Source organism: Heterocephalus glaber, unplaced genomic scaffold (genome assembly GCF_053883595.1).
Source record: "Heterocephalus glaber isolate CG9 unplaced genomic scaffold, H.glaber_assembly_v1.0 deba00001613, whole genome shotgun sequence".
Lineage (NCBI taxonomy): Eukaryota > Metazoa > Chordata > Mammalia > Rodentia > Bathyergidae > Heterocephalus > Heterocephalus glaber.
In genome coordinates, this window is record NW_028258384.1 from 30888366 (window position 1) to 30960454 (window position 72089).

At 36.3% G+C, this 72089-nt stretch overlaps 1 pseudogene; it reads right to left on the bottom strand.

Moving 5' to 3' along the window:
• Positions 1 to 4421: 4421 nt before the first annotated feature.
• Positions 4422 to 37062, bottom strand: LOC101715047 (non-structural maintenance of chromosomes element 4 homolog A pseudogene; annotated as a pseudogene).
• Positions 37063 to 72089: the final 35027 nt, after the last annotated feature.

Here is a 72089-nt window from a genome sequence, read left to right on the forward strand (position 1 = left end):
CACGGGGGCCAGAAGCACTCCCCACTGTTGGAAATGAGAAGACGTGTAAATAAGCCTCAAAAAAAGACTTCTGGATCACCTACAGCAACCCCAAAGGGAAACAAGATGGAACAATCTGATACTCAACCACTTGGACTCTCTGAACTGACAACAAAGAGGATCTGGGAAAAATGAAATCAGAAATAATTACTCAGATAACACCAAAGATTTTACTCATGGTGCAAGACATGATTAATAAATCTAGAGAGGACACAGATAAAAAAATAGAGGATCTGAGGAACATGATGGAATCCCAACATAGGAAACAAATGGAAGCCATAAAATAGATGCAAACAGATTTCCAGGAGATCAAAAACTCCATTGAACATCTGCACAACAGAATGAACCAATGTGAGGATGGAATTTCACATATAAAAGATAAGATTTCAATTAGTGACCAGGAAAAGAAAAATTGCTTTAAAATTGTAAGGGACCACAAGAAAGCAATCCAACAACTGCTAGACGATGCAAGGAAGAATAACATAAGACTGATTGGAGTCAATGAAGAAAGAGGAGAGAGTGCAGATGACATAAAAAAAAAACTGTTCACAGAAGTGATGGCAGAAAACTTCCCAAGGAGGGGAAAAGAACTTGACATACAGATATGTGAGGCATATAGGACTCCAGCAAACCTTGATCAAAAAAACCTACACATAGGCATATAATAGTTAGGATTCCAGATATCCAACAGAAGAACAAAATTCTATAAGCAGTGAGAGAAAAAAAACAAATCACATACAAAGGAAAGCCCATCAGAATCACAGCAGACTTCTCAATGCAAATCCTCAAGGCAAGAAGAGCTTGGAGTGATGTATTTCAAGCCCTAAAGGAAAACAGCCTCCAACCCAGGTTGATGTACCCTGCAAAACTATCTTTCAAAATTGATGGAGAAATAAGATGCTTTCATGATAAAGAGCACCTCAGGAACTTCATGAATATCAAACGGGCACTCCAAAGAATTTTAGACAATACCCTAGGAAAAGACATTGAGGATCACAGCCCCAGGAAACCCAGAAGAATGAATCCACTGGGCATGACAAATTAAACACAAAGGGGGAGAATCCAACAAAAAGAAAAAGTCATGACAAGGCTTTTAAAACTTTTAACTTCATCTCCCTAATGAGTGTATAATTCAATCTTGTTATTGTACTGATTAGTATTTTTCTGATTCTAGAGTTGCACATATTTCTGTGGAAAATGGTAGAATTCAGCTATCTAGATGTAAGAATAGATCACAAGAAGTTTGTTAACTAAGAGAGTTAAGTCGTTTCTGGGAAATTCCACAAGTCTGTTTGTTAAAAGAATGCCAGAAAACTTTGAGACCTTGTAAAAGCCTCACAGGAGAAAACCAGGTTTTCCTAGTTTTCTTATTTACCATTTTCCAGGATCAGAGGACCACGACCCGACCCAATGACTCTATGGGTGGTAAGAGAGATACAACTCAATATGCACATCTGTGATGTTTATGGTGGGCCAGTGGGCTTGATTTTTGGCTAAAGTCACCCTGCTCTCTAGATACTATCTGATAAGAAGAGGGCTGCAGTGTGCTCTTTGATGTACGGGATTGCTGAATGGAAACAGGGGACTTGTGAATTAGCCTGTGGTTTTTATGAGTCACTTAAAGTCATTTGTCAACAGAGGTTAAAATCAGAAAGATGATAGCCAGAATAACTAAGCTGCTTTCCTACATGTATAAAAGCCTTGCTTCTTTCCTTTGTGATTGTCAAATAGTTCCAGAGGAATAAAACTGCTGTTCATCCCCTAGGCTGTCTCCTTTTCTTTCTTTAAAAGTTGGTGCTTTCTGAGGTTCCAGGTCTCCCTCAAAAGAGACCTTTATTAAAATAAAATCAACACATTTCCTTGTGCTGTACTGGCTATTTATCATCTTATGTCTACTTTTTAATTGGGTTGTCTATGAATGAGCTGCTAGAGTTCTTTATATATTCTGGTCATAGGTTATATGCATTGTAAATATGATCTGTTTAAGGACTACTTTTCATTTTAATGATGTCATTTAAAGTTCTAAATTTTGATGGAATCTCATTTATCAATTATTTTCTTTTATACATCATGTTTTTGTATCCTAGGTAGTTCTTGCCTATCCTGAATTCATAAATATTTTCCTTTATAATTTCTTCTTAAAGTTTTATACTTTTAGGCTTTCATATTTAGGTTCATAGATCCCTTCAAGTTATTTTCATGTATGGAAATAAAAGGTTGAGGTTAATTTTTTATATACGGATGCCAGGTGCTCTAGTGCCGTTTGCTGAAAACACTATCTCTTCCTTGGCTCTTGAATTGAGTTTATATTCTATAAAATGCTAATGTTAAATAATCTTTCAAAACTCAGTGGGCCATATATGTGTGGTTCCATTTCTAGATTCTCTGTTTTATTCCAATGATCTATATGTCTTTCCTTACACCAACACTGCCTTGATTACTGTAGCTTTAGAAGAAGTCTTAAAATTAGGTACTAAACGTCTTCCAACACTTTTTTTTTAACTTTTCTAGGTCCTTTGTACTCCTACATAACTTTTAAATTTCAATATCCAATTCTTCATTTATAGCAAGTATACACAGACCTGAATTTTTATATATACCTTGTATTTTCTAATCCTGCTAAATTCAAATACAAGTTCCAGGGGCTCCTAGAGATTTCTTAGTATTTTCTCTGTAGATAATCATTTCATCTACATATAAAGATTTTGCTTCTACCTTACCAATCCTATCCTAATTGTGTCATTTTATTGCCAGACTATTTTGGTGGGGCCTAGGTTTCAAAGTTTAATGGACAGATAAAGAGTAATCATATCTGCCCTTGTTCCCCACCTTAAGGAGAAAACATTGTATCTTCTCCATTCATATAAGGCATTCTCACTGGAAGTATGGAGTACATGTCTTTAATCTGTTGAGAAGGTTCTGTTCTACTTCTAGTCTCCTTATAGCTTTTACCATGAGCAGCTGTAGAATTTAGTCCAATACTTTTTCTCCAACTAGTGACAGGATCATATGGCTTTTTCCTTTCCTCTGTTAAAACGATGACTTTTGGGGGTGGATCTTCCAGTGCTGAACCAACACTGCCATCCCTATAACAAAACCACTTTCTATATACTGCCAGATCTGACTTCTAATAGTTTGTTTTGTTAAACAAATTTCTATCTATGTTCATACATTTTTCTTCTGTTATCTTTATCCAGTTTTAGGATTAGCACAATGTTAATTTCCTAAAATGAGGGGAGAAGTGTTCCTTCTTTTTTCTGCTTTAATTGTTTAATATAATTTATCAGTTAAAATGTATATGAGCCTGCTGTTGTCATATAGGTAGGTTTTCAAGCTAGGAATATACTTTCTTTAATAGGTGCTATTCAAATTTTATATTTCCTCTAGAGTTAGTTTCATTAATTTTTCTTCCAAGTTACTTCTTAGAAGTGGTCAAATTTATTTCGAAAAAGTTTTTTGTAATATGCTTTCTATATCCTTTTAAATTTTGTAAAACCTGTGGTAATGTCTCCTAGATCTTGATATTGTAATTTTAAAAATGTATAATTGATATTGTGTAATAGGAAGAAAAGGTCTAAAGGAGCAGGGGAAGTGGGAGGGGTAGGGGAAAGGAAAATAGGGAAAAGAAAAAATATGAGAAAAGAAAAAAAATGGAAACAAAGTCTTTGCAAATAGGGAAGGGTGGAGGGGGTGAAGGAGGGTGGGGGAAGGGGAAAAAAAATAAGAACCAAGATACTCATGTAATGGTACAAGATCCCAATGATGAATGTAACTGTATTTTATACCTAAAATGTACCAATAAACTTAATGGGGAAAAAAAAAGAAAAGAAAATGTGATATATTTACACAATGGAATATTGCTTGCCCTTAAAAAATAGTAAACACTTGTTATTTGCAGCAACATGGATGTAACTGGAGAATATTATTTTATGTGAGACAATCCGTACACAGACAAAGATAGCACATATTCTCACACATTTTAGAAAATCGGTAAGTTTTCAGAGGAGCCACTTAACCCAATCTAGGGGAAGGAGAAAGTTACATTTTATGTCTCTTACAAGTATTTATTCAATGAATAATGGAACAAATAAATGAATGAATATATCTACTTTACAATTGGAGCACTTGAGATCAAAATAAAGGTTTTAACCATAATCAAGTATAGTATAACTCAGTTAAGAAATTAAGCTGGGGATGTTGGCATGAATCTATAGTTCTATTTGAGAGGCTGGGGAGAGAGGATTGCATGAGTTCTTGAGTATGAGGTCAGCCTGATCTACATAGTGAGATTAGTTGAGACTTCTTTTTGTGTGTGTGTGAATATGAGAGAAAATTTCTTTTACATAGACAACCATTACAAATTTTATTAACTATCAAAAGCTACATTTTACTAAAATCAACCTGTATTTAAAAACGTTTAATCATACATTATATACAATACATGCTGCTTTCCTTTTTGGATTTCACTGTCCAACTGATTCTTTCAGCTGGCATCAAGCACTTAGCCTCTGCCTGCTCTGAGCTGGAGGAATGAAAGGCTCAGAAATCTCAAAGGTCTTCACAATCTCCTCCCAGTCACGATAACTCAAAGATATAACTGCTTGATTCCTAACTTGGGTGTTATGGTCAATTCCCTCAGTTTCTTCATTAGCAAGCTTTATTATTGGCAATCGGTCTTGATCAAATCTTATTCTTGCAAAACCATCCCGTATAATGAAGGAGAAATGAAACATGTTTTCCACCGTACGGGAGAAGGAATGTGGATCAATCACAAAGCCAAAAAAGGATATTGGAGTATCAGGATCTTCTCAAAAATACGTCTGCAATAATCCCAAGATTCTTTCTACTTCTTTTTCTGTTGCTTCTTGATGAGATTCTCCCATGCTTTTTAACTGAGCAGGCATTGTCGTCTCTTCTCACATCACCCGAACTTTTTTGGGGCGATCGATTCGTGGCTTTGGCACAGGTGACTCACCTTGTATTGAACCCAACAGAAAGTGGAATGTATAGGTTTTATTAAAGGTGTTTTCTGCTGTTTTGCCTGATATTTTCCAGGAGCCATAGACTATGAATTCAAAATCAGAACTATCTTCATCACGGACGAGTTCTTCAGCTTCTAGCGGATTTACACCCATATGAGTCAGTAGAGTTTCAACATATCTTAACATATCAAATGAATTCAGATCAGAGCCTAGCTTCTTTACTTTTTCTTTGCCCAAATCTGAAGCCAGAACAAGAAACTGGGCATTTAGTACTGCTTATCTTGCTCGGGACACTCCATTAAATAGAGTGTTCACCTCTTCAAGGGCCTCTGTTAACTTGTCTCTGGCATGAGGTATATCCTCCTGGTTTTCTGCTGGCAGCCCCTCCCCGCCCTAGTTAAGATTTCTTAAAAAAAAAAAACCTCTTTAAATGTTTAACTCAAATATTTTTCCCTTAAAATAAAAAAAATGAAAGCTATAATACTGTACATTTACTCTTTGAAAGAAAAATCTGAGAATAATGCTTTAGGGGAAAAAAACTTCAGTTTAAATTTACAGGAAAAAAGCAAAGAGGAAAATTATTTTACCTAAATATGGTCTAATTTTTTAAAAAATCTTGATTGTTAAGAGTCTACAAAACCATTTAAATATTATGCAATTACATTTTACCCTCTTGTCTCATAGAATGAATAAAACTTCCTTTTTCTCCCCTTCCCTTCTTCCCTCTCTCTTTCCTCTTCCCTCCCACTCTCCTGAATCTCTAGGTTAAGATAGGCTCTCCACCTTTCTTGTACTTCCTTTGTGTGTCTTAGTTATAATACTTATTGAATATTCAATCTGTTCAAGGCACTGTTTTAGGCACTTGGAAGAGAGTAGTGAAAAAACATTCTGCTCTCTTGGATTTTATTTCCTAATAAAGAGGCAGATAAGAAATCAACAAATGCGTACAGAATTAAATGACAGATTGTGAAATGTGATGTGAAAGAAAATAAAGCAGACTAAGGAGCTGGAGAGTAATAGGGAGTGGTATCTTATAGGAAGAGCACTCCTCATATAGTACTGTATAATGATACTGTGTTTACATTCCAAGCTCTTCATTGATGCTCTGTATTTCTGGAGGTACCATAGCAGACCACATTGTTCTTTGTTTTGTGTTCCCAGACAAGAGAACCCAAGTGGTTGGGAATAATGGCAAAAGCATTGTTGAAGTGATGAGTCAGCAAGTCCAGATGTTAAGAATGAAGGTCAGGTGATGGGGAATGTAAGGGTGTGAGGGAACTAGAGCACTTGGGAGATTGCTATCAGAGAGGAGATTGCCACTGAGTTGAGTAACTCAAGAACCTGTGAGGTTAGGACAGCTGTTCTCCAATTTGGGAGTATATATATCATAATCAACTAGAGATTTAGTAGTTCTGAGTAGGTTTCAGCAAAGTGATGTTTTTTACAAGCTCCACAAGTGATTAAGATTCAGAGAGCAAAGCTGAGTTACACTGAACTAGTTTCATGTAAATTTTGAAGCCATGCGTAATTATATCAGGATTAAGGGCATAGAATTCCCATGAATCAGATGTAATGCTCCTCAATGAATCTTGGGAGTAAACATAAATCAAGAAGTCACTTTTTCCTACAAGCAGGTTGTGGGGAAAATAACGGTTTTGATAATACTGTTTCATTGGGTTCTGAATAAATTAGGTGTGTGACATATTGACTCATTATGGCTTTTAGTTAAAGATTACCAAGAACTTCTACTTATTAACAATAAACAGAGCTAAGATATCTAAAATGTTTTGACTGTAAGCTTAAGTCGCTAATTTATATGGCCAAGTGTGCTTATGGTTGCAAAGCTATCTCGTTAAGAGCTGAGGTTAGACAAGTGAGTGGCAAGAGCTATAAAGGAACTGAAAATTGCCTTCTGTTCTAGCCCACTGCAATGTTTCACATTTTGTAATGAGCCCTAGTTGGCAGAGTAACTCATGTCACCAGGAGAAGCTCTCCACAGACTGCTCCATTTGTCACTGCTGTCTAAAGGACACAAGAGGCTGGGGAAGCTGGGACTCTGAAGAATTTTATGGTCTGTATGCATGTGGTAGTCTCACTTATCAAACTGCAATTCAATAGTAAATACCAAAAAAATACTACATTTAAATAATTCTAAGGCTGTGACACAACCTGACCAAAGCTAGGAGAGTTAATGCTGACATTTGGATATTAACTTACCCAGGGAGCAGGTTAGGTGCAAGGAAGAAAAGGATGGATGCTAGGAAAGAGTCTTTATTCATGATGGAGTGTTCATTTGCATGGCCATTTGTCTGGAATGCTTTGATCTGTGCTGTGTGGCTCAGAGTAGTGATTTTTCAACTTGGTGTCTTTTTATTTTCCATGTCTTCTGCCTCATTTTTAAAGAGAGACCAAAAAGCATAAAGGGTGACCAGACTCATTACAAGAATTTTGTTGCAGTAAGCAGGAGCCAGGCTTATGGAGTGAGTTCAGCTATTTCATCTCAGAATAGTGAATGGTTACAAGAATATCACTGGGATAGAGACGGGTTGGGAAATTGATCAATAAATTAAACATTTTTTTTCACAAGGGAAACTGCTTTATTATTTTGTTATTATAAAAGTAACACACTCATTCGAAAAACTACAAACAGTACAAAAAATATAAATAAACTGTAAGAAATTATGTTTTATATTTTTGACCTCTTCACATGAAAGATAGTATTTGGTAACATTTTACTATATCTTCTTCTGTCTGTCTATAATCTTTAATGTTGATTTATTTTCATCAGCAAAAATTTCTAGAAATGTAATTTACATTTTATAGAATTCATGATTCCTATATTAAAATGGCCTTTCACAATGCAGTGCTAATTTACATTCTAGCACCAGTGTGTGAATGTGTTGAAAGGAGCTAGTGACCACCATTTATTGCATGATGACCAGGTATCAGGCACAGCTCTAAGTACTTCGTATGCATTAACTCATCTAATCTTCACAGCAGCCCTATGAAGTGGATGCCACTAGTGTTTCTGTTTTATAGTTAAGGACACTGAAATTTAGAAAGCTCACAAGATTAGTCATGAGGTTGAACCAGAATGTTGATCAGGCTTTAATATAGGAGAAAGTAATAGCCTGCCTGCTCCTTTTTCTCTGTCTGTATACCCCTCTGTCACCATCTTTCTCTGTCTCTCCTTGGCTCTCTGTGTTTCCTCCTTTCTCCCCTCTCTCCTCCTTTTTTTTTATGACAGGGCCCAGGAAGAAACAACCAATATAGGAAGAAACAGGAGCTATTGGATAAGCAAAGAGCCAGAGGAGTCCTAAGAAACTGTGAGACTTCCAATTTAAGAGTTCTAGGGAACAGTTCCTTTGCATTTTTTTTTTGCATTTTGTTTATTGCTAAATAAGCAAAATAGAATTTCTGCTACAGTGCTGGGTTTTGTGAGCTGAAATTGAACCAATAAAGGAGAAACTGAGACAGATGTAGATACACTTACATATATACACCTAGCAAGGAATATTTCATCTCTGGCTCTGATTCCTGCTTTTTCTTTTTTAACTCAGACCCAAGTATCAGAAAGAATAATGATCTTCATCAAATGAGATGGTTCCACAATTTTTCAGTGTTAAACTGGAGTATGTATACATATGTTCAAAATGCAATGCCGGACGGAGAATTGAAGATTTCTCACTATATTATGCCAAGACCTTTTTTGAAGCAGCATAACATATGAATAACTTTCTGTGTGAACTTGGGCTAGTCCTTTCCACAGGCCTCAGTTTCCTCTCCTCTGCAGGAACTAAATCAAATATAAAGGCATTTTGAGCTCTAAAAGTCTTCTCTCTCCTTTTTTAAAAATCTTACTGTTCCTGCCACTTTTAAAAATTATTACTTGTTTGCAATAGATAATGATTACCTTTATCATGGGGAGTTGGTATATATACATATCACATCTTAATTATTTTTTCATCCCCTACCCCTCCCATGTCTCCCTCTTTAAGTAGCTCCTAACTCCTCAGACTTTGAATTTTTCTTATTTTTAATTTTTGATGCCATCTCGGGATTGATTAATCTATCACTGGTCTAGTGTTGCTGGAAATTGTTCTGTGGATGATAGAAAACAGTGAGTCACTTTATGGAGTCTATTAAATGGGAACAATTAGCAGGCAGGCTAATATGGTCCTCGAATCCAGCATAACTTTTTATTTTCAACATTAACAAAGGTCCTTCAGTTAGATAGTTCAAATCTTATATTAACAGGAATGATCAAAGCATAGAGATATTTAATAATTTTTCACTGAATTTTCCCATCTTATTAGTTCCAAGGGCAGGTTAGAACCCATTTCTCTTGACACTTTGTAGTGGGGTTTCTCAAAGTCTCTTCTACTTAAGACAAGTCTCCTGATATCTTACAAGTAGGGGGAGAGAGGAGGTGTCTGAGATCAAATAAGTTTGGGAAATATAGTCCTATCTAGGGAAGCCATGATGCACACCGAAGACTAAGAATTTTTACAGTGGAGAATCTCTCTAAATTTAGGGGATTTATCCTAAATTTCTCAAATATATTGAATAATATTGGAGAAGATAATAGTGATAGTAGTAGATTCCACTTATTGAATTTTCTCTTTGCATGTCAAGCGCAGCTTCAAGTCCTCAGATACATTGACGTAATTTAGTCCTCACAACATCCTTATAAGAGTTATCATCATCCCCATTTTTTTCAAAGAAGAAAACTCAAGCACTAAAAGATAAAACAATTTTCTCAAGATCACACAGCTAATATGGGACAGTATTGACATTTGAGCTAAGACAGTTTGGTTTCAGAGCCAAGGTTTTTATACCACGATGCTCAGATTACTGTAGAACTTTTCTTTATGTAATGCCTATTAATGTCCAGTTAGACCAAGGTTCTAAAATATGTTCCAAAATACTATCCTGGAATTGTTTCCAGGATATGTAATAAAATGAGTTAGATAGAGAACACACCGAATCACCCCGCTGCAGACAGGCAGCCACCTGGTTCCACACTATAAAGACACAGAGGACACCAGACCACCAGAACAAGGTACTGAGTCCTGCTGTTCCCGGCCCAGGGGTAGGGGCTTCTGAGGCATCGTCACACTGCTCCTGGTCCAGGGGAAGGGGCTTCCCAATTACCATCCCTCCCGCTGCTCCCGGCCCAGAGGAAAGGGCTTTTGGGCCACCTTCTGTCCCGCTGCTCCTGGCCCAGAGGAAGGGGCTTCCAGGCAACCATCACTCCCACCGCTCCTGGCCAAAGGGAAGGGATTCTGAGCCGCCATCTCACAGCTCCTGGTACAGAGGAAGGGGCTTCCCGGCCACCATCCCTCCAGCTGCTCCCAGCCCACAGGAAAGGGCTTTTGGGTCACCATCCCTACTGCAGCTCCCGGCCCCTTTCCCACCTCACCCAGCTCAGAGGAGGTAATCCGAGCAGGCACTAACAGCCCCCCGCCCCAGTTGAAATGAGAAAACACATAAATAGGTCTCAAAACCAGACTTCCAGATCACCTACAGCAACCCCAAAGGGAAATGAGATGGAACACTCTGATACTCAACCACCTGGACCCACTGAACTGGCAACAGAAGGGGATCTGGAAAAATTGAAATCAGAAATAATTTCTCAGATAACAGGACAAATTGTGCCCCTAGTGCAAGACATGATTAATAAATCTAGAGAGGAGCTGAGGAACATGATGGAATCCCAACATAAGAAACAAATGGAATCCATAAAACAGATGCAAATAGATTTCCAGGACATGAAAAACTCCACTGAAAGTCTACACAGCAGAATGAGCCAATGTGAGGACAGAATTTCAGATATAGAAGATAAGATTGCAATTAGTGACCAGGAAAAGAAAAATTGCTTCAAAATTATAAGGGAACATGAGAAATCAATCCAGCAGCTGCTAGATGATGCAAAGAAGAATAACATAAGACTAATTGGGCTCAATGAAGAAACAGGAGAGACTGCAGATAACATAAAAAATCTCTTCACAAAAATAATGGCAGAAAACTTCCCAAGCAGGGGAAAAGAGCTTGACATACAGATAAGTGAGGCATATAGGACTCCAAATAGCCTTGATCAAAAAAAATCTACACATAGGCATATAATTGTTAAGATTCCAGAAACACAACAGAAGAACAAAGTTCTCCAAGCAGTCAGAGAAGAGAATCAAATCACATACAAAGGAAAGCCCATCAGAATCACAGTAGACTTCTCAACACAAACCATCAAGGCAAGAAGAGCTTGGAGTGACATATTCCAAGCTCTAAAACAAAACAGCCTCCAATCCAGATTGATGTACCCTGAAAAACTATCTTTCAAAATGGATGGAGAAATAAGATACTTTCATAACAAAGAGCACCTTAGGAACTTTGTGAATACCAAACCAGCACTCCAAAGAATTTTACACAATATCCTAGGAACAGACATTGAGGATCGCAACCCCAGGAAGCAAAGCAGAATGAACCCATCTGGCATGACAAGAAATTAAATGTAAAGGGGGAGAAACCAACAAAAAGAAAAAGTCATGGCAATGACAAGTCAATACGTTTTAGTTATAACCATCATTGTTAATGGTCTCAATTCACTAATCAAAAGAAATAGACTGGCAGAATGGGTCAAGAAGCAAAATCCAACAATATGCTGCATACAAGAAACACACTTAATTCAAAAGGAAACTCATAGACTGAAAGTTAAAGGGTGGAAAACAATACTCCATGCAACAGGAACCTGAAAAAAAGCAGGAGTAGCTATCCTCTTGGCAGATCAAGTAGATTTCAAACCAACACTGATTTAGAGATGAAGAAGGACACTACATCCTTGTAAAGGGAAGAATCCAAGAGGAAGAGATGACAATCATAAATATTCTATGCACCAAACACTAGTGCACCCAACTATATAAAACAAATACTAACGGACATGAAAAGTCATATATGCACTAATACAATTGTAGTGGGGGACCTCAACACCCCACTGTCACAAATAGATAGATCAACTAGACTAAAAATAAGTACTGAAATACTAGAACTCAATCGAACTCTTGAACAAATGACCTTAACAGATGTTTACAGAGTCTTCCACCCCACAAAATCACAATACACATTCTTCTCAGCTGCACATGGGTCATTCTCCAAAATAGACCACATACTCACACATAGAACATGTTTAAGTAAGTGCAAAGGAATTGAAGTTATCCTCTGTATATTATCAGACCATAGTGTGATGAAATTGGAGATCCATAGCAAAAGAAACTCAAAAAATTTCATAAACACGTGGAAATTGAACAACACACTTCTGAATAACCAATGGGTCACAGAGGAAATTAAAGAAGAAATCAGACAGTACCTACAATTTAATGAGAATGCCAGTACAACATATCAGAATCTATGGGACACAATGAAAGTAGTCTCATGAGGGAAATTCATAGCAGTGAATATGCATATTAGGAAAACAGAATGAGCCCAATTAAACAACCTGATGCTGAATCTCAAGCTTCTGGAAAAAGAAGAGCAGGACAACCCCAAAGCTCATACAAGGGAGGAAATTATAAAGATCAGAGGAGAAATCAATGCAATGGAGACAGCTAGAATGATACAAAAACTCAATGAAGCCAAGAGTTGGTTCTTTGAAAGAATCAAAAAAATTGACAAACCTTTATCCAACCTTGTCAGAAAAAGGAAAGAAAAGGCCCAAATCCATGCAATTAGGAATGAAAAGGGTGAAATTCCAACAGACCCAGCAGAAATCCAGAGGATCATCAATACCTACTTCCAGAACCTATACGCCAATAAGATGGACAACACAGAAGAAATGGACAGATTCCTAGATACATATGATTTACCAAAGTTGAACGAAGAAGACCTAAAAATTCTGAACAACCCAATATCAACCAATGAAATTGAAAATGTAATGAAAAACTTATCAACTAAGAAAAGCCTGGGCCCTGATGGCTTCACTGCTGAATTCTACAAGGCATTTAGAGAGGAACTGCTGTCACTACTGTTTAAACTCTTCAATGAAATTGAAAGGGAAGCAGTACTCCCAAATTCATTCCTGGAAGCAAGCATCACCTTGATCCCCAAAGCAGAGAAAGACACAACTGAAAAAGAGAACTATAGGCCAATCTCACTAATGAACATAGATGCAAAAATCTTTAAGAAGATACTGGTAAACAGAATGCAGAAGATCATCAAGATGATCACACACTCTGATCAAGTGGGATTCATCCCAGGGATGCAGGGATGGTTCAATATATGAAAATCAATCAATGTAATACACTATATCAATAGAGCCAAGGACAAAAACCATATGATTATCTCCATAGATGCAGAAAAAACATTTGACAAAATCCAACATGCATTTATGATTAAAAACCCTACAAAAAATTGGAATAGATGGTCTCTACCTCAAACTGATAGAAGCCATCTATGAAAAACCAACAGCCAATATCATACTAAATGGTCAAAAATGAAATCCTTCACACTCAAATCAGGAACAAGACAAGAATGTCCACTATCGCCACTCTTGCTCAATATAGTTCTGGAAACATTAGCCACAGCAATTAGATAAGAGAAAGAAATAAAAGGAATAAAGATAGGTAATGAAGAAGTCAAATTGTCATTATTTGCAGATGACATGATACTCTATATAGAAGACCCCAAGAACTCCACCAAAAGTCTTCTAGACTTAATAACCAAATTCAGTCAAGTAGCTGGTTATAAGGTCAACACACAAAAATCAATAGCTTTCCTCTACACCAATGACAGACTCAATGGGAGAGCAATAGGGCAAATAATTCCTTTCATAATAGCATCCAAAAAACTGAAATACCTAGGAATCATCCTAATGAAAGAAATCAAAGAGCTCTTCTCTGAAAACTATGGCACTCTGAAAAGAGAGATTGAAGATGATATCAGAAAATGGACAGATATCCCCTGCTCCTGGGTAGGAAGGATTAATATAGTGAAAATGACCATACTTCCAAAACTGCTATATAGATTCAATGCAACTCCAATTGAGATCCCAGCTGCATACTTCATGGACCTTGAGAAAACAATCAAAAAATTCATTTGGAACAAGAGGAGACCCAGAATAGCAAAAGCAATTCTAGGTAACAGAGACATGGCAGGGGGTATCACAATCCTCAACCTGCAACTCTGCTACAAAGCTACTGTGATAAAAACAGCATGGTACTGGCAAACAAACAGACCTGAGGCCAGTGGAACAGATTAGAAGATGCAGAAACAACACCAGACACACTCAGCCATCTCATCTTTGACAAAGGAGCCAAACACCCTCACTAGAGGAAAGATAGCCTCTTTAATAAATGGTGCTGGAAAAATTGGGTTTCAACTTGCCAAAGATTACAACTAGACCTGTATCTCTCACCGTGCACTAAACTAAAATCAAAATGGATTAAAGATCTAAATATTAAAATAGAAACTCTGAACCAGTTGGAACAGAGGTTAGGTAGAACCCTTGAAGATATCGGTGTAGGAAAAGATTTTATGAACAAAACCTCAGTTGCCTGTGACCTAGCACAAACAATCAACAAATGGGATCTCTTCTTATTAAAATGCTTCTGCACAGCAAGAGAAACCACCAGCAGTGTGAAGAGACAACCCACAATGTGGGAAAAAATCTTCACCTGCTCTTCCTCAGACAAAGGTCTACTATCTCGAATCTATAAAGAACTTAAAAAGATCAGACCTCCCAAATTTAAAGACCCAATCCAAAAATGGGCATCTGAAATGAGCAGACATTCCTCAGACAAAGAAGTAGAAATAGCAAATAAATACATGAAAAAATGTTCAACATCACTGGTCATTCGAGAGATGCAAATGAAAACAACACTGAGATTCCACCTCACTCCAGAAAGAATGGCTGCTATCATGAAATCAACCAATAACAAATGCTGGTGGGGCTGTGGGGAAAGAGGAACCCTGCTCCACTGCTGCTGGGAGTGTAGACTGGTGCAACCACTGTGGAAATCAGTATGGAGATACCTCAAAGAACTAGGACTGGAAGTTCCATTTGACCCCACTATTCCCCTGCTGGGGATCTTCCCCAAAGAATTAAAAGTATCATACCACAGTGATATATGTGCACCCATGTTCACAGCAGCACAGTTTGTAATAGCTAAAACTTGGAAACAGCCCAAATGCCTATCAACTGGAGACTGGATAAAGAAAATGTGGGTTTTTTTATAAAATGGAGTACTACTCAGCCATAAAAAATGAGAAATTAGAGACATTTATAGCTAAGTGGATGCACATTGAGGTGATATTCTTAAGTGAAATAAATAGGACACACATGTGTAAATACTGAATAGTTTCTCTGGTGTGAGAAACTGAAAGTGTAAATAAGGACTAAATGTATAATAGGTCATGTGAAATAGGAAGAAAAGGGGCAAAGGGGAAGGAAGTGGGAGGGCTAGGGGAAAGGATAGAAGGGAATAGAATTAATATGAGAAAATGGAAAAATAGGAGCAAAATCTTTGTAAATAGGGAGGAATGGAGGTGTTGAAGGGAGGGCTGGGCAAGGGTGAAAACTAAGAACCAAGAGAGACTATGTAAAGGTGAAAATTTCCAATGATGAATGTCATTATATTGTATACCTAAAATGTACCAATGATTAGAATGAATAATTGATAATGTAAAATAGGAAGAAAAGGTCCAAAGGGGTAGGGGTAGTGGGAGGGGCAGGAGAAAGGAAAGAAGGGAAAGGAAAAATGATGAGAAATGGAAAAAATGGAAATAAAGTCTTTGTAAACAGGGAATGGTGGAGGGGGTGAAGGGAGGGCTAGGATTGGGAAAAAAATAAGAACCAAGGTGCATTATGTAAAGGTACAATTCCCAATGAGAAATGTAATTGTGTTGTATACCTACAATGTATCAATAAAAGAATTTAATACAAAAAAATGAGTTAGATAAAATATCATGAAGTTCTAGAATAGCAGAACTAGAAGGGACATTAGACATCAACTCACTTGGCAAAGTAGGAGTGTGAGACCAGCAGCAAGACAATAAACTAACTGTAATTAATAAATCTTGGTCAAAAGTCACCAAAAATTTGAAAGGTCATTGCCCTGCTGAATATTTGGGTTGTTAAAATCTCAGAGTTTTTTTGTTCAAGGTGATTACAGATCATGTTTTACACTTCATATTTTTCAGCTAGGAGACTGAGGCCACAATAAGCCACTGAGGAGTTCTGTTGGTCCAGCTATTAAGGCCCCATGCGGACTTCTTAAGTGGCTCAGGTGGTGGACTGCCATTGTTTGATATTTAGATTTGCTTTATATTGTTCATAATTCAGGTCTGGATTGAACTAGTGTGTTTTCTCCATAAGGCCATTGAGAGCCTGAGAATCAGCCTTTCTTTCCCTAGACTAAGTTCAGTGCACAGGGAGCACCTTACATGTCAGTCTTCATCACCATTATATCACCTGTCTGTAACACAAGATTTAGACCACAGTATGTGCTTAGGAAATAATCTTAGAATATGTAAGCATTCTGTAGGAAAAACAAAGCAAATTATATTCAGAAATTGTCTGACTTTTTGTATACTACACAAAGTAGATAATCAATGTTTCATAAGAATGATATGTTTAGTCATAATAATTGGTTCAAATTTGTAAGATAAAACTTATAGAAACTAAGTAGGTGCTGTTTGGGTTCTGTAACTGCTATGAGGGTAGGTGTCATGGTTGGATGGTAGAAATTATAGCTTTTCTAACTAGAGTCACTTCGTAACAGCACATGTTACATCAGTGAATATCTATGGAACTGGAGTAGAGGGAAGGTAATATCCTATATATGGATTTTCAAAAGAGCAGGTATTAATTGTCTTCTACCACCACCATTAAACAGATGAGGAAACACAGGGTCAGCGACTTACCTTGAGCACTTGATTGATTAATGGTACTGCTGCAACACTGAGACAAATCTACTCTTTCCTAGTTCCATGTTCCTTAGCCACCCTCTTTACCTTGGAGCTGCAACTCAATTTCAGTGCTGGAAACTGTCTCATATACTCTGAAATTTTTGATGGGCCATCAGCCATTGACTGAATTACATGTCTTCCAAGGCCAACTGTGATTGGGAATGTCCTACCAAGGATACAGGTATGGACTTCTTTCCAAGTACTGGTAAGAAATAGTACTGGATAAGAAATATAAAATTATGAGCTTCTAGATGACAATGTTTCATGCAGCATAGACGATGCTTTTTAAGACTTTGCAATTTTATACAGGAGACATCATGAAAGTGCCTTACATATTTAGAGATAGCACATCCTTATACAGAAATGCTGAGATTGTAGCACAGCACTCACACAAGTGGAAGTGGTGCTGGAGTTCAAAGGAGGGGAGAATCATTAAGTAAACATCTTGTGATGATAAGACAGTGGCTATTGAAAATAAATTTCAGCATTTTCTTTGCTGTTTCTCTCCACTTCTCTCATTCATACACAGAGCTTAATAAGTTTGGTGGTTAATTAGATAAAACGTTCTCTTTTCTCTAGTATTAACTCATTTTGTTGATTTCCTCCCATGCAATGACTCCTCAGGGAAAAAGACAGGTGATGAGGTTCATAACACGATAAATATTTGATACTTATACTGTGGGGATAGAGATTTTGTTACATGATATTATAGAGGTGAGGTTACTTGGAGAACATTTTTTAAAGCAAGCTAGGTTTTCATGTGTGTGGAGGGATTTATGCTATCCTTGATGTCAAAATTTTATGTTTTCATAAGTATGTGTCTATTTGTAAGTAATATTTACATAAGAGAATGAGTGGGTAGAAGTGTCATGTAGTGTTAAAGATTTCCCTAGTGATAAGGATTAGTGTGTATTTTCTCTTATAGCTCAAAATAGGCAAAGGAATGAAGGTGCTTTTACTTGAGTTAAAGACTGGTTTATTTTCTAATTATTCCTTTCCTGTTTTCTCTATTTGAGATTTTTAGTATATACAGTATCTCTTTTGTATTTTTATTTTTGACATTTATAGTATATAATTATTCTTCCTGGAGAGTAGTTTATAAGACATCTTAAAAATCATTTTACATGAACTTCTCTTCCTTCCCTGCCCCCTTCCTCCAGCTCTTGGTCCCCTTCCCATTTGTAAAAGATCTATCTCCCTGTTTCCTATTCTTACTGGGGTCTCCCTCTGGAGCTGGTTTCTAAGTTCTTTATGTCTTGGGCAAAGATTTGGTCAAGGTAAGCACAAATGGTAGTACATATTTATTAAAGGTAGGAAAAAAACAAGCTCTGCAAAGCTAGTTTGGGCCAAGTTAAAGTAAGAAAAAAAGTACCTCCTACAGCCTGAGGATGGGCCACAGTGGAAGTGAGAACACAGTGGCCAAAAACTCAATGTGGATTATCCTTTTTGTATCATTCACTTCTCAGGCTGAGATCAGGTCTAGGCCATCCTATGCAAAACTTTCTCCAGTTCTCTCAAGAAGTCCACTTGCAGGGCTTTGAGAACTGTTATGCACATGTGTCCTAGGATTTTAACAGGTCGCATCTAATTCCCCAGCTATCTTTGCCACACCCCAGTCTCCTGTCTAACATTTATCTGCCTTTTGTTTTGCTCTTTGAATTAATTATACTTTTGGTTTCTCATAGAAGAGAAATCATTTGGTATTTAAGCTTGTGTGTCTCACTTATTTCACTTAGTATTATTGTCTCAAGTAGTGTCTGTGGTACAGTATCTATTGTAACCGTTTCTGGCTTTGTTCTGGAGCCATTACTTTATGGACCTCCAGATATAAAATAGTTCAGGAACTTGATAAAAACTATGACCTTTGTGTTCCCAGTGGCCCTTCTCAAAGAACCTACCTCATGGAATAGTGTAAGGGAATTTGTGAGAGGAGATTTGGGAATGAGGTTCACAGGTTTGGAGTGTGCTGGGCTGAAGCATGCCAAATAAAAGGGAACATATGCTTTTTTGCCTTCTCAGATTGGCTTATATCAAGGCTGCATAATAGACATTCTGAGTTGATATCATTGGTTTGTTTTGATCCTAGAACTAGATTTAGGAGTTAGTCAACTTTGAAGAAAGAGCCAGTTTAAACAACCTTAGTGTAACCATATGTTAAACTCAGCAAATATGATCCAGGCTTTTGTGCACCATGAGCAAAGAATTGCAAAGCATGTACCTCATGGCAAGTGGCAACCAGCTATATTTTTTGAAGATCACATGAAATTGTTCTCAGGCCAAGTGTGTGTTGACAAAAAGTATGGCACAAACAGAAAAAATAGTGCTGGGGTGATAGGAAAGCAAAAGCATTGCACTGAGATCACGTCATACAGCAGCAGACCCCCAGACAATTCAGGCTTTCAGAGTTTAAAGGATAGGCACCTCAGTCCAAGTGCCTCCCCTGAATCTCTCCAGGTTATTGACAGGAATTATTGACAGGGTGTTGAGTCATCTCAGGTGCTGTCAACATGCATGCTTATCCAAGAATTCGATCTGATCCTAATTACATGCATGATATGCAGTGTTTATTCATGAACCCGTAATAAAGTTGGAGTAGGATAAAAGTGACTGAAGATCGGCTAGAAGAGTCAATACACATGTGCTTGACCTAGATCATCAGAAATTTACTTTTTTTTTTCTTATGGGATTCTTAGGAATGGCCCTAGAATGCTGTTCAAAATTAAATGGGTGGAAGGGAGTAACTTTCTTAGATTCATTGTTTCAAACTGTATTATTCACCCTGAGCAGAGCTGGGAAAAGAATAACTTGTTTCATTATTGGAAAAAAGTGAGGCAAGATGTCTTCCTTTCCTTGCCTTTTTAAAGTTTTACTTCACAGCTGCCCTTTCCTAGCCTATAAATCTCAATTTCGCAAAATCTGAAGCTGTTATTGTGTGTGTCTTTTTTCCTTTCACAATGTACAGATTTTAGCAATAAAAAAGTGATGGATTTGGTTATTACAAAAGAAAACAACTGTGGCTTTGGTAGGGGCCACTTTGAGGAACTTTCCATTATTTGGATCTGAGAGTGTAAATTCCCTCTTTGTGAAGCATTAGGTGATAGGTACATATGAATTTGTCTGCTGTAAAATTACTCTGGCTACATTGGGAATTCAGACATACTTCCAGTCCTGCTGCTGGAACTTAGTCTTTATAAAAAATGTGTGTAAACAAATCGTTCCTGTTATTATAAGTAGCTAAGTCAGATAGAAATAAATATATAGTGAGAGAGACTGGGCTCTCATGGAAGTCAGAAGAGAAAATGAAAACATCAGAATTGTGGTTGGAGGCATATCTGAAGAAGACTAGGGCTTAAGATAAAGATGCGATGGCCAGGCCTAATTCCACCCCTAATATTAACTGGCCTAAACCTTGAGAAATTTATGTGATTTTTTTTTTTTCTGGTACTGGGGATTGAAGTCAGAGCATTTGCATTAAACTATATCCCAAGCCTGTTTAATTTTTTTTTTAATTTTGAGACAGTATCACAAGCCACTGAAATTTATATGCTTACGTACATTTACTTGCCATTGACCAAATCAAAGGAGGCCATATATTTGGTAAAAAGGCAAAAAAGGATTTATTCAAAACTAGGTCTGATGAGGGGGAGGGGCCCATTTGCTTCAAATCATTATCTCACCAGGTACACAGAGGTAAAGGTCCTTTATAGTAAGGAACAGAAGAGAGGGGAAGCTCAGACAGGTAATGCATATCTCCACACCAGCTTTATCATTTTTAGCTATCTTCAGCTAATTGTCCCCAAACTTGTGCAGGGAAAACAAGGCCTCCTGGTTTCAGTATCTGCATATTCTGTCACTTCTTTTGGGCTAAGAAGAGGAAAGGGTGTTGGTTATTTGCTCAACTGGTGGGAGTTTGGAAAAGTTGCTTTTCTCTCAAAGAAAAAAAAATCTAGCTTTTTGAGGGGGGAATAGGATAAAATAAAATAAAATTTATTTAAAAAATAAATAAAGAGCAAAGCAGGAAGCATAACAAAAATAAAAAATAAAAAATGAAGTTCCATCTTGCCATGCCTGTTACACCACGGTCTCACTAAGTTGCTAAGTTGTCCAGGCTGTGTTGTGGCTGGGCGGGGTGTATGTACCACTCCTTGTATGAAACACACAGCTAATGGGATTGTAAACTTGGCATCAGTAATGAATTAAAGTGGCAGAGTTTAAAATAAAAGATTTTTTTTTGGAAAAGGATAAAAAAAGAAGATAGCTACTCTGGAACAGTAGGGGGCATCAGAAGTGAATACCCCTTGGATTTTGTCCTCAGCTCCTTTTATTTAGGACTAGTGATTTCTCCCATCCCCCACATGGGTTCCTGGAAGTTTTCACCATCTGATTGCCTCTCTGGCTGTCTTTGATCCTAACCTTGAGCACCTCCGTTTACTTTCATTCTGGCCATTTGATTTCTTCTTGTCCCTTTGTGATGGATAAGTGTGTGTGGGAGCCTTATAGAAAGGTAAATTAGAGGTAATGATTAAGTAAAGGGGACATGTGTGTATCTGGTGCAATTATATAGTAATGTTAAAGTGAGAACATACGTATAGAGTGGACCCTCGAGTTACAACCAGCCTGACATACGAACAACTTGAGTTATGACAGAAATTTTAGTTTTAACTTACAACCAAGGTCTTGAGTTATGAACCAAATGCCATCCACTTGTGCTTCTAGATGGTTTCAGATAAAGATTTAATCCTTAAGGAGTTCTGGAAGAAACATTACAACCTTTCCTGTGTAGGGTTAATTGAGAAATCATGGGCCAATATCTCTCTAAGGACACTAAGATCTTCCTGCATACAGGAGAGAGACACTGAAGGATGTGTAGAGGAGCCTGAGCCTTCAGTTGACCATCTTGAGTTATAACCAGCCTTCCACAGGAACAAATTGAGTTTGTGCATCAAGGGTCCACTGTATGTGTATATGTGTAGCTGTGTGTGTGTTTTACATAATAAATAAGCACCCTTAGGTGCCTTCCCCTTATCTCCTTTGCATTTTATCAGAGGTGGGTGAAGAGAATGATTTCCCTGATCTTTATGTTTCTGGCTTCCTTCTTGCTTTGTCAATTTTTTATGATAAATTCTTATGGTAACTGTGTTATCCCAGCCTTCCTGGGTGTATTCTAATCTCTCTTTTGTCTTTTTTAATTGCTCTAACTGTAGAGTCTACTTGAAGAGGCAGAAGCTGCTTTTAGTAAGATTCTCTATTTTTAAATTTGCTTTACAATTCACTTTTCTCTGTTATTAGTCTATCAATAAACTTTTTTATTAATTAATTTTATTGGCACATTTTAGATATACATAAGGATTACATTCATCATAGGGAATTTGTATGTGTACATGATATATCTTGGTTCTTATTTTTTTCCATTCCCCTTCCCTTCCTTCAGTGCCTCCATCTCTCCTTATTTACAAAAGGTTTGTTTCCCCCTTTTTCATCTTTTCTCATTTTCTTCTTTCCCTTCCTTCCCTTCTCCTGCCCTTCTCTGTAGTTCCCCTTCCCCTTTGGAAATTTTCTTCCTATTTTGCAATATCTATTATATATTTTGGTCCTCACTTACACTTTCAGTTTCTCACACCAGAAAAACGATGCCCATCAACCAATGAATGGATAAAGATGTGTTTTTATAAAGAAAGATAAACTTAAGACATTTATAGCTAAATGTATACACCTTGAGACCATACTTATAAGTGAAATAAATCAGACACACATGTCTATTAGTTTTTAATAAAGCCTATCTTTTCTCTGACTAGAAGCTGCCTGTTCCTAATTTCCCCCCTCCAAGATGTCCATCCAGCTGCTTTTGGGTAAATGAGCCATGACTGATCTGGCCACTTTAAACTGGGTGGGGTCATTCTTAGGGAGCAGCAGATGGAAGTCTTCAGCAGGGAGGCTTATCCAATGGACCTCTGTGGAAGAAGGAGTCTAACACCTTTACCAGGGGTTTCATCTGTATGATCACCTGGAGTTTGGCAGCCTCTAGGTGAGAATAAGCAAACTTACCAAGAGATTAAAGCAAGTATGACCAAAGGTTGAGGGCTAGAATGGAAAGGCAGATTGGGGAAGGAGCCACATCAGACACTACCCTTAAGGGATTGGAATAGCAATCATAACTACATGGCTCCTAGACCTGTCTACAGGTGTAGCTGGAAACTGCCAGTAGGGGTCAATGATTGGAGCCCCCTTTCTATGACTAGCCTTTATTACTATGAAATTATTTTTATACATCTTTGGTTATATTTTTCTGCTGGGTGTTTAATACCAAGTTAAAATGAGACCTAAGGTTAATCAAGATTAATGTCTTATTATTTATTAAGGTAAGTTAAGGGTCTTTAGGCATTACTTTTGAAACCTTGTATAGAGCTTCTCAGCTCCTCTGTCAGTGTCAGCCACCATGATGCGTCACAGGACAGCTTGACCATGTGGCTTTCCGAGAAAAGATGGAAGACCTTTTCCACTGGTGACTATCCTTTTTGGCACATTGTGTGTTGGTTGACTCCTGTCCTCTGGGGTCCAACAACCTCCTTGCTCAGCAGGTTGGATAACTCAACAAAGTTATAGGATCCTGTTGAGAAGTTCCTTCATGTCTTCGGTCCTTGTTGACCTTGGAGGGCCAGGGCCAAAATATGGGCTACTTTAAAGCACAGTTACCTTTCTAATTTTGGTCTCTAAACCTTAGCTGCTCAATAACTAGAAGGTCAGTTATAAGAGTATTGAAGTGCAAGCAGTGAGTTTAACTATTATAATCTTATCTGGATATCAAGCCCTTTGAAATATAAAGTGTAGCCAGAAAACTGTTACTTTTTCCAGTCATAGCCATCTTACATTTTGAATCCCTGCTAAATGTTAACAGATAACAATTATAAAGATTTACAGAGAAACCTTAAGATTAAGGCCAACAGCATTTTAGCATGACAATCACGATGACATTATCTCTGAAACACATGTAAATGTATATCTTGGAGTAGAATAGCTTTTTAGTCCGTTATCTTTATCTAATTATAAGATATTAAATGATATAAAGAAACTTTTACCTAACTTGCAATCTTTAATGGGGTGCCATCTAAAAACAATGTACAAGGATGTCCACTATCATTACTCACTCCTGCTCAATATAGTTTTAGAAATATTAGCCACAGATATTAGACAAGAGAAAGAAATAAAAGGAATAAGGATAGGAAATGAAGAAGTCAAATTGTCATTATTTGGAGATGACATGATACTCCATGTAGAAGACCCCAAGAACTCCACCAAAAGTCTTCTAGACTTAATAACCAAATTCACTAAAGTAGCTGGATACAAAAAAAATTAGCTGGATACAAGGTCAACACACAAAAATTGATAGCTTTCCTATACACGAAGAAAAGACTCACTGAGAGAGATATGGGGCAAACAATACCTTTCACAGTACCGTCCAGAAAATTGAAATAGTTATCAGCCTAACTAAAGATATCAAAGACCTCTACACTGAAAATGATAGCACTCTGAAAAAAGAAATCGAAGAGGATATCAGAAAATGGAAAGACATCCCTTATTCCTGGGTAGGAAGAACCAACATAGTGAAAATGGCCATACTTCCAAAACTGCTATATAGATTCAATGCAATCCCAATTGAAATTCCAACAGTATACTTCATGGACCTTGAGAAAATGATCCAAAAATTCATTTGAAACAAGAAGACACCTAGAATAGCAAAAGCAATTCTAGTCAATAAAGACAAGGTAGGAGGTATCACAATCCCAAACTTGAAACTATACTACAAAACCACTGTGATAAAAACAGCATGGTACTGGCAAAGAAACAGACAGAAGGACCAGTGGAACAGATTAGAAGATGCAGAAACAACTCCAGACACACTCAGCCACTTCATCTTTGACAAAGGAGCCAAACACTCTCACTGGTGGAAAGATAGCCTCTTTAAAAATGGTGCTGGAAAAATTGGGTTTCAACATGCCAAAGATTAAAACTAGACCTGTATCTCTCACCATGCACTAAAGTAAAATCAAAATGGATCAAAGATCTAAGTATTAAAACAGAGACACTTAATCTGCTAGAAGATAGGTTAGATAGAACTCTTGAAGACACTGGCATAGTAAAAGACTTCATGAATAAAAAATCAGTTGCACATGAGAAAATACAAAGAATCAACAACTGAGATCTCATTTTATTAAAAAGCTTCAGCCCAGCAAGAGAATCCACCAACAGAGGGAAGAGAGAGCCCACAATGTGGGAAAAATATTTTACCATCTGAACCACAGACAAAAGTCAACTATTTAGAATACATAAAGAACTTAAAAAAAATCAGACCTGCCAAATTTAAAGATCCAATCCAAAATTGGGCATCTGAAATGAACAGACATTTCTCAGATGAAGAAGTAGAAACAACAAATAAACATGGAAAAATGAACCAACTCTTTGCTTCTTTGATTTTTTTGTATCATTCTCTTAGTCTCCATTGTACTGATTTCTGCTCTGATCTTTATAATTTCCTCCCTTGTATGAGATTTGGTTTTGTCCTGCTCTTCTTTTTTCTAGAAGCTTTAGGTTCAGTCTCAGGTTGTGTAATTGAGCTCACTCTGTTTTTCCAACATGAGTATTCACTGCTCTGTATTAGCATTGTCACTTAATTGTAGAAACTGATTGCTTTAATTTCCTCTGTGACCCATTGGTTCTCCAGAAGTGTGTTGTTCAGTTTCCATGTGTCTATGAAATTCTTGCAGTTTCTTTTGCTATTGATCTCCAATTTCATTGCACTATGCTCTGATAATATGCAAGGGATAACTTCAATTCCTTTGTACTTACTTAAACATGTTTTATTAGTGAGCATATAGTCTATTTTGGAGAACGAACCATGTGCAGGTGAAAACAATGTGTATTCTGATTGTGTGGGATGGAACTCTCTGTAAACATCTGTTAAGTTCATTTGTTCAAGAGTTTGATTGAGTTCTAATATTTCATTGTTTATTTTTTATCTAGTTGATCTACCTATTTGTGACAGTGAGGTATTGAGTTCCCCCACTACAATTGTATTAGTGCTTATTTCATTTTCCATGTCCATTAATATTTGTTTTATATAGTTGGGCACAGTAGGGTTTGGTGCATATATATTTATGATTGTCATTTCTTCCTGTTGGGATTGTTCCCTTTACAGGGTTGGAGTGTCCTTCTTTGTCTCTCTTAATCAGTGTTGGTTTGAAATCTACTTGATCTGCAAAGAGGATAGCTACTCCTGCTTTTTGGGGGGGTTCCTAACACATGGAGTATTGTTTTCCACCCTTTAACCTTCAGTCTATGAGTTTCCTTTTCAATTAAGTATGTTTCTTGTATGCAGCATATTGTTGGATCTTGCTTCTTGACCCATTCTGCCAGTCTCTTTCTTTTGGTGAATTGAGACCATTAACATTGATGGTTATAACTGATACATATTGACTTATCCTTGTCATGACTTTTTGTTTTTGTTGGATTCTCCCCTTTTGCATTTAATCTCTTGTCATGCCTGATGGATTCATTCTTCTGGGCTTCTTGGGATTGTGAACCTCATTGTCTTTTCCTCAGATATTGTTTAGAATTTCTTGGAGTCCTGGTTTGGTATTCATGAAGTTCCTCAGGTGCTCTTTGTCATGAAAGTATCTTATTTCTCCATCAGTTTTGAAAGATAGTTTTGCAGGGTACATCAATCTGGGTTGGAGGTTGTTTTCTCTTAGGGCTTGAATATGTCACTACAAGCTCTTCTTGCCTTGTGTTGAGAAGTCTGCTGTGATCCTGATGGGCTTTCCATTGTATGTGATTTGTTTCTTTTCTCTGACTGCTTGTAGAATTTTGTTCTTCTGTTGTGTTTCTGGAATCTTAACTATTATATGCCTATGTGTAGATTTTTTTTTTTATCATGGCTAGTTGGAGTCCTATATGCCTCACTTATCTGTATGTCAAGTTCTTTTCCTCTACTTGGGAAGTTTTCTGGAATCACTTCTGTGAATAGTTTTTCATGTCATCTGCACCTCTTCTGTTTCTTATTTGACTCTGATCAGTCTTCTTTCCATTGTCTAGAAGCTGCTGGATTGATTTCTCATGGTCCCTTACTATTTTTGAGAAATTTTTCTTTTCCAGGTCATTAACTGCTATCTTATCTTCTATATCTGAAATTCTATCCTTGCATTGGCTCATTCTGCTGTGTAACATTTAATGGAGTTTTTAATCTCCTTGATATCTGTTTGCATCTGTTTTATGGATTCCATTTGTTTCCTATGTTCTGACTTCTGATTCCATCATGTTCCTCAGCTCCTTTTTTTTTTATCTGTGTCCTCTGTAGATTTATTAATCAGGTCTTACACTATGGTCACAATCTCTTTTGTTATCTTAGAAATTATTTATGATTTCATTCTTTCCAGTTCCTCTTTCATTGCCAGTTCAGGGAATCCAGGTTGTTGAGTATCAGATTGTTCCATCTCGTTGCCCTTTGTGGTTGCCTTAGGTGATCTGGAAGTCTGGTTTTGAGACTTACTTACATATTTTCTCATGTCACCATATGCAGCCTGCTGTGCCTTTGGTGAGGCAACTATTTGCTCATCCAGTAGTCTTCAATTCTCAGTAAGCCATGGAGCAACCTTTTCCCCGCTGCTCACCAGTGTACCAATTGGTGGGTTCAGAATGGTTGCCTTCTGGGTCCCTGTGCCGACCTGTTGTATGGGTTGCCTTCTGGCTGGAGCCTGTGCACGGTTGGGATGGTATTTAGGCATGCCCTGGCTGGGGCCTGCCCCTTTATGTAGCTGTTGTCTGGGAGGGCCTTTGGCTGGGAGCTGTGCACCCCAGACCCTGGTGTCTGAGCAGGATTCGGGCAAGGGTCTCCACGTACTTACTGATGGTATGGGGCAGGCCTCTGGCTGATGCTTGTGTGCCTGTGCAGCTCTTTTCTGGGCTGCTCTTTTCATTGGGCTTTTGGGCCTGAGCCACTGGTATCTGGGCCAAGCCCTGGCTGGGATCTGCCCTGAGGGCTAGAGTTTAAATCACCCAAAACCACAGAACTAGTGAAAGGCAGATCTAGAATGTGAATTCAAGACTTTTTTCAGTTCTGTAATCTGTGATTTTTATTTAAAATATTTAATGTTTGATGCAGTTTTCTAAACAATTTAAAATTGTTTAAAATTATCTTCAAAATCAGCTCAAAGTGTTACACAACTTTCCTAGGATAGTCACTGCAAATAGCTATGCTGGTAAAGAAAGAAATGAGAAGGCGAAAAGAAAGTGAAGTACTCTACATTGATACTCTACATTGAAGACCCAAAAAACTCTGCCAGAAGACTTCCAGACTTGACAGATACAGTAGAGTAGCTGGATACAAGGTAAACACTCAAAAATCAATAGCCTTCTTCTACACAAATAACAGACTCATTGAGAGAGAAATTAGGGAAACAATCCCTTTCACAATAGCATCCAAAAAAATGAAATATCTAGGAATCAAGTTAACAAAAGGAAGCAAAAGACCTCCACATTGAGAACTACAACACTTAAAAAAGAGATCAAGATTAAAGAGGATATGAGAAACTGGAAAGACAGCCCTTATTCCTGGGTAGGAAGAACCAACATAGTGAAAATAGCCATACTTCCAAAACTACTATAGAGATTCAATGCAATCCCAATTGAAATCCCAACAGTATATTTCACAGAACTAGAGAAAACAACCCAAAAGTTCATTTAGAACAAGAACAGACCTAGAATAGCAAAAGCAGTTCTAGGCAACAGAAACACGGCAGGTGGTATCACAATCCCCAACTTGAAACTATACTACAAAGCCACTATGATAAAAACAGCATGGTACTGGCAAAGAAACAGAACCAAGGTTCAGTGGAATAGACTAGAAGATACAGAAACAACTCCAAACATACTCTGCTACATCATCTTCAACAAAGGAGCCAACCATGCTCACTTTAATAAATGGCATTGGATAAACTGGATTTCAACTTGTCAAAGATTAAAACTAGACCGCTATCTTTCACCATGCACTAAACTAAAATCAAAGTGGATTAAAGATCTAAATATTAAAATAGAAACACTAAACTTGGTGGAAGAGAAGTTAGGTAGAACTCTTGAAAACATTGGCATAGGTAAAGACTTTATGAATAAATCCTCAGTAGCACAGGAGCTAGCACAATGAATCAACAACTGGGATCTCATCTTATTAAAAAGCTTCTGCACTGCAATAGAAACTAGCAACAGAGCTAAGACAACCTACAATGTGGGAAAAAATTTTTACCAGCTGTTCCTCAGACAAAGGTCTACCAATCAGACCCCCCAAATATAAAGACCCAATTCAAAAATGGCATCTGAAATGAACAGACATTTCTCAGACAAAGAAGTAGAAGCAGGAAATAAATATATGAAAAAATGTTCAACATCACTGGTCATTGGAGAGATGCAGGTGAAAACAACACTGAGATTCCACCTCACCCCAGAAAGAATGAATGACTGCTATCAAGAAATCAACCAATAACAAATGCAGACGGGGTTGTGGGAAGAAAGAAACCCTTCTTCATTGTTGGTGGGAGTGCAGACTAGTGCAAACACTATGGAAATCAATGTAGAGATAACTCAAACAACTAGTATTGGAAATCCCATTTGACCCAGCTATCCCTCTACTGGTTACCTTCCCAAAAGGATTAAAAGAATCATACCACAGTGATATATGCTCACCCATGTTTATAGTGGCACCATTTGTAATAGCTAAAACCTGGAAACAGCCCAATTGCCCATCAACTGGAGACTGGATAAAGAACTGTTTATTTTTATAAAATGGAGTACTACTCAGCCATAAAGAATGAGAAACTAGACATTTATAGCTGGATGCACATTGAGAGGATACTCTTAAGTGAAATAAATAGGACACATATGTGTATATACCGAATAGTTTCTCTGGTGTGAAAAATTAAGTGTAAATAAGGATCAAAATATATATTTGATATTGTGAAATAGGAAGAAAAGTTCTAAAGGGAGTAGGGGAATTAGGAGGGATAGGGGAAAGAAAAGAAGGGAAAAGAAAAAATATGAGAAAAGGAACAAAATTGAAACAAAGTCTTTGTAAATAGGGAGAGATGGAGGGGTTGAAGGTAGGGCAGGGGCATAGGAAAAAAATAAGAACCAAGATACATCATGTAAATGTATAAGATCCCAATGACCAATGGAACTGTACTGTATACCTAAAAAGTACCAATAATTTTTTTTTTTTGGTCACAGCAGGGTGGCAAAACCACTGAGCTAAATCCCTGGCCCATGTACCAATAATGTTAATGGAAAAAAACTTGAAGTACTGTTTTATGTCTGCATCAGCTTTAGTAGTTTGTGGATTCAGAGTGTGGGGTAAGAACAAGATAATCTTACACACTAAATAATTCAAGTCAGCATACTATATGGATCAACTAATATGCACTAATAAAATGTCATGATGGGGTTATATCTAGATAAACTCATCTTTGCAATACTTCCTTGAATGCTTGCAGAGATAATGTTTCACAAACAGGTAAATGAACATTTGTATCCCTTTGTATTCCTTCATCCTCACTCTGGAGGGGTAGTATCCAGCTCTCTTCCCCTCCAGGTTCTTGCTCTAAGGTGTTGAAGAAGTACAGGACAAAACAGAAAGTAGTGAGAAACAGACTGGGGTGTAGTTTATTAGAAAGAACACAGAAAATCCCTAACTAGGTGAAGGAGGCAAGAGGACACAAAGGAAACACCTGGATCTAAAAACCTATCTACAGCTCTTTGGGGCAGAGAATGTATAAAAGTTCAGGTTTGCCTTGGGTTGCTTTAGGTTTTTTACTGTTTTGCCAGGCTTTCTATTGGTAGTGGATTTTTTCAGTTTTTTGTCTTTTGCAGCTCCAACTTATTTTTTTCTTAAAATCTTTTATTGGTACATTTTAGGTATACGATACGTTTACATTTATCATTGGGTGCTTGGACCTGTACATGATGTATCTTGGTTCTTATTTTTTCCCCATTACCTGTGCGCCCTTCACCCCCTCCACTCTTCCCTATTTATATAGACTTTATTTCCATTTTTTTTTCTTTTCTCATAATTTTTCCTTTCTCTTCTTCCCTTTCCCCTTCCCCTCCCACCACCCCTACACCTTTTCTTCCTTGCAGCTCCAACTTTTTAAAGCTTATCTTTTAGTTTACACAGATTATTTAGTTCTTCTCAGGCCTTTGCCCTTTGTTGCTTTACTTTCTGGTCTCAGTAGCATAAAGCTTCCTTTTGTGAACATAATAGATATGCCTCCCTGTACCTTTAGACCAAGCTAGCTCCAACTGAAGAAAGATAACATCCATCCAATTATAATTTATGTTTACTAAACATTAATTATATGTCATGTTCTAAGTGTGTCACATGGGTTGACTTAATTATCACACAATTATATGAAGAAAGTTACTATTTTTATCCTCATTTGACAGATATGAGAACTGAGGTTCATGAGTGGTTAAGTTCGTGCCCCAAATTACACAGCTAGTAAGCTAAATCTCAAGCCCAGGTTGGTGTGACTCTAAATCATGTATATTGTTGTCATATAACACATAATATTACTAAATTATAATTACTGTATTATTCCAATCTTGCTATACTTAGTTTTCCCCTGACCAAAATCTTGCCTTTGTTATTAGTTTGCTTATAGCTCTGCCATTCTCCCCAATAACTGTCTAGTTTGATAGTGCTACAACTTGCCAAAATGAACATAAGAATTACCTAGAGGCTTTGTGAAACCATGGAGTGCTGGGCCCCATTCCTAGAACTTCTGATCTAGGAGCTCTGGGACTGGCAGGTGAATGAACTGAGAATTTTTATTTCTGACAAATCCCCATGTCTGAATGCTACCGAGAAGTAACCCCCAACCCCTTAGATATGCCAAGTTATGTCTCATGAAGCCAAAGAATGAACTCAAAAACAAAGAAAGTGAAGAGTGGGAAAGTTTTATTAAGAGAAAGCTTCTAGGAGGCAAGAGAGTTTGTGAAAGTGGGCTGCCACTGAGGATCTTTTTCTGGGGGATGGAGAATTATACATTAAAATCACATTGTAGATTATCTTGGGTCAAACTATAACCAAACTATAAGATTATAAATGCAGTCACTTAGCTAATATTGATTTAATAGAAAAACAGGTACGTAGCACAGAGAAGAACAAGGGGTAGGAGTGAGGGTCAAAGTATTCTGGTCATCTATCTATGTGTTCATTACCTTGTTTCTATGTGTTCATCACATTGTTCAGGCTTACTGGACCAGACGGTGCTAGTTACAGTACAGCACTAAGCTGCTGTTTATTTCTGGTGAGGGTTACAGGCCTAGCCATTTAGTTTCCATACTGGGGACTAGTTCGTATGAACTCACCACAGACCTGATTTGCCTCATCTCTATTCTGACCCTATCTTGGGCCCAATCCCTTTCCAACTGCCTATAAATCTTCACTGAACTCAGTTATCTCTAATACAGAGACTAAACTTTGAGAACTGGTAATCTTCTGTAATCATACATTTAACCAACTCTTCTTTAAAAGCTCCTTTTCTCTTGAGCTACATTACTTTTCACTGTTTATTAGAACAGAACCAAATGGCTGGGGTTTTAGCTCAGTGGTTCCACCACCTGCCTTGCAAGCACTAGGTCCTGAGTTCGATCCCCAGTAAAAGAAAAAAAAAAGGGATTGAAGCCTAAAACAGAACCAAATATTTCCATTTTGACCCATTTAATACATCACCTAATATGCATTTCTCCAAGTGATTTTTAAAAAGTTGTTTCACTGTACTGTGTTTTGATCATATTCTTTAGCATTAGTAGATTAGCACACAAGTGTGATTTCAGGAATTTATCTCTAATTAATTCCGCCAGTAGATTACAACGCTCCCCCTTAGCATCATTCCTGAAAGGTTTTATGTGCTATTTAACTTGATTAAGGAAACAGTAAATTGAAGCATAGTTACCTCAAGAATATGTAATGAGAAGGCAATATGGTTTGGAAATTAAGTGCATGGCCTTTGTAACAAGACAGATCTGGGTTTGAGTCTCCACTTTGCCAATTAACAGTTTGTATATCTGTGTTCCAATGAGGTAATATCTGTGTGCTCTATTTATTACATGTACCACAGAGCATTATATCAACCTCATACAATTCTCAATAAAATTATGTTTATTATAACAAATCCTAATGTGCCAGTTATGAAAGAAACCTAAATAAATTATAGCTAATTTATATTAATGATTGCCAACTTCTAATCTTCGCATAGTATGCCAAAAGCTGATGTAAGGGATTCATATCACTCACTGTATGCCAACTGGTTTCTGCAAACAGAATCAATAAGAAGTAGCATGTATATGTGTAGCATTCACTCCCAACCTATGTAGATGTTGACTTAATTAGTAAAATACAAATTCACTAACAAATATTACTGAATTTGTAATAACATTTTTGTCATTAAGTACTATTTATATTTTCATCAACCAATATTAAATGATCAACTTTTTGTCGTTTAAGAAAATCTTCACAGTTTAACAAGTTGTGAAGCACTGATTTATCTGAATAATCTATTAATCCACCATTCTCTAGCAAAGAGCTGATAGATTCCAGGATAGTTGAGATGAATAGAGGAAATGAGAAAGTTCCAGAGCATAGAGTATTGCTTAAGGAATGCATGATTTTGAGGGCTGCTGAATCTCCCATGGCACCAGTACTTCGGTGCCTGTGCTCTCATCTTGGGCATCAGTGATCTCCTAGGGTTTTGATATTTTATTTTCTACCCCTCTTCAGATAATGGAAACAGGAATAACCTTGGGTGCTGTTTGGAGTTAAATAGAGAGAAGGGGGTGACTCAGCTCCCTTGTTTCTAACTTTACTACTACCATCCATCCACATCAGCCTTCTAGAAGTGTCCAGGCTTCTACACAGATTATGGAAATTCATTAGAATAGCACAGTATGTCTCCCTGTGGGACTTGGGTGCCTGGTGCAGGGAAACGCACTATTGCTTTATTTTCATTACATTATCCAGTCAAACCACTTCATAATGACCAGCTAATGTCCCCTGAAATGGGAAAAAAACTGGTGGCAGGAGAATAAAATGTATTTACTTTGATAGAACAATTATCTTCAGGGATTTAGGCTGTGAGTACCTAGACTATGTTAAAATATTGCTGACTAAGGCACTGAACAAATTCAAGTTGTCATTAAGAGGACAGTGGTTGGTATCATTCAATTACATCTATTATTTGGATAAATATTCAATACCCTCTTACTAGTCTGCTTCTTTATTGACTTAAGCATTCAGTTGATTCATTTTTTTTGTTTTTATTTTTGTCTTTATGTGAAAGGAAGAGGGCAGGTAGTCTTCATCTTGCTGGACCTTCATAGATGCCATAAATATTTGTAAATAAGGAGACAGTTTTAAATGTTTTCCCATACTCTAGAAGTGCATGTTTAAATTTACATTCACTATTTGACATAGTTTCTTATCATAATAGTATATACTTTCAAAGCAGTTTAGGATTGATTCCAAGGGAAAAGGAGCACTTCTGTTTTATGTTTTTATTTCAAGGAATAGTGGTTTCATGTACAGTAATGGGACTCAAAACACAGTTATCCAACCTTTTCATTGTAGTTTCTCCTCCACATTTCCATGTACAACCACTATTATATAGGCCATTTAAAAATATTATCTCTATAACCATTTTAAATGATCTACAATTTTTTTTCTCAATAGATTTTACAACAAATATTTACTCTCAAAATATCTTCCTCCCGCAACCAAGAACATAAATGAATTACTTTTTAATCCTACCTAATCTTCCTACTATTTCTTCATTTTGTTTTGTTTTGTTTTGGGTTTTTTTTTGGTAGTGGGGATCAAACTCAGGATCTTGCACTTGTGAGGCAGGTGGTCTTCCTACTATTTCTTAATAAGGGTTCAATGAATATATGTTTATTAACATCAGCATAAGGAAAATAGAATAAGAAAAATCAATTCACTTTCAGAAAAAAATTATCATATATTGTAAAGCTGGATAGAATTGATTTATACTTTATCTGTTTATCAAATACTTTTATTATTAATATAGTTAATAAATATTATATGACTACACTGATCTGACATAATTATTTTTATTTTGGTGCTGGCCTACACAATTTTAAATCAGTTCAGCCATTATATACACACAGTTTTATGTTTTCTTTTTTCAATTAACACATTAATATTTGTCCATGATTCTAATTTTTAATGGTTGTTTGATATTCTATCTTGTTAATCTAGCATAATTTACTTAGCCATTTCACTTATCGGTTGTATTTTGATTGTCTATCTTATTATTTATTCATTTTCCATTATAGTAGCTAATCAAATTCTTCACTGTATGATCACTGTTTTTTTCTTGAATATTCCACTTTTCCCATCTCTATCAGCATTGGGGTGATCTCTGCCAAATGAAGTATGGTCACCAAGGGAAAGATCTTCATTCATAGTACATATATAAGGCTGCTCAGGTACACCTACAGTGTGGGAAACATTTGAGTTTGTTATTTCACATACAGTAAGTTCCCGATTTGTGAACATTCGAGTTACAAACTTGCATAGCTACAAACGGACCTCAAATTATGAACATTCGTAGATGCGAACAAATTGTGGAAGTAGCTCTCGTGTCAGCTGGACATTGTCGCAGCTGTGCTGCTGTGTGCTTACTGTACCATGTGACAGTGTACAGCCGAACAGAGCTCAATCAGAGCCTAGGATGTCCAGAAGCAAGAAGAAAAGCAGTGGTGATGCAGAGGGGATTGCTAGGAAACAAAAAGCAATATACATTGTGTATTTGTGTCAAAGGTATATAAGGCTTACTTTGTCAGACTTACGAACAAGTCCGATTTATGAAGGTTCTCTCAGAATGGAACTGGTTCGTAACTCAGGGACTTATTGTACATTCATTTAATCTTTTTATTGCATATATGAAACATCTTGAATTATAGAAGGGACTGATTTTTTTCATTCAATTCAAACTCTCTCCTCTTTGTAAGAAATATAATTCCAAATCCTTCTCGAGCATTAGGTTCTCTGGTTTCCTCAGGCCAACCAACCTTTATAGGATGACACTAGAGAGTGAAAAAATAGCTTTTCTAATTTTTCTGTTTTCATCAGAGTGTCTGAGACTTGTTTGAAAACTGTGAGGACTAGATTGATTGGTCAAGATTTGTTGCAGTCATCAGTTTTCAACAATGACTTCCAAGCCCTTACTTTGAGGTCCTTGTTGATTTGGGTCAATAAAAATAGAACAGGGTGTTATAAATATGCAAAAACTTAATACTTGGTGTATCTGTTGGCATTGGTATACCATAGTAATACTGAAGAAGCCCGATTACTCATTTTGAAGCCTATAATAAAAATAATCAAAAGGAATGAACAAACTTTACTTCACAGAAGGTGCTGGTGTTCTGTAGTGAATTTAATATGTATGTTTAATTTTATTAGGTTTTTCTAGTTGTACATAATTGAGTCAACAAGTATTTATTAAATACCCATTCAATTAAAGAGCATGTGCAAAGCATTGTGGGAGATATGATCTACTTGTTTTCTGTCCTTCAAGCTTAAATTTTTATATGGTGCCATAACATGAAAAATTAAATAACACAGGTAATAAATAGTTCAAGGCAATAATAGAAGAAGTGACACAACATGAAATATTATTGTTTGACAAATGTATTGTAAAGACAAAGTGTTCTAGGAGTTATTGCAAGAAGATAGAACTGAGAGCCATGTGAGGTAGAATCCCTTTTTTTTCATTCTTCCCTCTGCCTAAAATGTCCATTGTCCATATCTCTTCATATCTGTAAATTCTCTATTCATCTTTTGAGATAGAGTTGTCATTACCTGTACAGTGTAATCTTCATTAACCCACTTAGAATTAACCATGTCTTTCATGACCCTATAGAATTTTAAACTCACTGCATCTACAAAAGCACATAATACATTGCCATCATTACTTGTTTTCGCATTGGACACTTCAACCAGACCAGGATCCTCAGAGAAGATCATACTGGTTTATATTCTTCAAACTTGGCATAATCATTTTGTTCCAAGAATCTACCTTAGAGTTAGTTATGTAGCATTCATGCATTGATTGATTGATTGATTTAGATAGGGATTTGCTACATAGTTCAGGCTGGACTTGAACTCACTATGTAGCCAAGGCTGGCCTGAAACTTTCAGTGATCCTCCTGCCTCAGCCTCCCAAGTGCTGGGATTACAGGCCTGCACCACCACATCTGCACCACAGCTGACACATAGCATTTAATACAGTTGCTAAAGTGAAATAAAAGGAGGGTAGTGGGACAGTGGACTTGGAGTCTGAATCAAAACTGTGTCTGGCTTAATAAATGTTTTTCTCAAATATATGCCATTGAATCTCTTTGTACTAATATTTCTCAAGCTTTTATAGCATTAAAAATTATGATTTTAGACAGAATGGTTATTAAAGATTTTCCTTAGCTTCTGATTTAATAATAATAATAATAGCATTTATTGCATGCATACTCTATATTATGCAGAGAACATAAATTATCTCCTCCAACCCACAAAATAACCCTGAGTGGTAAATTCTATCATTGAATTCATTTTCCAGGTGAAGAAAATGAGACTCTAAGAGGCTGAATAATTTGCCCAGAGTCACATATTTAGAGAGTGTTAAAATGGGAACTCTGAGTCTAATTTTTTGAATCTGTATCCCTCTTTTCTTAACAGCCACACTAGACATTCCAATCCAGACTGCATATGAAAATCACCAGGCCCAGCTCTCTGAAGACTTCAGTTCAATTGTGGTGTGAGGACTGAGCATTGTTAGTTCGTTTTTTAAAAAAAAAAAACTCCTTAGCTGATTCTAATGTAATACTGAGTTGAGAACAGGTTTATATTCTTTAGCATTTGAAGATGCATCTGGGCCTTGTGAAATGGCAGTTTAGGTGGGCAATGAAAAGGAGGACATTCTAAATAGGAATTATTTTTTGAAGTATTAAGATTATGTACAAATATCTGAACATGTCTTATTTCTTTGAAGTAGGAACTTTTTGTTTTATCAAAGCTACATAGAGCTGACTGCATAGACCAGAATTTATCCCTGACACAAACGCATTTGGAAATAGTTTCAATATTATTTTCTAGATTCAGAAAGGGATTGTTTCTGCACTGACTGGTACTGGGCTTTCTGCCATTACTCGTCTGCCAGAGGTCAATGGAACAAACTGCTTGTGAGAGACAGCAGTTTTTCTGTCCTATACACTGAACTGCATACCTGTCAATTTTAAAGTGACAGCTTATATCTGGAATTAATGAATCAGATTATCTGGATGAGTAATTTGGAATAAAAGTTCTGAAAAAAGTGTGAAATTGCCTCCCCTTATTTTGTGGTACAACACTAACCATGGGGCTAACTTTAGTGCTCTTGAAAACATTTATTTCTGGTTCGTGCACTAAAACAAGAACCTTACGTGGGTTTTTGGCAGCTGTTGCTATTGGTGTTGGAGGTAGTTTCCTAAGGAAAGTATTCCTGAAGGAATAGAGAACTGGAAAGAAAGTGGTAGTAAAACAGCTGCTGAATAACTCCCGAGGATTCTGAAAGACCAGTGGAGTGGAATTTTCAGGAATTAGAAACATTTCATAGTCCTCAAATTGTTTGTCTTTTGTAAGCGTATCACTTGAACTCTGCTGGCAATATACTTTCGACAATTTAATCTTTTGGGTTCGTTCTCTACTGGCTTAACAATATAATTATGTAGTTGTGAAGGATCATTTTAGGGTTTTCTGGCAAAGAGCTAAAGAGGAAGACATGAAGCTGTGGGTCTCAGTTAATTGGTGAGGAGCATCTTAACACAGTTTCCTCTAGCTAGCTTAGTTGCAGAGGTTTATGGTTTTAAAACAGAAAGAAGGTCACCTTGGTTCAAACCCAGACCCATAAAAGTCAAGTCATTCCCCTGTAATTTTGATACCTTCTTCACATCCAAATAAATGTTGGCCAGGTGGTTGTTGAGATTTGGTAACTCTTTGCATCTTGCTAGAATCTGTCCTGAAACATTTGTCCCCAGTTTCACCACATTTAAACCATTGATAATTAGGTACTTGGTGAAAAAGAGGACAGACCTTGAGAAAAAATGATATGGATCTGAGAAGCAGAACATAAATTATCTGATTAACTAATATCCAAAACTCTCTTGTGCTTTGAAAGAAGAGATGGTCCGAATCCTCTTTTGCCTACTGGAGGCTGTGGTAATTATGAGAAGCTAAATTTCCACATTAGGGGCTCAGGAATTAAGCAAATTAACCCTGGCGCCACCACTTTTTACTTTGGAGGATCCATATTAGCTTTCTGAGTCATTTCCTTACCTGAATACATCTGGAAAATTTAATGAGATAAAACATGTGCATTTAGTAGACAGTGAACACTTAATACTAGGAATTATTATCAGATTACCACTTTGATCAGTAACACATATTTTTGTCACCTTCATCATAGATGCTCAGTGTCACCTCAGACTCTATAACTTCCAAGTCCACCCACTCAGTGCAGTATCCTACTTGTCCTGGAGGTCTCATGATCCAGACCTCTCTACTCTATACCTGACCTAATTTGATACAATCCCCTTGGACAGCATTTCCTATTTTATGAGGTGACATCTCTGAGTCTGTTTCTTCAACTATAAAATGATGATATCACTTTATTTATTTGGCTGTTCAAAGGATTAACTAAGAGTATCTATGGAAATAGGTTAGCACAATGCCTTTTCCATGGTACAACAGTCCCCTGCAATTGTTGGTTGTGTCCATCAAAACAGGACAGTGCTGGGATAAGCAGAAAGATGCCAATATATACAGGTTGAAGTGACATTATGTTCATGGCAAAGGATCCAGAAAGTAGAGGGATAATCACATATATCAGCAGATAGAACACTGTTTTCAGATGAGTATGTGGTTTTCAGTTTCCCACAGTTCACCTTGGGGGCTTGACACTGGAAGTGACACCACCTGTGTAGGTAAGGATTTTGCCAAATATAAGCCATTCTTTGTTTTCTATTATCTCAAGGTTCTTCCCAACTGTTTCAGACTCTAGGTACAAATCTACTTACTTCTCAGGGCTAATAAATCATCACAACTCCTTCATGTTCCTAAATATTTATGGGAAAATATGAAGCAAAGGGAATGTCACTTTCCTAAAAGCATTATTTAGTGGGACAAAGATATAGGCCTGTTTGAGATCTACTCCTACAAGGATCTGGTGATGCTGTGGAGTAGGGTTTATCTTTATTGTGAAGTACTAAGACACTGGCTTCAGTTTAGAGCAAAACATGTCTTATGTGGGAGAGTTTTGTTTTTCCTTTTAAAATGTACAATATAAAATAATATAAACTTATAAAAATGTCAGTTGGTATAGCTGTGTATTTAATGTGAAAAATCTCTGCTGTTTCATCCACAGGTCCACCATACTAATTCCAACATCACAGATAATCAAGTAACTCTTTGTTGTGTGTCCTAGATTTCCCCATCCATATATAAATAAATATATGTATGGGATTAGAATACTATAAGTATTATACTATCTGTTTTATCTCTCACATTGCAGTGTGTCTTTTAGACATTTCCATGTGTATACATTGCAACAGTATAATATAGCTTGACTTTTGGTTTTCTCCCATTTTTAATTTTATGAAAAACTATTTTAAAATAATAATTATACTTACAATTTAATTAAGGTGTCCAAGTACATACAATTAATAGGTGGGAGAGTCAAGATTTGGACAATATTGGAGTCAAAGTAATGTTGACTGATTCCAAAACCCATGATATTAATTACTAGGTGCTGCCTTTGTTTCCTCCAGTTAAATACTTTTATTTTAGCTTTGTAATATAGGCAGTAGTTATAAGTTAGCAATAAAACTTCGGATTTGCAAGGGAGCTTTGGGAGAGGTTATTTGTTCCAATCTCTGACTCTATAAACAAATTATTAGATACTTCCTCATTAGAAGAATTGTTCCTGAAACTATTTTGATTATGAAGGCCTTCAGTGATTTATTTGCTTTTTCAACAGTAGAAACTCCTTTATATTACCTTTTTTTCATATGGTGCTCATCATTCTTTAAAGTTGGTAAACTATCATTATGCCTACTGGAACACTGAGCCCTGGGTAAATTAAGAGACTTAAATTTATACAATCAGTTGTTAAAGACCACCTGAATGGCAGTAAAGAAGTTTATTTTTTTGCTCTGAAGGCAGAAAGGATTGGGTTTTTTTTAATAACTGTTATCAAACACACACATATACAAAAATTAAAACCATTCAAAGAAGAACAATGCAAGGGGAAAAAAACTACAATAATATTCAAGTACAGTAGAACTCAACAAAAACAAAACTGAAAAACATTTAAACATTTTTTCCATATAACTTAAAAAAGCATCTCAAGCACCAACAAGACACCAGAGGATGTTATTTGTTTCAGAAAGGTCCCCAAAACCAACATTGAACAAATAATGATCTGGAAAAAAAAACTCGAGTTAGTTAACAGACTTCTCCCTAATTTAAATTTCGATATAGTCATATGACACGTGATGGAAACACAATCCGAGAAATAGGTTATTAGTCCATTTCATCCATGTGTATCCTTAATTACACTTTCAGTTTCTCACACTAGAGAAATTATTCGGTATTTACACATATGTGTCCTATTTATTTTACTTAAGCAGATGACCACAATATCCATGCATTTAGCTATAAATGTCTCTAGTTTATCATTCTTTATGGGTGAGTAGTACTCCATTTTATAAAAAAACTACATCTTCTTTATCCAGTCTCCAGTTGATGGGCACTTGGGCTGTTTCCAAGCTTTCGCTATTACAAACTGTGCAGCTATAAACATGGGTGCACATACATTGCTGTGGTATGATTCTTTTAATTCTTTAGGGGAGATACCCAGCAGGGGAATAGCTGGGTCGAATGGGACCTCTAAGGCTAGTTCTTTGAGGTATCTCCATACTGATTTCCACAGTGGTTGCACCAATCTGCACTCCCACCAACAATGGAGAATATTTCCTTTCTCCACACCCCCCCACCAGCATTGGTTATTAGATGATTTCTTAATAGCAGCTATTCTTTCTGGGGTGAGGTGGAATCTCAGTGTTGTTTTCATCTGCATCTCTCGAATAACCAGTGATATTGAACATTTTTTTGTATATTTATTTGCTGCTTTTACTTCTTTGTCTGAGAAATGTCTGTTCATTTCAGATGCCCATTTTTGAATTGGGTCTTTGAATTTGGGGGGTCTGGATTTTTTTAGTTCTTTATATATTCTAGATAGTAGTCCTTTGTCTAAGGTACAGTTGCTGAAAATTTTTTCCAACATTGTAGGTTGTCTCTTATCTCTGTTGGTGGTTTCTCTTGCAGTGCAGAAGCTTTTTAATAAGATAAGATCCCAGTTGTTGATGCTTTGTGCAAGATCCCGTGCCAGTGCGGTTTTGTTCATAAAATCTTTTCCTACGCCAATATCTTCAAGAGTTCCACCTAACCTATCTTCCAGCAAATTTAGAGTTTCTGTTCTAATATTTAAATCTTTAATCCACTTCAATCTTAATTTATTGCATGGTGATAGGCATGGGTCAAGTTTTAATCTTCGTCAGGTTGAAATCCAGTTTTTCCAACACCATTATTAAATAGGCTATCTTTCCTCCAATGAGGATGGTTGGCTCCTTTGTCAAAGATGAGGTGGCTGAGCATATCTGTAGTTGTTCCTGCATCTTTGGATCTATTTCACTGATCCTCAGGTCTGTTTCTTTTCCAATACCATGCTGTTTTTATCACAGTAGCTTTGTAGTTGGGGATTGTAATACCCCCAGCCATATCTCTGTTGCCTAAAATTTCTTATACTATTCTAGGTCTCTTCTGGTTCCAAATGAATTTTTGGATTGTTTTCTCTAGTTCTGTGAAGTATATTGTTGGAATTTCAATTGGAAATGAGTTAAACCTATATAATAATTTTGGAAGTATGGCCATTTTTACTATATTGGTTCTTCCTATCCAGGAACAGGGGATGTCTTTCCATTTTCTTATATCCTCCTCAATCTCCGTTTTCAAAATGCTTTAGTTTGCAGTGTAGAGGTCTTTTGCTTCCTTTGTTAGATTGACTCCTAGATATTTCATTCTTTTGGATGCTATTGTAAAAGGAATTGTTTCCCTAATTTCTCTCTCAGTAAGTCTATTATTTGTACATAAAAAGGCTATTGTTTTTTGAGTGTGGACCTTATATCCAGCTACTCTACTGAATCTGTCAATTAAGTCTAGAAGTTTTTTGGCAGAATATTTTGGGTCTTCTATGGAAAGTATCTTATCATCAGTAAATAATGACAGTTTAACTTCTTCCTTTCCTATTTTTATTCCTTTTATTTCTTTCTCTTTTCTAATTGCTGTCGCTAATATTTCAAGAACAATATTAAACAGGAGTGGTGATAGTGGGCATCCTTGTCTTTTTCCTAATTTTAGCGTGAAAGTTTCAGTTTTTGACCATTTAGTATGATGCTGGGTGTTGGTTTTTCCTAGATAGCCTTAATCAAGTTGACATAAAGACCTTCTATTCCAATTTTCTGTAGAGTTTTTATCATGAATAGGTGTTGAATTTTGTTAAATGCCTTTTCTGCATCTATTGAGATGATCATATGGTTTTTGTCCTTGACTCTGTTAATATAGTGTATTACGTTTATTGATTGATGAATGTTGAACCATCCTTGCATCCCTGGGATAAATCTGACTTGGTCAGGGTGTATGATCTTCTTGATGACCCTTTGTATTCTGTTTCCCAGTATCTTGTTGAGGATTTTTGCATCAATATTCATTAGGGAGATTGGCCTGTAGTTTTCTTTTTGGGTTGTGTCTTTCCCTGGTTTTGGAATCAAAGTAATACTTGCGTCCAGGAATGAATTTGGAAGCTTTGCTTCCCTTTCAATTTCCTTGATGAGTTTAAAGAGCAATGGTGATAGTTCTTCTTTAAATATCTTGTATAATTCAGCAGTGAAGCCATCAGGACCTGGGATTTTCTTTGTTGGTAAATTTTTATTACATTTTCAATTTCACTGATTGTAATTGGGGTGTTTAGAATTTCTATATCTTTTTCATTTAACTTTGGTAATCCATATGTATCTAGGAATCTGTCCATTACTTCTGTGTTTTCCATTTTATTAGAGTACAGGTTCTCAAAGTAAGAATTGATGATCCTTTGGATTTCTCCTGGATCTGTTGTGACTTCAACTTTTTCATTCTTGATTGCATGTATTTGAGCCTTTTCTTTCCTTTTTTTGATAAGGTTGGCTAAGGGTTTATCTATTTTATTTATTCTTTCATCAAACCAACTCTTTGATTCAATAATTTTTGTATTGTTCTCTTAGTCTCCATTGCATTGATTTCTGCTCTGATCTTTATAGTTTCCTTTCTTGTACTAGCTTTGAGTTTGTTATGCTCTTCTTTTTCTACGAGCTTGAGGTTCTACATTAGTTTATTTATTTGAGTTCTCTCTGTTTTCCTAATATGGGCAGTGACTGCTATGAATTTCTCATGTAGAACTGCTTTCATTGTGACTCAAAGATTCCTGTATGCTGTTCTGGTATTATCATTTACTTGTAGAAATTGTCTAATTTCTTCTTTAATTTTCTCTGTGACCCATTGGTTGTTCAGGAGGGTGTTATTTAATTTCCATGTATTTGTGGGAGTTTTTCAGTTTCTTATGCCTTTGATCTCCAATTTTATTGCACTGTGGTCTGAAAATATATAGGGGGTAACTTCAATTCCTTTACATTTACTTAACCATGTCCTATGAACTAGCATGTGGTCTATTTTAGAGAATAACCTATGTGCAGCCAAAAAGAATGTGTATTCTGAGTTTGTGGTGTGGAACACTCTGTAAACATCTATTAAGTCCATTTGTTCAATAGCTTGGTTCAATTCGAGAAATTCTTCATTTATTTTTTGTCTAGATGATCTGTCTAATTGTGATAAAGGGGTATTGAGATAGCCCACTACAATTGTGTTAGAACTTATTTGTTTTTCATATCCATTAATATTTGTTTTGTATAGTTGGGGAAATTAGTATTTGGTGCATATATATTTATGATTGTCATATCTTCCTCTTGGACTGTTCCCTTCACAAGGACATAATGACCATCTTTGTCTCTCTTAATTAATTTTAGTTTGAAATCTAGTTTGTCTGCTAATAGAATTGATACTCCTGCTTTTTTCTGGGTTCCTGTGGCATGGAGAACTGTTTTCCATCCTCTTACTTTAAGTCTATGTATTTCTTTTTGAGTTTGGTGTGTTTCTTGTATACAGCATATTGTTGAATTTTGCTTCTTAATCCATTCTGTCAGTCTATTTCTTTTGATTGGTGAATTGAGACCATTAACATTGATAGTTATAATTGATAGATATAGACTCATCCTTGTCATGATGTTTTACTATTGGTGATTCTTTTATTTCTTGGTTTTTTTTCCCCCTTTCACTTTAGTTTCTTACCTTGCCTGGTGGCTTCCCTCTGTTGGGCCTCATGGTGTTGTGACTTTCATTGTGTTTTTCTAGGATGTTGCTTTGGATTTTTTGGAGTGCTGGTTTGGTATTCATGAAATTTCTCAGGTGTTCTTTGTCATGGAAGTATGTAATTTCCCCATAGATTTTGAAAGATAATTTTGCAGGACACAGCAGTCTAGGTTGGAAGTTATTTTCTTTTAGGGCTTGAAATACTTGACTCCAGGCTCTCCTTGACTTGAGGGTTTGTGTTGAAAAATCTGCCGTGATTCTGATCGGCTTTCCTTTATAGATGATTTGTTTCTTTTCTCTAACTGCCTGTAGGATTTTGTTCTTCTGTTGAGTTTCTGGGATCTTAATTATTATGTGTCTAGGTGTAGATTTTTTTTGGTCATGGCTAATTGGAATTCTATGTGCCTCAGTTATCTGAATGTCCAATTCTCCACCTCTGTCTGGGAAGTTTTCTACTATTACTTCTGTGAACATTTTTTAATGTCAGTTGTATTTTCTCCTGTTTTTTTCATGGACTCCTATCAGTCTTATGTTATTTTTCCTTGCATCATCTAGCAGCTGCTGGCTTGATTTCTCATGGTCCCTTACTATTTTTAAGAAATCTGTTTTCATGGTCCTTAACTGCAATCTTGTATTCTATATCTGATATTCTATCTTCAGATTCCCTCAATCTGCTATGCATGATTACAATGGAGTTTTTAATCTCCTGAATATCTGTTTGGATTGTTTCATGTATTCCATTTCTTTCTTATGTTGGGCGATCATGGTTTCTATTTATTTCTTATGGTGGGGATTCATGGCTTCCAGCATATTTCTGAGCTCATCTATTTTCTCTATCTGTTTCTGTTCTAGAGCCTCTAATTATGCCTTTCACTCTGCTCACTCTCTCTGTAGTTATCTGGGAGATTTTTTCTCTTTTGAATTTTTCTAGAGCCTCATTCATCTATTTTTTTACTTCCTGTGCTATCAGGTCAGTGTGTCCAGGTGGTTGATTATCAGACTTTTCCACCTCGTTTACCCCAGAAATTGCATTTTGTGGGGTGGAAGCCTGGATTTGTGACTTGCTTAAATGTCTTTCCATTTTTGTTTTTGGTACTGTCGGTTATACATCAGTGTGTCCAAGTAAGCCAGTCACAGACCTGTGGGATTCAAACAGACTTCTGGCTGCAAGTCCTAAATTGAGCTCCCTGCCCTCCCACATGGCTGAACTCCACAAGACTCTACTACAGGTTCCAGGTGTCTTTCCCCTGAAGATAGTCCAGGATCAAATGGGAGGTGATGATCCCTCCAACTTACCAAGTACAGCAGTCTGGTGTGCCTATATTGAAGAGATTATGTTCACTTTTCCAGTGGGCTTCAGTTTTCATTAGGGAGCCTGAAAGAGGCCCTCTCTCTGCTCTTCACCTCTGCAACTCAGGACAATGGTCTTTATGTCCTCCTGTGCCTCTGTAGTGTTGAACCAGATAGCTACACAGCCAACAGGCCATGGTGTGGGGACTGTTTTTACAGGCACTGCCCTGGCCAAGCTGGAAGCCTGTGGGCCTGCAGGGGGTGGGGGGACCCAGTCCTCACTGTCTCCTGGATGCAAGTAGGCAGTCAAGCTGGAAGTAGCAGGGCGCAGCTGCTTGCATCTGACCACAAAGCCAAACTCTGCTTTTGTTTTTTGTTTGTTTTGGTACCAGGGATTGAACTTTGTATATTGCGCTTGCAAGGCAGGCAGCAGAAACACTGAGCTAAATCCCTGACCCAAGAAAGGAGCTACTGCAGGCTTTTGAGTAGAACTGAAGTCTTAGGGGTTAGGTAGATGGGGTTCAGTGGGTAGCAAGATAATAATAATAATAATAATAACTCTGAAGCCATGTCAGCCATTCAAGCATAAGTCAATTAGAAATATGAAGAATGCTGAATAGGAAAGAATGAGTACAAGAAATGTTCAGAAGACAGTACTGCTGGAGAAAGATGACTGACTGAAGATGGGAACTAGAGAGAGAGGGAGAAAAAATAAAGGTGATTCTAAAAATATTAGTTGAATGGGTTTAATAGTGGATCCATTTACAAATTTAAAAAATCAATGGTTTGGTATCTGTAGAAATGTATAGCAATGTTTAGACAATGTAGGACTAGGACTTAGGGGAGAGCAATTCTGGAAATTCAGGGTCAGTGGTCTTCTTAGAGCTGTTCACATATTCAGTATAGAAGATCTGTAAATGGACCTTAGAAGTAATCTCCTGAGTCCCTCATTTTACAGAAAAAAAAACCCTAAGTAAAATAAATTGCCCAGGGCCCCCCATAGTACCTGAGGAATGATGATAAATCAGATATCTCTATTCTCAGTTTCTTGATCTTTGGCAAACTTTAGAGGTTACAAACTGATAATGAAATACTGACAAATTTTTTTGCCCAGTATCATTGATTGTGTTATTATTCACAAATAATTGCCATCCCTCTATGGGAGAGGATTATCCTTCTCCTTCCCATTGACGTCAACTTCAGCCATGTCACTTACATTGGCTAATTAAATGTGAATAGCAGTTACATTTGATGTTTCTAAAAGGAGTTTTAATTCATGGTTAAAGTGAAGAATTTAAGCATACAATTCATTAGATTTCTGTTTTCTTCTTCCATTAGTTCTTCAATATTTTTAGACAGAATTAACTTTATCAGTTTGAATCCCAGACTGAATATGATGTGGGACAGAGATACAGCTGACCTGTGATGGGACTATAATATAGGTAAGGAAAAATATCCAGTCCTTAATTGTATCTTACACCTACTCATCTTTTTCTTCATTTATTTACATTATCTGCATGGCCCATGTAAGCATTTGAATTTGACAGTCTGGCTTTATATTGTATTTTCTCACTTCTTGGGAAGAAAATGCTAGAGGCCAAAAGAACAGAGGACTGAGGAGAGAAATTTAGGTAATACCAATCTCCAAGAGTGAGAAAAAAAATCACTAGGAAAGCATTGCAACCTCTTAGAAAACTAAACAAAAACAGAATTGGATAGTAATCAAAAATCCAAAACAAAAGCAAGGGGAAAAAAAGAGGAAGGAAGGATGACCAATATCAGGTAAAACTACAGAATTCCAGAATAAGAAGTGTGAAAAAAAGCAGCTTCCATGTGACCTTTGAGAAAATAATTGTAGTTCTTTGGTGATTATTGAGACCAGAGGTTAAAAAAGTATGGAGTAAAAGGCTGCTGAGAAAATGGAGATGTCGAGATAAAGTTTTTCACATGTTTGGCATTGAATGGAAGGAACAAAATAATTGATTGCTAAAATGGCAGCAGAATGAAGTCAGAGAGTTTTTTCTTCCTTTTTGAGGGGGTGGTAGTAGCAAATATTTGCAGGGCAGAGTGGCAAGGAACTGGGTGACTGAGATAACAAAGTCTGTGAGTTGGCTGTGGTATAGATGGTGTACATAGGTAGCTTTGGAAAAAGAGACAATAGACTTTCATCTAAGTCTGGTAACAGGGAATATGGAATCTCAGTGAGTCATCAGCAGTAACTGAGAAGCAAGCAGTGTCTGGGCCCCATAATGGGGGTGGGAAAAGGGAAAAAACAATGACCTTGTATAGGAATCCATGGACTGTCTGCTCTTTCTGACAATGTCTATACAGTCTTGAATGAGGAGCACACAGGCAGTGAAGGACCTGATAACTGAGAGACTGAATGCTGTTTATGGCAGGAATTTGAACCCTGTGCTCAGATGCAACCTTGGTGCCATTTTTGCCTCTTTTTCGGTCAGTTCTGCAATTTCACTAATAAGAAATGTCTCTTATCTTCTATAGGTTAATGAGTTTAGGGAGGAAAATTGAAAAGTTTACAATGATGGAAGGAAGAGCAATGCACATGGTCTGCTGAGAACCTTGAAATACACTCAAAAGCTTTGCATTTCATTTTAAGAGGCAAACTTCTTGCTCTTCAAATAGCACCTTCTGAAGAAGGAGTTCAAAATGGCAAAATATGCACAATTCAGTAATTTTCAAGTTGTGATCCTAAACCTCTGGAAGCCCTCCTTGTGGTCTGTATACCAGGCCTTTATATGATTAGTGTTTCCAATGTGATAGTGTCTATATTTCTGTCAATGGCATAAAGTAGGCACCTATTTATGTGTTATATTAGCATTTCATTTTCATTCTTGTATTTGGAGAACAAATGAAACCCAACCTATAGACTGTGTTTATTTTTTTGGTGGGGTAGACAGGAGGATTTTATTCTAGGTTTAGGTGAACACCAGTTCTATGTACTAATGTCCAAAGGAAGAGCATCAAACAAATAAAAGTGTTTTCATACATTTGGTCAAAGGGGTTGGTTTTTCTTTTTTCTTTCTTGTTTTTTAAATTCATTAAGTTTATTGGTACATTTTAGGTATACAGTGTGATGACAGTCATCATTGGGAATTTGTACCTGTACATGATATATCCTGGTTTTTATTTTTTCCCTATTCCCTTCCTCTCCCTTTCACCCCTCTGCTCCTCCCTATTTACAAAAATTTTGTTTCCATTCTTTCCTTTTCCCGTATTTTTCCTTTCCCTTCCCCTATCCTCCCACTTTCCCTTCCCCTTCCTCCCCACTTCCCCTTCCCCTTCCCAAGTGTAAATGAGGACCAAAATATATAATAGATAATGTGTAATAGGCTGTCTTTGTAATATAGCAAAAGGAAGGGGCTGCTGTATATCATGATTTTCAGGCAGACCATGCTATCTTTCTTATGATGATCACAATAAGAATATTACCAGGGGCTTTCTCGTGGGATCTTGTTGGGGAACATGCAGACAAAATGGTGTTATAGTTATGGTTGTGCTTGTTGTTTTCTGTCTTAGCAAAAGTAGCAGCAGTTATTTCCAATAGTCTTTTCATGGAGGTATGCAAGTGGGAAAGCGACCTGGAGATGAAATCTGATAGTAGTTGGCCCATAGAATCATTTATTTATGGAAGGCATAGGAAGATAGATAGAACCAAAATAGAACCAAGTCCAATCTCTCACTCATATGGGGTTGGATTTACTTTTCCATCTCTTTAACAGGTTAATTTTTCTGAATGTTGAATGATAATACAGACATTTCTTGTTTAATGACTGAGTTCCATTCCTGAGGAGCTGTACAGTAATACCTCAGTTCATGAATGCTTCTGTTCGAGAACAATTAGGTTCCCAAACTGAAGCATTCAGCAAAATTTTGCTTCAATTCACAAACTCCACATTGGGTTACAAACATGACTATGACCATCTTCCCCCAAAATGTGGAATGAATTAAGTTCATGAACTGAGGTACCATTGTAAACAGTATGTACATTACAATACTCAAAACAAAGAAATTGTCAAAAGAAACTCCAACTCTATGGCTTTGCTTTTATTTGTATAAATCTTATGTGTGGTACTATAATGTATAAGAGAACATAAAATTGTATTGTACAGTAAAATTGGCAAAAATTACAGTACTGCATAAACAAAGTGAACTGTACCAAAAAAGACATTGAGGCTTTATAAACAAGATGTACAAAACTGTACCAAAAAAGTACATGATTGTCGTTATGAATATTGGTAAAGGTCACTTCCTTCTTCTCTCTTTACAACCTTGCTTTATTTAGATCTTGTTTTCCCTCTACGTCTTTCTATTTTTTCATCTCTTTTATTCAGTTATCCCAGCCATCCTTCTGAGCATAGGTATCAGAAATAAGGATTCTGCTCTCACTAACAGGGAAAACAGAGCTGCACTTAGGTAAGCTAGCTCTGACTTGGGAATGAGCCTCTATAAACACTTTTTCTTTTGTTCACAAATAGTATTTATGCTGAAAGAATTAAGTCAATCAGTGTCAAAGAAAGAGTGGCTTTATCTCCTGGACAACTTTCAAAAAGCTTTTTCCATCTACTCTGGCATTCATTAATTTCACCTTTCTCTGAACTGTATAAATGTTCCTGCTATAAGACCCATATGATTTATCTGTTTCTATCATTTATTATATATTATGTATCATTTATTATATTGAGTTATTTTAATTTCTTTTGTAGGTGTTCATTTTGTTTCCCTGACGGAATTGGAAATTCCCTCAGGGAAGGAAGTATGACCCTACTTATAGTCTATTACCCTTAAAGATGAACAAAATGGTAGGCATAAAACTTAGCTATTCAATGGATAACTTAATGATTTCATGAAACCTGCCACATCATTGTAGAAGTCAACTTAAATAAAGGAATTTCTTTTTAAATAAAGGAATTTCATTTAATAAAGGAATTAAATAAAGGAGTTCCTTTCATTTAATAGAAGGCAATATAATTTTTGACAATAATTCTGTTGTTAACCTCCCTCAGTTTCCTTTCTAGTTGTAAACCAGTATGAAGGTATGGATTTGATAAAGCATCTACTTTTTAATATAGACTTCTACTTCTTTTTGTAGTAGTCTATTTTATACAAGGATATTTTTACCTTGTCTCTAAATCAGGGAAAACAAGGGCCAAAAAATGTTCTTAATGTATAGCTGTATCCCTTTTTTGGTTCTTGTACCCTCTGAGCTAGCCCAGGAGGAAGAGAAGACAATAATATGGGAGAACAACAGTATAGGGAAATAGGGTTATGGTATAACTGAAAGAGACAGATGCCAGAAATTAGCTCCACCAGATTTTTGGATTATTCCAAATAAATGATGAGAGCTGATTGGGGAGCAAGCATTTCAAAATGAGGCAATCCTTTGGAATTGGCAGGCTGAGCTTGGGAAATCAAGATGGCAGATGATATTGCTGATTTCCTCCTCAGTCAAAACCTTGTATGAAATCAGCAGTGGAGAAATAAAAAGTGTGAAGAAAGCAAAGGAATAGGAAAGGGAGTGTATTCATTTCCTATTGCTGTTGTAAGAAATGGTGGTTTAAAATAACACACACTTATTATGTTATAGTACTAGAGGCCAGAAGGCCCAATGAGTCAAAATGGGCAAAAGTAAGATATGAACAATGCTACATTCTTTTCTGGATACTGTAGGGGATAATCTGTTTCTTTGACATTTACAGCTTCTAGAGGCTGCCTGCATTCCTTGGCCTGTGGTTCCTTTCCGTCTTCAAAGAACCAACTAATCATATATGAACAAACTCTGGTGAAAAGCATGCAGATTACATAGGTTATATGGGTCAGAAAATACTAAATGAGGGCTAATATCTTTCTGAAGATGTAAAATTATTTGTAAATTTTATGAGAGACAGATGGCTTAAGAGTGTGGTTATGCTATTTGAAAATAAGTCTATGATTTCTAATGCATATGAATACATCAGTACATAGAATGTGTTTATGTTGAAGTGAAATTTAGAGGTGCTGAGTTCTACAACTTCAGATGTAGTGTAAGATAAAGCCCATAGAAGCAATATCATGTCTATTCTTACAGTTACCTTTCAAAGCTAATTGTTTAATTCTTACTTTATCCTCTGTCTTCATAACCTACTTTATTCTGAGATACACCTCTCCTTCTACCCTTTTTCATTTTTTTAATTCTTAGCTTTTTCCTTTTGTCCTTCTGGCATCATACAAGTTTTAGAACATTAAATAAATTAAGTAGAGTCAAGTATAGTGTATATACATTTTAGGAACAGAAAATGTGTTTAGGAAAACCCCTTAAATATTTCACTTCATGAAAGATAAATTTTATGTTTAAAGATAATATTTTTATAGTTCCCTGTAACCAAATACCTAGAACCCCTCTAGATTTCTGATTTCTCAGCGCTCAGCCATGTGGCCAGTATAAAAAAACAATAGGCTTTTTGAGGATATAATATGACTTAACTGATTTTTCCTTAAATTACTTTGGCCAGGGTAATACATTTGATTTTCATGTGAATAATAGTATAATTCTAATTCATGACTAAAATTTACACTCTTTATCCTAGGAATTATCTTGCAGAAATAGTGTAGATAAACCCAAAAAGTAACAAGCTGGATACTAGCTTTCCATCTCTATTATTATAGAAGTAACTACTCTCTGTCCCATTGACAGTGGACCAATGTTTTCATATTTGTACATGAAGGAGGGTATATAGCTGGTCCATCAGAGAATGCCTTTCATTGGTAGCCTTGGTCTTCCACGAGCCCTTTCTTACCAAAATGGCCTTCTCTCTCTGAGAATGGCTTAGAAAGAAATATAGTATTAAAAATGAGAATAATTATCTCGTATGAGAAACCACAGTAAAAATTAGAAGCAAAGTAAATGACAGATAATAGGGAATAGGAAGATAGATCATTCTCAGAGATGAAGAGGACTGAGAGATGGAGGGATACGGGTAGGAAAAGACAAGGGGTAAAGAAAAGGAAAAGGCTTTGTTATGTACATGTACCAACTCCACACCAGGAATGTAAACATTATGTTGTACAAATACATCCAAAAAAAGGAAGGGGAACAAGAGATGAGTGGAGGAGGGAGAAAGGGAAAGTAGTTGATAAAAGGAATTGAGATATGTTATGTACATATACCAACTTCCCACAAGGAATGTAAATATTATGTACTACACACATGTACTAATAAACTAAAAAGTTAATAAATGTACTTAAATAGCAAAAAAGAGAGAAAATATACTATAGCAAGTTTGTATTTGTTAGGTAGCCACTTGAACAAAATAGTTTTATAGACAAGTAGTTAGGTTTGGGGGGCCCTGGAATCATGAAGAGTTGGTTTTACTTCTACTTCCAACACTGTTAGTTTTCTGACCATAAATTGGTTACTTAACCCTTCTGAGTTAAGATTGAACATTGGTAGTCCTGAGTATCTTATAAGGTTAACTGAATCACAGGGAGATTTATATTGAAGATGTTTTTCTTATTAAGCAAGTAGTTGCCCATCCAAGAAATCTAAGTACAGGAACACCCTTCAAATCAAATAGAGATAAGTCATTTTAGTGTAGTAGCTATATGAGTGGGTTCTGGAACTGGGTGACTTCAATTCAAATCCAGGTTTTAATATTTAATAAACATATGGCATTGGGAACATTATTTTGCCATTTGTGCTTCAAAATTCTCTCATCTACAAAGTGGAAATAATGGTAGTGCCTACCTTAAAGGCTTGGTGTGAGAATTAAGTAAATTAATACAGCAATCCCTCATGCATGAGGAATGTATTCTAAGACCCCAGTGGAGCTATGAAACCATGAATAGTACTGAAAACTGTATATACTCTTTTGCCTATATATAGATACCTATGATAAAGTATAATCTATAAGTTAGGAACAGTAAGCAATTAAAAATAACTAATAATTAAATAAAACAATTATAACAATGTACTGTAATAAAATTATTTAACACTTACAGGGGCCAGGGATATAGCTCAGTGGTAAAGTGCTTATCTAGCATGCATGAGGCCCTGAGTTTGATGCCCAGCAACCAGCACTCTGTGTGTGTATATGTATGTATGAGTTATCTAGTTCTGAATTTTTCCATTTAATATTTTTAGACTATGGTTGATTGAAGATAAATGAAATAACAGAAAGCAAAATTATGTTAAGTGAGGACTACTATACAGTTAAAACATTTAGTAAAGTGCCTGGATTGTATTAAATGTTCAAAAAGGGATATCTTCTTTGGTTATTTTTTATACTAATCTTATTAATACTGTACTGCTATTAGTGTGTAAAAAGATGATAGAGATTGAGAGCAGGGATAAGGCCTAGGTTTCTAGCTTGAACAACTTGTTCTGTGTTGTACCACTCATTGAGGTGGACAAAAACAGGGGAGAAACATATTTAGGCATGTGGCTGGGGAATGGCAAGACTTGGTTTTTGACATGTTGAGTGAGAAGTGCTTAAGAGATACCAATGTAAAGGTTTAAAATTTGACAGTTTTTCTGTGAGTCAGAGGTCCACAGAATTTTGGACCAGAGATATACGTTTGAGGGTAGTTAATATGCTGATTTTTATAATTATCAAACTGGAGGAGGCAACCAAGAGAGAGGATTTAGAAATAAAAAGGAAAGAGAAGAGGGCTCAGAGTCAGTCTCTGGTGTATAAAGAATAAGGAACCAGCAAAGTAGACTAAGATGTACAGTAAAAAAGAAAGAATCCTTCCTTTCATGAGGGTTGAGACAGAAGAGTATTTCAAGGAGAGAAGAGTTAACTGTGTAAAATGAGGACAGAAATATCCATTGAATTTGACCCCTTCAGAAGTGAGTTATAAGGATATATACAGAAATTGGATATTAGTGAGATGGATCATCAAGGAAGAGTCTCTTTTTTACAACATGGAAAATATTAGTGCATGTTTGTGGCATTTTAAGTACCTTGTACTGAACAAAGGTATCAACATGTGAACGTGAGATATTTAAAGTATTTGGTTGGGTTGGCACACCTAGGCTAACCAAACTTTGTATATCATGGGAGGGAAGCATCTTTGATGATGATATAGATAAAAAGATGAGATGCCTTCATTTTAGCAAATGCACTTCAAAGAAATGGCTCTGAGAAGTGGGTAGATCTAGCTTTATTAAAAGTCACTTACTAGCACATCTCTGAGTAAGTAGGCAACACTCTTCTAATACATGTTGTCTTTATATCATATGACTTAAAGGAGATAAGAAAATGTGCCTGTTCATTAGAGTTAACTCAACAAAAGGAGCTACATTTGATGGCATTAAATGGTAAGTGCTTAGTGATTTATGCTCTTTGTATGATGTCATGGTCTATGGTCTCAATACAATGAACTGAAGGCTTTTATTTACACTTCCTTTAAAAACCAGTTCCTAGTATTGAGGGCTCATGTTGCCCCAGAATTCTGATATTTTTTCCTGTTCATCTGTGAATATAAATATTAGGTTTGTGATTTTTTCAAAATTTCCCATAAACACTTGTATATTTTTAATTCTTTCCTCAAATGGCCTTTATTTAACCAACAAAAATCTGAATATTTGACCAGCTTTTCATCCTAAGGGTGTACTCTAGATATATAAAATATGGGTGATATTAGATATGAAAGATAGCATACACTTTAAAATATTCAGCCTATCATTTGAGGTCAATATAGAAAGGGAAAGGGAGGAGGAGGGGGAAGGGTATGGGGAGGGGAGATTATCTGGCCAGGAAATGGGCTGCATTGGTTTTGAACATGCCTTGTTATTGATACCATATGTCTGTTCTCACAATTACTAAGCTAACCCTTTGGTTTCTATGAATTTCCAGATTTCTGACTATTTGCTTGACTTTCTAAGATCCAGGCTGTTTTAGTATCTCTATCTTTAGTCTGGCTTATCACACTGTGTCCTGTGTTTTCAAACTTGTGCATCCTTACCCACTTTAATTAATAATCTTGACTCCAATGATGAATCAATTGAACCTTCTGACTTTTGAGGCCTCATCCTAGAAGGCAAAGTTACTACCCAGGCCAAGTTACTCTGTGATCTCAATATCAGCACTGGGTGCTGCTCTAATTCAGTGGAGTATTTCTCATCTTCATGGCAGGTATGGTAGAACAATACCCAGGCCAAGTTACTCTGTGATCTCAATATCAGCACTGGGTGCTGCTCTAATTCAGTGGAGTATTTCTCATCTTCATGGCAGGTATGGTAGAACAAAAACAACCCTGTGTTAGATGTTTGAATCTCTGGGCTTAAGTTCTGGAAACTAGAAAATCACTGAATGTCTATGGGCAAAATGTCTTAGCTTCTTAAATTCCACCCTTTGGTTTATACCATAGGAATAACAGTCTACTAATTTTTGGAAAACATAAGTATGATTTCATATATAAAATGCCTAACACAATAATTGGCATATATTTATTAAATATTTAATCTCACATTGAACCCTCTTATATTCTAAATAGAAATTCCTATTTCTTTTAGTGAACAAGTACTTAGTTTATTTTTATAGTAAATAGCCCATAAGTATCAGTGATGTATTTCTTAAGGAAAGGGCAAAGTGAAATTATAACACAAACTCATTTTAAGAAGGTTTCAAATTTCCCAACTAATTCTACAACTGAGCAAAATATAACTGATTGTAAAAACGAAAATATGTTTATATACTTGGTCATAAAACATTGAGTTATCCTACAGCTTATTTGATTCAGTCTTTTGTCCATTTATAACATGTGATTGCTTCCTCTGTTCAATGTGCCATTCATTAGAACAGTCATAATTTGACATTTCAATGTATATATTTTTGGAGAAGCAAGGGGTGAAGTCATATTCTTGAAATACCATGTATGATTCAAATGATATGCGGTCACATGGTCTAATCATAAAAAGATGAAAAAGGGAATCAAGTCTTAATGAATATTTAGTTCATGAACAGATACTTTAAAAACAACACTCTTTTCAATGCTTAGGACAACCCTGTAAAACAAATATTATTCCTGGTTTGTAGATGTGGAACCTTAAGCTCAGAGTGGGAGGGGTAGGGAAAAGGAAAGAAGGGAATGGAATTAACATGAAAAAATGAAAAAATAGAAACAAATTCTTTGTAAATAGAAAGAGGTAGAGGGTTTGAAGGGAGGGCAGGGCAATGGGGAAAAATAAGAATCAAGATATATTATGTACAGGTACAAATCTCCAATGATGAATGTCATTATATTGTATAAGGACAGAGTAATGAGAAGACTCAATGGGCAAATCATGAACAAGTCATGTTTAGGTGCCTGTTATTTCAAAAATTTAGGGACCCTGCATGTTACACTTGTATTTAGGTACAACTCAACTGTTACCACCTGACTTCCTCAAAAAAACTAGAAAGAGAAAAGACAAAAGTCAATGCTAAGGAAATGTACCAATATGATATGTGGAATGGTATCTTTTAATTATTTTGGTGTCATATATATCCCCTGTGCCTATTTTAAAAGGTGAGAGAAGCAGTATTTTCACTTTAGGTGTATGGGTGTGCTATTGTTTTCACTGGGAAATGAATAATCAATGCTATAGTTTTATGCACCAAAGAGAGTTGTATAGGATTTTAATACATATGTTAACCATCCTACAGATAACTTTTCAGGAAAATTTAGCTATCACTTCCATCTATGTTGTTCATATATGTGAAGTATGATTGAAACTATGGTGAATCTTTAAGTAAATTATTATAGTAAAAGACATATTGACATCAATCCCCCTTAAATTACTTCCTCTTTCTTTGAACACATTTATCCCAGAATTCTTCCCATTTTCTCAAGCAGTTCTGGAGTTCTTTCATAAATATCTTAATTTATGAAACATCTTTAATTTATGCTGTTCTGGCTGACTCAATGTCCTGAATGTATTTACTTTTTATGGTCATTTTGACTTTGGGGAAGAGCCAGACCTGCATGATAGAGATCTAGTGAATAAGGTGCATGAGGATACACAGTAATGTTTTATGAGCCTACCTACCTTTCTGTTAGATGGCACACAGTAACAGCAGGATTGGCTGGATTTTTGGTTTTTTTTGGTTTTTTGGTACCAGGGATTGAACTCGGGTCCTTACGCTTGCGAGGCGGGTGGCAGAACCACTGAGCTAAATCCCTGGCACTGGATTATTTTTTAAGCACACCTAATAAAGACACTCACAAAAGAGAACTTCCAGAATTGCTTCAGAAAGTAGCAAGAATGATGGGCTAAGTGTGTTCAAATCCAGGGGGAGTATTTTGAGGGTAATTAATGACAATGCATCTTTTACTGTAATAAATATTTTAAAAAATTAAACATTCTCCTCATATTTTGATGATCCCTTAAAAGGTACACATAATACTTGTACAGTCAGATAAAGTTCATATTTCCGCTCTTCCATTTATTATTTAAGTGAGTATGGTCAATTTATTTAATCACTCTGAATTTAATCCCTTCTATCAAATAGATCTGAGACTATCTTATGTTTGAAATAAAGAGGGAGTGAGGAAAATATATATTTATAGATTCTCCTATATCCTGTTACAGTGTCACATGGCAATGAATGAAAACTAGTTCAACTGGTGATAATGGCAACACTCCTATAATAGCTTAAGTTTTATTAGCTCTGCATTACTTATATGTAGTTTTGCATGAAAACTATCATTGTTCATGTATATATGTGTTCTATCTGCACATCTAGACTGTTCATCTCTTGAAGACAGGAAGAATGTCTAATAACTATTTTTAATGTAAGTTCTTTCATAGGTTTTTACTTATGATAGTTTCTCATAATGATTATGAGTTTTTGCCTACTAAAATGGCATTCATTCAGATCACCTTGTTCTTTTTAAATTTTCAAATTATGATGAATTTATCTAGATGTAATCCCATCATAACATTTTTATTAGTTCATATTAGTTGAACAGAAGGAGTTTCATTTTAGCATATTAATACATGTACAACATACTTATTTCTTTTCCATTCTCCCACTACCCTGATTCCTTTCCTTTTCTCAGATAGTCTCCTCTTCTTCTTTAAGCCCCACTCTGTCCAGTCTCCCTCCCTTGATTTCACATAATAGGGAAAACATTCAGTATTTTACTTCCTGAGTCTGACTTTTTTCTTAATGGGTGGAAGTGGAGATTATCACATTTTCTTGAAAATAACTTGATTTTCTTATTGGTGAATGAATAATTTCATTGTGTATATATACCACATTTTCTTTGCCCAGTCATCTTTTTAATGGACACCTAGACTGTTTAAGTATTTTAGCCATTATGAATTGTGCCACAACAATATCTATATGCCGGTATCTGTACATTATGGTGACTTGAATTATTTAGTGTATAAGATTATCTTGTTCTTACTCCACACTCTGAATCCATAAACCACAAAAGTTGATGCAGAAATAAAGCAGTATTTCACTTTCTTTTTGCCTTCTCATTTATTTATTTACTAGCATAGCTACTTACAATGACTATCCTAGGAAAGTTGTATAACACTTTGAGCTGATTTTGAAGATAATTTTAAACAATTTCAACTAGGATTCTTTTTAGCTATTCTGTCTAAAATTATTGAAAGTTGTAGATGGGAGTATCCCTTTCATTATGTCATGTGGTTTGACTAACAGCCATTTTCTGTAAGAATAGCTTATCAAAAATAACTATTTTTCAAATATGATATTATTTTGCCGAGGATTCAACTCAGGGCTTCAGGCATGCTAGACAAGTGCAGTATGACTGAGCTAAATCCTCAGCCCCATAGCTAAATTTAAAGATTTCTGGGAAATAGGCCGGGGATTTAGCTCAGTGGTGCCACCACCTGCCTCGCAAGTGCAAGGTCCTGAGTTTGATAACTGGTACAAAAAAAAAAACAAAAAAAAGATTTCTGGGAAATAATATTTTAACCTAACCAGCTAACAGTTACTGAATACTAATTAAGTATCACATTCTATTTTAAGACCTTTGCACATTTTAAATAATTTAATTTTCATAGTAACTCTCTGAGGTAGAACACCATTATGATCTCCATTTAATAGATTAAAGCAGTAAGGCATAGAGAGGCTAAGAAGTTTGCCCAAGGTCACATAGGTCACAATAACCAATATGTAGGAGAGCAAGGATTCACATATAGGTAATACAAGTCTAGAATGTCCTCTTAGTTACAAAATTATAGTGCCTGTTTATACATCTTGGTGTTAGGTTTTTAAATAAAACAAAATGTAGATATAACTGTCATTAGCACAAATTTTTAAGTATTATGCACTTATTCTATTTCTTTATCACATTCACAGACTTTAATTTGGTTTTTTCTTTGTGATTCATCCTGCTCATCTTAGCTGGGAATTCATATTGTGTTTACCAGCTCTGCATCAAAAGCTGTTGCAGGTAGCTTTCTTCCTGTGTCATCTAATTAAAATATTCCTCTTTGTTCCTGAACTTGAAAAGGCTATCTCTCTACATTTTCTGATCTCTTTTTATTATTCTAGTTATATGTAATAAAAGTGCACTAAAGTCTTTTTGTCTAAGAGCAACGTTTTCCCTTTTTTCTTCAAGAGTGTCTCACTTCCCCTGTAGGCTTAAGTAAGAATCAATCTGCTTTGTTCAATGTTATTTAAAAATTTTATATACAGTAATGCATGTGGATCTCAATTTCTATAATTTTAGACTCGTACTGCATCAGAAATTCAATTGTCATGCCAATTTGAAAACCAACAGATAGGTATTTCTTCCAAACAAAAAGGGTTTTGAGAATAAATATATTTTCACCACAACCATGTTAATGATTCTATCGGTGTCTAGAATATAAAATATTAAACTTATCTGTCCAACTCCATTTGTCTCATATTAAACATTGTGATTAGTTTCATCCTAATCACTTTTGTATAATTATAAGGCACATGGATATTGTGATCTTTTCTGAAATATTATTTATAGACAGCTAATATTTGATATGTCAGAGACCAATTGTTCAGTGTGAAGATTTGTATCATTCACGTTTTTTCTAAACTTGAGACTGGTCTTAGTATTTTTTTCTGATCAGAAAGATTGAAAAAAAAAAGGAATCTTTTTCCTAAGAAGACAGTTTCCTTTGAGAATATATACATATATATATATATATATATATGCTCAACATATATTATATATTATATATATATCCTCTTTATATATTATATATATGCACGCACACACACACACACACACACACACACACATATATATATAGAGAGAAAATAGAAAGATTTCTTTTCTATACCTTAAGATTTTCTGGAAAGCAATTTCTTCTTTCATAAGAATAGATTAGAATGCCTGTTCCTTACTTGTTCTGATTACAGTGCAATTTCAAACTGGAACATTTGACTTTGGAATAAATTCTTATTCAAGAATTTCTTCTTGAGGGTTCCCAAAAAAGTACCATTTTTTCCCCTTCCCTTGCCCTCCCTTCACCCCCTCCACCCCTCCCTATTTGCAAAGACCTTGTTTCCATTTTTTTCCTCTTCTCATTTTTTCCATTCCCTTTTTTCCCTTCCCCTATCCCTCACAATTCTCCTGCTCTTTTAGACCTTTTCTTCCTGTTACACAATATCAGTTATACATTTTTTAAATTACAATATTAAGATCTAGGAGACATTACCACAGATTATACAGAAATTTAAAAGGATATAGAAAGCATATTAAAAAATCTTTTTTGAAATAAATTTGACAACTTCTAAGAAGTACCTTGGAAGACAAATTAATGAAACTAACTCTGGAGGAAATATAAAATTTGAATAGCACCTATTAAAGGAAGTATATTCCTAGCTTGAAAACCTACCTATATGACAACAGCAGGCTCATAAACATTTGAACTGATAAATTATATCAAACAATTAAAGCAGAAAAAAAGAAGGAACACTTCTCCCCTCATTTTAGGAACTCAACATTGTGCTAATCCTAAAATTGGATAAAGATAATAGAAGAAAAAAGTATGAACATAGATAGAAATTTGTTTAACAAAACAAACTATTGGAAGTCAGATCTGGCAGGATGTAGAAAGTGGTTTTGTCATAGGGATGGCAGTGTTGGTTCAGCATTGGAAGATCCACCCCCAAAAGTCATCATTTTAACAGAGGAAAGGAAAAAGCCATATGATCCTGTCACTAGTTGGAGAAAAAGTATCAGACTAAATTCCACAGCTGTTCATGGTAAAAGCTATAAGGAGACTAGAAGTAGAACAGAAACTTCTCAACAGATTAAAGACATGTACTCCATACTTCCAGTGAGAATGCCTTATATAAATGGAGAAGATACAATGTTTTCTCCTTAAGGTGGGGAACAAGGTCAGATATGCTTACTCTTTATCTGACCATTAAACTTTGAAACCTAGGCCCCACCAAAATAGCCTGGCAATAAAATGACACAATTAGCATAGGATTGGCATGGCAGAAGCAAAATCTTTATATGTAGATGAAATGATCTTCTACAGAGAAAATACTAAAAAATCTCTAGGAACCCCTAGAACTTGTACTTGAATTTAGCAGGATTAGAAAACACAAGGTATATATAAAAATTCAGGTCTGTGTATACTTGCTATAAATGAAGAATTGAATATTGAAATTTAAAAGTTATGTAGGAGTATAAAGGACCTAGAAGTTGGTGTAAGGAAAGACATATAGATCATTTGAATAAAACAGAGAATCTAGAAATAGAACCACACATATATGGTCCACTGAGTTTGGAAAGATTATTTAACATTAGCATTTTATAGAATATAAACTCAATTCAAGAGCTGAGGAAGAGATAGTGTTTTCAGCAAACGGCACTAGAACACCTGGTATCCGTATATAAAAAATTAACCTCAACCCTTTTTTCCCATACATGAAAATAACTTGAAGGGATCTATGAACCTAAATAAGAAAGCCTAAAAGTATAGAACTTTAAGAAGAAATTATAAGGGAAAATATTTATGAGTTCAGGGTAGGCAAGAACTCCCTAGGATACAAAAAACATAAGGTATAAAAGAAAAAAAATGATAAATGAGATTCCATCAAAATTTAGAACTTTAAATGACATCATTAAAATGAAAAGTAGTCCTTAAACAGACCATATTTACAATATATATAATCTATGACCAGAATATATAAAGAATTCTTAGAGCTCATTAATAGACAACCCAATTAAAATGTAGATGTAAGAAGATGATAAATAGCCAGTATAGCACAAGGAATGGTGTGCAACTCTAGAATCAGAAAAATACTAAGCAGTACAATAATAAGATTGAATTATACACTCATTAGGGAGATGAAGTTCAAAGTTTTAAAAGCCTTGTCATGACTTTTTCTTTTTGTTGGATTCTCCCCCTTTGCATTTAATTTGTCATGCCCAATGGATTCATTCTGCTGGGTTTCTTGGGGTTGTGATCCTCATTGTCTTTTCCTAGGGTATTGTCTAAAATTTTTTGGAGTGCCGCTTTGGTATTCATGAAGTTCCTGAGGTGCTCTTTATCATGAAAGTATCTTATTTCTCCATCAATTTTGAAAGATAGTTTTGCAGGGTACATCAATCTGGGTTGTAGGCTGTTTTACTTTAGGGCTTGAAATACATCACTCCAAGATCTTCTTGCCTTGAGGATTTGCATTGAGAAGTCTGCTGTGATTCATATGGGCTTTCCTTTGTATGTGATTTGTTTCTTTTCTCTCACTGCTTGTAGAATTTTGTTCTTCTGTTGGATTTCTGGAATCCTAACTATTATATGCCTATGTGTAGATTTTTTTGATTAAGGCTAGCTGGAGTCCTATATGCCTCACTTATCTTATGTCAAGTTCTTTTCCCCTCCTTGGGAAGTTTTCTGCCATCACTTCTGTGAACAGTTTTTTATGTTATCTGCATTTTCTCCTCCTTCTTCATCGACTCCAATTAGTCTTATGTTATTCTTCTTTTCATGGTCTAGCAGCTGCTGGATTGATTTCTCATGTTCCCTTACAATTTTAAAGCAATTTTTCTTTTCCTGGTCACTAATTGCAATCTTATCTTCTATATCTGAAATTCTGTCCTCACATTGGTTCATTCTGCTGCACAGTCTTTTGATGGAGTTTTTTGGGGTTTTTTTGGTACTGGGGATCGAACTCGGGACCTTGCGCTTGTGAGGCAGGTGCCGGAACTACTGAGCTAAATCCCCAGCCCTAAACTCAATCTTTTTTTTTTTTTTTTTGATACCGGGGATCGAACTTGGGCCCTTCTGCTTGCAAGCCAGGCAGCAGAACCACTGAGCTAAATCCCTGGCCAGTTGATGGAGTTTTTAATCTCTTGGAAATCTGTTTGTATCTGTTTTATGGATTCCATTTGTTTCCTATGTTGGGATTGCATCATGTTCCTCAGATCCTCTATTTTTTTATCTGTGTCCTCTCTAGATTTATTAATCATGTCATGCACCATGAGCAAAATCTTTGCTGTTATCTGAGTAATTATTTCTGATTTCATTTTTTCCAGATCCTCTTTTGTTGTCAGTTCAGAGAGTCCAGGTGGTTGAGTATCAGATTGTTCCAATCTTATTTCCCTTCAGGGTTGCTGTAGGTGATCCAGAAGTCTGTTTTTGAGACTTGTTTACATGTCTTCTCATTTCCATGGGGGGGGGGTGCTTCTGGTGCATATGCAGCTCACCTTCTCTGCCCTAGGACCTTGGGATGTCAGTGGGGGAGCTTCCTTCTGGGTTCTGGGACCAGTTGATCTTCTCTGCCCTAGGAGCCTGGGATGGAGGCGAGGAGCTTCCTTCCAGGTGTTGGGACCGGCTGAGCTTCTCTGCACTAGGACTGAAATACTTGCGCTTTGCCCGGGTGAGAACACTTCTTTTCTGATGAAGTCTCAAATCAGTTTCAGGGGATTCAGTCCATGCTTAGCTGTCTTCAATCAGGAATATAATGTTGGAGAGACTTGGCAGAGGAAAACTTCTCACCACACGGTAGCCCTTTACCTTAAAACTTGTGATATGCCATCACTCCTGAGTGCAGCCTTTCTCCTCTGTGCTCACCAAAAGTACCATTTTAAACACAGAGAGACAATACATTTTCATCCCAATCAGATTGCTGTTTTGCTAATTTGATTCTACCTTAGATTTCATTGCTTTAAATGTACATCTATTCATATATTTGGGCTCATCATCAGTTAAAAGTTGGTTTTGACTCCTCTCATTTGCTCCATTTCTTTCTTTTGAATTTCATAGAAAACTTACATTTAAGGCTTTTTAATATATTAAATGAGAATAATAAGAATGATTATTTGTATAGAAAATATACGTCAGATATTTTTATGAGTTCAAGTGTATTTTTGCACATTTTTCCATCATTTCAGTAAGTTGTTCATTGTTGTTAAATTCTCCCACTCATTTTCATTTTAATATACAACTTAAGTACTATCCTTTTTTTCTTTTGGTTTATTGAGACAGGGTCTAGCTATGTAGCTGAGACTGGCCTTGCGCTATGTAGCCCAGGATGGCCTTGAACTCCTGGTGATCCTCCTGCCTCAGCCTCCCAAGTGGTAGGATTACAGGTGTGCACCACCATGCCTAAAAAGTGCTACATATTTTTGAATAGTGAAACTAATTTTCAGGAAGATCTATAAGAAATCTTTTCATATATAAATTATCATTTTATGATAAAGCTAAATGTTTAGCTTTTTTTTGATACCAAGGATTGAACTCAGGGCCTTGCACTTGTGAGTCAGGCATGGCATTACTGAGCTAAATCCCCTGCCCTGAAATGTTTTGCTTTATTAAATCTAAATTTACTTGGAGTGCAATCATTTGATTTCTTTTTTTTTTTTGAATTAAATTCTTTTATTGGTACATTATAGGTATACAACACAATTACATTTCTCATTGGGAATTGTACCTTTACATAATGCATCTTGGTTCTTATTTTTTCCCCATTCCTAGCCCTCCTTTCACCCCCTCCACCCTTCCCTATTTACAAAGACTTTATTTCCATTTTTTCCATTTCTCATCATTTTTCCTTTCCCTTCTTTCCGTTCCCCTGCCCCTCCCACTACCCCTACCCTTTTGGACCTTTGCTTCCTATTTTGCATTATCAATTATTCATTCTAATCATTGGTACATTATAGGTATACAATATAATGACATTCATCATTGGGAATTTGCACCTTTACATAGTCTCTCTTGGTTCTTATTTTTCACCTTTGCCCAGCCCTCCCTTCAACTCCTCCAGTCCTCCCTATTTACAAAGATTTTGTTCCTATTTTTCCATTTTCTCATATTAATCCCATTCCCTTCTATCCTTTCCCCTAGCCCTCACACTTCCTTCCCCTTTGCCCCTTTTCTTCCTATTTCACATTACCTATTATACATTTAGTCCTTATTTACACTTTCAGTTTCTCACACCAGAGAAATTATTTGGTATTTACACATGTGTGTCCCATTTATTTCACTTAAGAGTATTGCCTCAATGTGCATCCACTTAGCTATAAATGTCTCTAATTTCTCATTTTTTATGGCTGAGTAGTACTCCATTTTATTAAAAAAAACATATTTTCTTTATCCAGTCTCCAGTTGATGGGCATTTGGGCTGTTTCCAAGTTTTAGCTATTACAAACTGTGCTGCTATGAACATGGGTGCACATATTTCACTGTGGTATGATTCTTTTAATTCTTTGGGGAAGATCTCCAGCAGTGGAATAGTGGGTTCAAATGGGACTTCCAGTCCTAGTTCTTTGAGGTATCTCCATACTGATTTCCACAGTGGTTGCACCAGTCTACACTCCCACCAGCAGTGGAGCAGGGTTCCTCTTTTCCCACAGCCCCACCAGCATTTGTTATTGGTTGATTTCATGATAGCAGCCATTCTTTCTGGAGTGAGGTGGAATCTCAGTGTTGTTTTCATTTGCATCTCTCGAATGACCAGTGATGTTGAACATTTTTTTATGTGTTTATTTGCTATTTCTACTTCTTTGTCTGAGAAATGTCTGCTCATTTCAGATGCCCATTTTCGGATTGGGTCTTTAAATTTGGGAGGTCTGATCTTTTTAAGTTCTTTATGGATTCGAGATAGTAGATCATAGTCTGAGGAAGAGCAGGTGAAGATTTTTTCCCACATTGTGGGTTGTCTCTTCACACTGCTGGTGAATTCTCTTGCTGTGCAGAAGCCTTTTAATAAGAAGAGATCCCACTTGTTGATTGTTTGTGCTAGTTCATGGGCAACAGAGGTTTTGTTCATAAAATCTTTTCCTACACAGATGTCTTCAAGGGTTCTACCTAACCTCTGTTCCAACTGGTTCAGAGTTTCTATTTTAATATTTAGATCCTGAATCCATTTTGATTTTAGTTTAGCGCATGGTGAGAGATACAGGTCTAGTTTTAATCTTGGGCAAGTTGAAGCCCAATTTTTCCAGCACCATTTATTAAAGAGGCTATCTTTCCTCCAGTGAGGGTGTTTGGCTCCTTTGTCAAAGATGAGATGGCTGAGTGTGTCTGGTGTTGTTTCTGCATCTTCTAATCTGTTCCACTGGTCCTCAAGTCTGTTTCTTTGCTAGTACCATGCTGTTTTTATCACAGTAGCTTTGGAGTATAGTTGCAGGTTGGGGATTGTGATACCCCCTGCCATGTCTCTGTTACCTAGAATTGCTTTTGTTATTCTGGGTCTCTTCTTGCTGCAAATGAATTTCTGGATTGTTTTCTCAAGGTCTATGAAGTATGCTGCTTGGAATTGCATTAAATCTATATAGCAGTTTTGGAAGTATGGCCATTTTCACTATATTAATCCTTCCTACCCAGGAGCAGGGGATGTCTGTCCATTTTCTGATATCATCTTTAATCTCTCTTTTCAGAGTGCCATAGTTTTCAGAGAAGAGCTCTTTGATTTCTTTTGTTAGGATGATTCCTAGGTATTTCAGTTTTTTGGATGCTATTGTGAAAGGAATTATTTGCCCTATTTCTCTCCCAGTGAGTCTGTCATTCATGTAGAGGAAAGCTATTGATTTTTGTGTGTTGATCTTTTATCCAGCTACTTGACTGAATTTGGTTATTAAGTCTAGAAGACTTTTGGTGGAGTTCTTGGGGTCTTCTATATAGAGTATCATGTTATCTGCAAATAATGACAATTTGACTTCTTCATTTCCTATCTTTATTCCTTTTATTTCTTTCTCTTGTCTAATTGCCATGGTTAATGTTTCCAGAACTATATCGAACAAGAGTGGTGATAGTGGACATCCTTGTCTTGTTCCTGATTTTAGTGTGAAGGATTTCAGTTTTTGACCATTTAGTATGATATTGGCTGTTGGTTTTTCATAGATGGCTTCTATCAGTTTGAGGTAGAGACCATCTATTCCAATTTTTTGGAGGGTTTTGATCATAAATGCATGTTGGATTTTGTCAAATGCTTTTTCTGTGTCTATGGAGATAATCATATGGTTTTTGTCCTTGGCTCTATTGATATAGTGTATTACATTGATTGATTTTCGTATATTGAACCATCCCTGCATCCCTGGGATGAATCCCACTTGATCAGAGTGTGTGATCATCTTGATGATCTTCTGCATTCTGTTTTTGCATCTATGTTCATTAGTGAGATTGGCCTATAGTTCTCTTTTTTAGCTGGGCCTTTCTCTGCTTTGGGGATCAAGGTGATGCTTGCTTCCAGGAATGAATTTGGGAGTATTGCTTCCCTTTCAATTTCATTGAAGAGGTTAAACGGTAGTGGCAGCAGTTCCTCTCTAAATGTCTTGTAGAATACAGCAGTGAAGCCATCAGGGCCCAGGCTTTTCTTAGTGGATAAGTTTTTCATTACATTTTCAATTTCATTGGTTGATATTGGGTTGTTCAGAATTTTTAGGTCTTCTTCATTGAACTTTGGTAAATCATATGTATCTAGGAATCTGTCCATTTCTTCTGTGTTGTCCATCTTATTGGCGTATAGGTTCTGGAAGTAGGTATTGATGATCCTCTGGATTTCTGCTGGGTCTGTTGTCATTTCACCCTTTTCATTCCTAATTGCATGGATTTGGGCCTTTTCTTTCCTTTTTCTGACAAGGTTGGCTAAAGGTTTGTCAATTTTGTTGATTCTTTCGCAGAATCAACTGTTGGTTTCATTGATTTTTTTTATTGTTCTCTTTGTCTCCATTGCATTGATTTCTCCTCTGATCTTTATAATTTCCTCCATTGTATGAGCTTTGGGGTTGTCCTGCTCTTCTTTTTCTAGAAGCTTGAGGTTCAGCATCAGGTTATTTAATTGGGCTCATTCTGTTTTCCTAATATGCGTATTCACTGCCATGAATTTCCCTCATAAGACTGCTTTCATTGTGTCCCATAGATTCCGATATGTTGTATTGTCATTGTCTTTTAATTGAAGGAACTGTCTGATTTCTGCTTTAATATCCTCTGTGACCCATTGGTTATTCAGAAGTGTGTTGTTCAATTTCCATGTGTTTATGAAATTTTTTGAGTTTCTTTTGCTATGGATCTCCAATTTCATCGCACTATGGTCTGATAATATACAGGCGATAACTTCAATTCCTTTGCACTTACTTAAACATGTTCTATGTGTGAGTATGTGGTCTATTTTGGAGAATGACCCATGTGCAGCTGAGAAGAATGGGTATTCTGATTTTGTGGGGTGGAAGACTCTGTAAACATCTGTTAAGTTCATTTGTTCAAGAGTTCGATTGAGTTCTAGTATTTTATTACTTATTTTTCATCTTGTTGATCTATCTCTTTGTGACAGTGGGGTGTTGAGGTCCCCCACTACAATTGTATTAGTGCATATATGACTTTTCATGTCCATTACTATTTCTTTTATATAGTTGGGTGCCCTAGTGTTTGGTGCATAGATATTTATGATTGTCATCTCTTCCTCTTGGATTCTTCCCTTTACAAGGATGTAGTGTCCTTCTTCGTCTCTCTTAATCAGTGTTGGTTTGAAATCTACTTGATCTGCCAAGAGGATAGCTACTCCTGCTTTTTTTCGGGTTCCTGTTGCATGGAATATTGTTTTCCACCCATTAACTTTCTGTCTATGAGTTTCCTTTTCAATTAAGTGTGTTTCTTGTATGCAGCATATTGTTGGATTTTGCTTCTTGACCCATTCTGCCAGTCTATTTCTTTTGATTAGTGAATTGAGACCATTAACATTGATGGTTATAACTGAAATGTATTGACTTGTCATTGCCATGACTTTTTCTTTTTGTTGGGTTCTCCCCCTTTACATTTAATTTCTTGTCATGCCAGACGGGTTCATTCTGCTTTTCTTCCTGTGGTTGTGATCCTCAATATCTGTTCCTAGGATATTGTGTAAAATTCTTTGGAGTGCTGGTTTGGTATTCACAAAGTTCCTAAGGTGCTCTTTGTCATGAAAGTATCTTATTTCTCCATCCATTTTGAAAGATAGTTTTGCAGGGTACATCAATCTGGGTTGGAGGCTGTTTTCTTTTAGGGCTTGGAATATGTCACTCCAAGCTCTTCTTGCCTTGATGGTTTGTGTTGAGAAGTGTGCTGTGATTCTGATGGGCTTTCCTTTGTATGTGATTTGATTCTCTTCTCTGACTGCTTGGAGAACTTTGTTCTTCTGTTGTGTTTCTGGAATCTTAACAATTATATGCCTATGTGTAGATTTTTTTGATCAAGGCTATTTGGAGTCCTATCTGCCTCACTTATCTGTATGTCAAGCTCTTTTCCCCTGCTTGGGAAGTTTTCTGCCAGTATTTCTGTGAAGAGAATTTTTATGTTATCTGCAGTCTCTCCTGTTTCTTCATTGAGCCCAATCTGTCTTATGTTCTTCTTTTTTACATCATCTAGCAGCTGCTGGATTGATTTCTCATGTTCCTTTATAATTTTGAAGCAATTTTTCTTTTCCTGGTCACTAATTGCAATCTTATCTTCTATATCTGAAATTCTGTCCTCACATTGGCTCATTTTGCTCTGTAGACTTTCAATGGAGTTTTTTATGTCCTGGAATCTGTTTGCATCTGTTTTATGGATTCCATTTGTTTCTTATGTTGGGCTTCCATCATGTTCCTGAGCTCCTCTCTAGATTTATTAATCATGTCTTGCACTAGGGGCACAATTTCTCCTGTTATCTGAGAAATTATTTCTGATTTCATTTTTTCCAGATGCCCTTTTGTTGCCAGTTGAGTGGGTCCAGGTGTTTGAGTATCAGAGTGTTCCATCTCATTTCCCTTTGGGGTTGCTGTAGGCGATCTGGAAGTCTGGTTTT